Source organism: Pseudophryne corroboree, chromosome 6 (genome assembly GCF_028390025.1).
Source record: "Pseudophryne corroboree isolate aPseCor3 chromosome 6, aPseCor3.hap2, whole genome shotgun sequence".
Classification (NCBI taxonomy): Eukaryota; Metazoa; Chordata; class Amphibia; order Anura; family Myobatrachidae; genus Pseudophryne; species Pseudophryne corroboree.
The window spans coordinates 177,896,261-177,968,349 of NC_086449.1; positions in this window are offsets into that span (position 1 = coordinate 177,896,261).

Genomic DNA, 72,089 nt, shown 5'->3' on the forward strand with positions numbered 1-72,089 from the left:
AAGTCCCAGCCACCAGCCACTCAGCTTTGAGAACCTAATCAATAAAGTATGTCAGAAATTGATTAGGTGTGGAGGGATGGAAGAACAAGTAGACTTGGGCATTCAACATTCTGCTAGAAGACCCATATTTATATATGGTCTAATTCTGAGTAGGATGCATTTTTGTGTGCAAGCTTGCCTATTACCTTATACTAGTGCGAGAATCTACCCATCTATGAAAATATCTGCCCACCTTCATGCGGAATGCCAGGCTACCCACTGTTTTTCTGTCCACAGAAGCAGCAGTCATCATTAGAATTGGGTCTTAATAACAATCCTATGCTGGGTGCAAAACATCCATCTGAAACAGGCATCCTAGCTGAGTCTGTATGCCACAACCAGGCACTGAAGTCATGTCCACAACACACCGGTAACACTATGATGAGATGGAGCAGTTACGTGTGATAGCTTGGTTGCCACCCAGTACTCCTATTTCACAGAAACAGTGATCCGTCAATGGGCGAATTAATCTATTTGCACTCTGTGGGGGATATTCAATTCTTTGAAAAGTCGGTTGGGTGACTGTTTTTCCCTGTCTATTAGATAGGAAAAAATAGACACCCAACTGACTTTTCAAACAATTGAATACCGCCTTGTGTCTGCCCATGTGCGTGTACATGGTAGTGAAAATGTGCTGTCTGCGATTGATTTGTATAGTGCATACACAGTTTGCATATATCCTTGGGAGATGTCTGCATTTGGACTTCTGACTCAGAGATAGGTCCATGGTGTCTTATTAATCCACTACAAGTACTTATTGAGCTAGGTCCAAGTAAATTTCCCCTTTGATTATCTATGGTCTAACTGAGTCTGTGAGGCTCCTCCATCAATATTCTTTATTTCTCTAGTAAAAACCACAAGTGATGTCTAACAATTCCACAGGTGATCCTTATCATAAACAGAAATAAATATATATATATATATATATATATTATGTCAGAAGCTTAATAGATGGGTTTCTATAATGAAAGAACAAATTGGCTTTGTAATAGTTGACTTTACTTATGCGTTTTCTGTGTAAAGGGAAAAAAGAGCAATGAAGAATATGGAGGATATGGAACGGCAATCCGATGGTTTAGATAGATGTCAGGTGTTCAATATGTAGGTGTTATGAATGATATTTGCTGAACGCTGTACCTTGATTCCCTAGCCATAATCTTTTTTGCAAGCACAGGTCTTGACAGGCAAAGGAGAGACAAGAAACAACGAAAAAACAATCTCCTTTGGCAATAGCCTAAGATAAACAATGTATCACATACAAAATAATGTAACCAGCATGAGTAATTGAATTAGATTCATTCTCCACTGTTTCATATAACCACAGAATGTCCCCAAACATTTTTCAATTGCACCATAAGCACCAAGCGTCATTTCTTATAAATAAGTAATATATGTATTTATTAGGACAAGGATAGGTTTACACCAAGGACGTACATTAGCAATTTCTACCTTGACTTTGTTTACAGTTAGATCATTGATCACTATAGACACCAGTGCAATGAACAGGAACATTTTTAGAGTTGATTTACGAACAAGAGAGTAGAACATGTCTGACTTTCCCCCATCCCTACAATCAGTGAGATAATGTGATGTTCAAACTCTCCTATTAATAATGAATGGGCTAATAGTATAATTAATTTATTCCCAGTTAAGACACTGCACTAATGGATGCGTTAAAGTGGTTTTATACCTTCAAATGGGTTGTTCATTGTTTTTTACATGTACAGTACACTAATTATACATCAGTTACTATATAAATTATCTTTGTACCATAGATCATCTGTCAACCAAATCCTTATTTCTAAACTGTATTGTTGAGCTGTTGTTATTATTATTATTATTATTAGTAGTAGTAGTAGTAGTAGTAGTAGTAGTAGCAGTAGTATCTCAGCATGTTATAACATTATTAACATTCTGAAGAGTGTAGATCAGTGAACAGAGTGTGATTACTGTAACAACATGTTTTGGGGCTGTGGAGGGAAGTGGGGCAGTCCAGAGAAGGCCCATATGAATATGTGATGAACCGTCATAAACTTTACACACATTTCCTCTCATGTTTTCTCTTTCTTCACTTTCCCATCCTCCTGACCCCAGGGCAACATCACTGTATGACCATATCATACAGCCCACCAAGAACCTTTGCAATCTGGTGAACAATTATACAATAAATACTGTAGCACCTATCCCTATCCCTCTGTATCAATGCCTATTTCCCTATAGATTGTATGCTTTCGAGCAGGGCCTTCCTACCTCTATGACTGTCTGTTATATTCCAGTTTTGTTTTATCAGTGTGGTTTCCCTTTTTTTATTTTTTATTTTATCAATGTTGTTACCGATTGTAAAGCGCAACAGAATTTGCTGTGCTATATTAGAAACTGTCATAATAAAATAATTAAAATGTAAACTACATAAACCATCTGCTGTTGGAAATAAACTTTAGACTTTAAGGTATCAATACATACTACTGTGCCACCATGCTATGCCGCATGAAGTGATTAACCTCAATTAACAAGTGATTATAGAAATGACAATGCTTACGACTATATTTAATGGATGCATATCAGTTTGCAATCATAATATATTATCTGATTAATTACAGAGGTAACATCCATATTGAAAAAGATCAGACTATCTGCATACAAGCACCGACACTGAGTTCCATGTGGATGTAATGCAAAGCCTCTCTGAACTGGGAGAACCAACATGCAAGATACATATCCTTACAGTTATTGTTATTCCACTCCATCCCTTATAGTTCCATTGTCTGCAATCTCAAATTGGCTGTATCATCTATCAAACATATGCTTCCTACGCTCCCTGTATGTGTGTGAGCAGCAGAGCATAGAGGATCACTGGCTCTGCATTGCTGGTGGTATACAGCCTGGATATTGCCCTTGTCCATATCCAGATGACCATCTGTGCACTGATCTACTTTTTGCTACACAGGATGTTTTCCGAAATATAATGAGACCCCCAAGGTCTAAAGGTGAAACAGATTGCAAAGTAGCATGAGGGTAGTGGTACAGGAGACAAATCTGCTGCATCAGAAGAACTGCTATCATCTGTTCCAGTTAGGGAATTTGCAGCACTAGGTTATTACCATAGCCCACAGTACATGATTTGGAAAACATGAAATAATTCATTAATGCCCTGTTACTTTGAAGCTGATGGAATAGTCTACATGAAAAACTACTGTAAGTTATCTAGAAATTTCCAAACCTGTCTAAATTGTTGCATTATGTTGCATTTGAGAAAAAATAAAGTTTGTATATTTTTCTGTATAAGGGGTATATTTATTTACTAAAGGGGTGTAGTATGAGTTGCCGGCGGCCGGGCCACACTGCGGGCACAGTGGCGCGCTACCTATTCTCCCTCCAGGGGGGTCGTGGACCCCCAAGAGGGAGAAAAGGTGTTGGTATGCCGGTTGTCGGGATTCCGGCGCTGGTATACTGTGCACCGGGATCCCAACAACCAGTATACTGAATACCACCCTACTAAAGTGAGGGTTTTTTGAAGTGGAGATATTGCCCATAGCAACCAATCAGATTATAGCTATTATCTTCTAGAAGGTGCTAGATAAATGAAAAGTAGAATCTAATTGGTTGCTATGGGCAACATCATCACTTCTAAAAGCCTGTGCATTAGTAAATATAGCCCTAAGTGTATCCAGTTCTATCCCAACTACACAGCAGAATTAAATGACTGCTGGCACCTTATGCCTATTAAATGAACAATACATAAATGTGCACCGCTATAAACTGTAGAGTTGTGGGTGACCTGTGCTGTCCCAGGGCCATCTTAACAGCAGTATAGGCCCCTGAGCAAAGCAATGCACTGGGCCCTTACCCATCCTCCAGTGGTAGGGCAGGGGGCACTGTCAGCTCCAGCTTTGATGTCCTACGGGCAGTAGGGGGTGTTCTATCTTTCGCTCAGCATGTAGGACCTGGAGACATCATTTCTGCTAATTACTCCTTTACTGCACAGTTGGTTGGAGATGGAGCGGGAGGGAGAACAATAAACTGTAGAAGAGGGCATTGGGCTGAATGAAAGGGCCCCAGTACATGACATCCATGGTGGTAGGGGGTGTTTATTATACGCAGGGGAGGGGCGGACAGTGGAGTGGGCTTAATATTCATCATTTTCCGGTAGGAGGGTAGCTTGCTTACTGGGGTACTGGGGACTTGCGGATTAGAGTTCAGGAGCCAAAGCAATCCACCAATGAAAATATAAAACTGTATACCAGGTGTGTAGAGCTGGAGCAGTGACCAGCTGCTGGAAGGCTGATACAGTATCTCTGGTTCTGGGCATACTTGAGACAAGCTGCCAATGTCCATTGAATGGGGAGAGTCCCAGCTTTTGGAGTGTACCCTCAGAAAATCTTTAAGTCAGACAGAACCCAAGATATCTGGCTGGGAAGAGAAATTAACAGACTCAGATGGGGACCACTGCTTTGAAGTTGGATATCTCCGTTTCCCCAGGGCCGCTTTTCAAAAATCGGATACCTCTGGAAAAAGGAGACCCTTAGCTATCAGCCTGGGGCCCTTTGAGCCTATACAAAAAGATGGCCCTGGCTGTCACAAGGCTAAAGTAAGCTACTAGTATCAAGAAGATAGAAAAAAAAACCACGGGTAGGTAGTATATAATTATGGATGGACGAGCGACTGCCGACACAGAGGTAGCTACAGCCGTGGACTACCGTACTGTGTCTGCTGCTAATATAGACTGGATGATAATGAGATAAAAATAAAAAATATATATATATCACACTAGTACTGCAGCCGGACAGGTATATATTATGTAATGACGGACCTGCTGGACACTGTCTGTCAGCACTGCAGACTCCTAAAGTAAGCTACTAGTATCAAGAAGATAGAAAAAAAAACCACGGGTAGGTGGTATACAATTATGGATGGACGAGCGACTGTCGACACAGAGGTAGCTACAGCCGTGGACTACCGTACTGTGTCTGCTGCTAATATAGACTGGATGATAATGAGATAAAATTAAAATATATATATATATATCACACTAGTACTGCAGCCGGACAGGTATATATTATGTAATGACGGACCTGCTGGACAGTGGACACTGTCTGCAGAATGCGTTTATAAAAACACCACACGACGAGTGTTTAACTTTTTCAGGCAGACAATCACAATATACTGGTGGTCAGCAGACAATCACAATATACTGGTGGTCAGTGGTCACTGGTCAGTCACACTGGCAGTGGCACTCTGGCAGCAAAAGTGTGCACTGTACTTAAAATATGTACTCCTGCTATAACTGCTCCCCAGTCTCCCCCACAATTAAGCTGTGTGAGCAGTGAGCACTCAGCACAGTCAGATAATGATATACAGTATTACATATGATGCAGCACACTGGGCTGAGCACAGATATGGTATGTGACTGTGTCACACTGTGTATCGTTTTTTTTTCAGGCAGAGAACGGATTAATTAAACTGGTGGTGGTCACTGGTCACTGGTCACACTATCAGCAAGTAGTACTCCGTCCTAAGCAGACAATCACAATATACTGGTGGTCAGTGTGGTCACTGGTCAGTCACACTGGCAGTGTGGCACTCTGGCAGCAAAAGTGTGCACTGTACTTAAAATATATTATTTATGTACTCCTGCTCTAACTGCTCCCCTGTCTCCCCCACAATTAAGCTGTGTGAGCAGTGAGCACTCAGCACAGTCAGATATACAGTATTACATATGATGATGCAGCACACTGAGGCTGAGCACAGATATGGTATGTGACTGTGTCACACTGTGTATCGTTTTTTTTCAGGCAGAGAACGGATTAATTAAACTGGTGGTCAATGGTCACACTATCAGCAAGTAGTAGTACTCCAGTCCTAATATGCTCCCCAAAATTAGTAAATACTAAATAGTGTCTCTAACTCTCTACTCTCTTCTCTATAAACGGAGAGGACGCCAGCCACGTCCTCTCCCTATCAATCTCAATGCACGTGTGAAAATGGCGGCGACGCGCGGCTCCTTATATAGAATCCAAGTCTCGCGATAGAATTCGAGCCTCGCGAGAATCCGACAGCGGGATGATGACGTTCGGGCGCGCTCGGGTTAGCCGAGCAAGGCGGGAAGGTTCGAACCAGTCTCGGACCCGTGTAAAAAGGCTGAAGTTCGGGGGGGTTCGGATTCCGAGGAACCGAACCCGCTCATCACTAATTATAATGCACCTGCTGGAGTAATGGTTTAGTACCAATTGACAGCTATGACTCTTACCACTACCATATAATTTAATGTCAATATGTTAAATGCTATAGCCCTGGATACATTTTCCAATTAGAAATTTGTCCAATCCATTTTTAAATGCATTTACAGAGTCTGCCATTATTGCCTTCTCCGGCAAGGAGTTCCAAATCTTAATTGCCCTTACCGTGAAGAACCCTTTCCTACGATGTGTACGGAATTTTCTCTCCTCTAGCCTCATTGAGTGCCCACGCGTCCTATACCGAGTTCTTTTAATAAACAAATCAGCTGCTAGCTCCTTGTAATGACCCTTTACATATTTGAAGATATTAATAATGTCACCTCTTAGTCGCCTTTTTTCTAGTGTATACATATATAACCTAGTAAGCCTTTCCTCGTACTCCAGTGTTTCTAACCCTTTAATCAATTTAGTAGCTCTTCTTTTAACTTTTTCTAGTTCCCCGATATCTTTTTTATAATACGGTGCCCAGAACTGAACACAATATTCCAGGTGCGGACATACCAATGATTTGTACAGTGGCAGGATTACATCTATGTCCTTGTCTCAATGCCCTGTTATTAAGCCTATTATCTATGAGCACCCCCAAATCTTTTTCCACCATAGTTACCCCTATATTTTCCCCATCTAGAGTGTAGGATGCAAGTGTGTTTTTTGTCCCAAAATGCATAACTTTGCATTTTTCTATATTGAACCTCATTCTCCATTTAGACGCGCAGGTTTGAAGTTCAAATAAGTTATTCTGTAGAGACTCCACATCGCCTTCTGAATTAATTACCTTACACAGTTTAGTATCATCTGCAAAGATTGACACTGTGCTTTCCAGGCATATTCCTAGATTCATTGATAAATATAGTGAACAGCAGTGGGCCAAGAATGGACCTTGTGGTATTCCGCTGACTACTTATGCCCAGCTGGAGAGCATCCCATTGACAACTACTTGTTGTACTCTGTTATCCAGCCAATTACTTATCCATCTACAAATAGTATATCCTAGGCCAAGATTCCTTAATTTGTTGATCAGTCTCCTATGAGCCTTCGAGCTTTTGCAAAATCTAAATACACCACGTCCACTGCTATTCCCTGATCTAGATTCTCGCTCACTTTCTCGTAGAATAAGTGCAAGGTGATAACACACCAGCCAATCAGCTCAAAACTGCCAATTTACATGGGATCCAGTCTCTAGGTCGACAGTAACTAGGTCAACACTCTCTAAGTCGGCCACTATTGGTCGACAGTAACTAGGTCGACAGGGTTTCTAGGTCGACAGGGTCTCTAGGTCGACATGTTCTAGATTGACAGGTCAAAAGGTCTACATGAGTTTTTCACAATTTTTTTCTTTTTTTGAAATTTTTCATACTTAACGATCCACGTGGACTACGATTGGAATGGTAATCTGCATGGCAAGCGAAGCTAGCCATGCAAGGTGACACGGTGCACTAATTGGGGTTCCCGGACACTCTATGAAGAAAACGACACCAAAAAAACATTTAAAACTCATGTCGACCTAAAGACCCTGTCGACCTAGAGACCCTGTCGACCTAGTTACTGTCGGCCAATAGTGGTCGACCTAGACACTGTCAACCTAGTTACTATCTACCTTCCATACCACACCCAATTTACATATTGGAGTTGATTGGCTGGTGCGTTATCACCTTTAACTTATCACTGCTTTATCACTTCTCCAGGCTTAATACATCTGCCCCTGGGAATGGTAAAACAAAAGTGTAGATTAGTATTGCTGAAAATTCTCCCCTCTGCAAAACAGTGTTTCACCTCAACATTTAATTTCACTTACATTTAGACCTGCACTTTGTATGCAAAATATGTCATACGCAATTGTGTCTTCCTGTTTCAAAATCTTTCTCTTCATTTAGAAAACCCACAAATGAAACACTGTTTTTCTATGGAGCTAAGTACAATGACCCTAACATGCTGCATGTATTCAGCAGCTCAAACTTTCCCTAGGAAAACTCCTCTTTGTATAGAAAATCAGGATATCCAGTGATAGATCATTGTGGTAGAAAACTTAAAAATGATCTGTTTAATTAGGTGGTGTTACTCTTAAAATATCAATGAACAGGGAGTGAGCGGCACATATTTATTTCTGTTTTGTAAGAATTGTTACAGTATGTCTTAATAATTGTATCTACTATAAATGCTCTACTATAAATGCTCTATTGTGCTACAATTATACTTTCCAGTTTCTACTTTTCAAATCTGCTTGACAGGTCAGATTGTACAGTATATAGGTTAAGCGGCTCATGCAGTGATGAAAACAATTCATGCCAAATACTGTACATGCATAGACTGCATTTATAAAAAACACAATTTGCATAATTTGCAGAGCAGCAGGTATCTTAAGAAGCCTGGAACTCTAAATATTATGAAAAACGCATATTTTTCTAATTGACACTAATATAGACAACATCTACATGGATTTTAATTATTACTTTTATTTCTAAAAGTTATGCGTTATGTGCAGGGCAGGAAATTGTATCACTGCTCTCCACTTGTTATGCAGGAAGTGCCTCTGCAGCCATTACTCCCCATGATGCAGTGTCAGTTAGTAAAGGAAACAGCTCTGCAACTGTCCAGAGATCTGTGTTGATTTGCACATAGACCATTTTCCATTTCTCATAATCAGATTTATAGCTAGGGATGGCCATCAGTTGGTTATCCATTGATGGTCACCATTGATGGTACCATTGATGGATAACCTTGATGGTGTAAAACCATTGTAAGGGAACCATTGATGGTTTTACCCACCGATGGTCACCCCTCCATTACTGTTAATAGAACTGAGGACCAATCAAAGCCCATGTCCTGACACTTGGAGAAAGAAAAAAAATCATTAGCTCTGTAACATCGATAGCTGGCAATTTTCAATTTGGGACAAGCTCAGAGCACTCGCTCATCAGTGGCGGCCCATCCTAATAGGAGTATTTTAAATATATATACAGTATATTGCCCCAGTCCATCTCCTACTCACTCTCTTTCAAAAGTTTTAGTAAACCACATTTTCCTATTTTTTTTAAATTTAGGCAACTTAAGTCCAGTGAATAAGCTGAAATGGTACAAAGGTAAGCAGTAAACAAAAAGTTTGGGTTAGTAAAAATAATGGAAAATAATGTAGCTTCAGTTATAAAAAAAGGCCTCTTCAGATGAACTAGTAATGGGTTCTTCCCAGTGTGCTTAAGCCCAAAATGTAAAAGGAAAATGCTTCTACTAGCAATACACCCCATGTTTTGCAATTAAAAGCACTGCAGTTTTAAATTACTGTATGGGCTTAAATATGTAGGAAAGTGTCAGCTTTTACAAGTTGCAGCTTCAGTAATAAACCATAAAACCCTTATATATTCTTAGATCCCTCCTCATGTGCCTTATACTGTATTCCATTAGACCCCTCCATGTGTGTCTTATATGCCATCGGGCCCCCTCCACATGTCCATAACATGTCAACAGACCCTTCATATGCCCCGTTTATGTCATTAGACTCCTCTTCATACATTATTTATGCCACCAGACCTCTCCACATGCCTCTTTTATGCAATCAAACTCCTCCACATGCCCCTTAAATGCCATCAGACCCCTCCACATGTCCCGTATTTGCCATCAGACTCCCCAGATACCCTTCAATGTGCCACCAGATCCCTAGTATATGCTTTCAGACACCTTCGTATGCCTCTTACTATATATGCCATCAGATTCCTCCACATGCCTCTGAAATGCCATAAAACTCCTCTATATGGGCCTGATTCATGTTTGCAAGTAAAGCAAAAAAAAGAAAGCACTTGGTCATAACCATGTTGCATTGCAGGTGGGTAAGATGTATAATGTGCAGGGAGACTTACTGTAGATTTGGATGGGCTATATTTTGTCTGTGCAGTGTAAATATTCTCTGCTTTTGCATGTAGCCCACACATACTGTCCAGCTTTATTTTACACTGTAATTTAGATTTCAGTTTGAACACATCCCACCCAAATCTGAACCTCTCTACACATGTTGCATCTGCCCTACCTGCAGTCCAACATGGTTTTGCCCAGTTGCTTGCTTTTTTGCTTTACTTGCAAACATGAATCAGGCCCTATGGCCCTTTTATGCCTTCAGAACCATCCACATGTCCCTTATCTGCCATCAGACCCCACTATGTGTTCCTCATATGCCACCAGACCCTCAAAATGTCCATTATATGTCATCAGAACCCACCACATGTCACTTAACTGCAATGAAACCCCCCAAACAACCCTTATAGGTCATAAGACCCCTTGATATTCTCCATATATGCCTCCAGATTTCTCCACATGTCCCTTATTTGCCATCAAATCCTCCAAACGCCTGCCATGCTCTTCCACATATCCCTAATATGCCATCAGATCCATGAGTTAGTACATAAGGTAGTCCATCCAAATAGGAACTTAATGACGTCCTCTTATTTTTACATAAAAAATATATATGACTAAACATACAGTTTAACAAATGTGTCCTTTTTAAAAGGAATAAAATAAAGTATGTCCCTCGTGACAGTCCAGCTTCCAATGTGCCCCAGTCTATCAAAAATGAACTTGTATCCTATAATTGTTAGTTCTGGAGGACAAGATCTTAATGTGAACTTGCACTGTAGAAAACAGGGAAACAAGAAAACCTGTGGTGGAAGAGATGAAAATCAATATGTTTTTATTCAATAGTACTGTATGGTTGCGTTTAAAAAGATTATAACAATACAGCTGTGAAAAGTAAATAACCAGATTCTGCATAATCATTTTGCAGTCTGGTGAGATAAAGGCAACTTTGTAGACCTCCCAACCCATACATCATCACATTCCATCACATGATGTAATCTACAGAAATTGACAATATGAACATCAACTGTAGAGGGCTCTATTTATGAAAAGATCTATTTTCTGAAAAATAAGTTCTTCACTGCTTCTTGCCATTTATCAAAGGGTTTATGTTAGATAAATGAGGGATTTCTCTGGCCTTAACCTTTTTTTCCTGCATCTACCACCATCGTCATAGACCTCTGTGGGAATGGTGGAATCAGGCAATTTATAAAGCATTGATAAGTCTATCTTTGCAGAGCTAGGAAATCAGTTGCATGTAGTTAGGGCAGGTGAGGCAGAGCCTTTCCTATCAAACTAACGTATGCACCAGAGTTTTGACTATATTAAGTATATGAAAAATACAAAGAATATATTAGAAATATCTTTGTATAATTCTAATCATTTTTATAGTCAAAACACTGAAGTAAAAATCTATAGCAGGTGAAGAAGTGCCTTTTCCACAGATCAAAATTCAACTCAGTATATACTGCTGCACCTATTTATAATACCCTAAAGGACCCCTTGGCTCATATATTGTGTTTAAATCAGGCTCTGGTACGAGCCAGTGCCTCCTGAGCAATTTACCTCACCGCACATCCCTGTAGGAAATGTTAGCTTGTGGTGTGGTTAGCTACAGTACACCTCACAACTGGAACCAGAAAAGCCAAAGAGGCTTTGCTGCATCCCAATAGGGTTAAACAACTTGGCGGGGGAAACAGCCAATGATCCCCAAGAAGTTACGTATTGATGAATAATGACTGTATCCATATCTGCATCACTGCATTGAGCTTGAAGATACCACAAGATTCATATGATTTTGATAAATTAACTGTCAGATTTTAACCATGCTACAATTACTGTACAAGGATTTCAGCTCTGGATAGATCTATTAATTTTTACTTTAGTGCCACTATTTTAGATTTATTCCCGTCTATGATATTTATCATGGGAAGCTACATTGCATTGCAAAGAGATGCTAATTGCACAGTTACCCACTGTAAACAACAAACCTTCTCTTTGTATACATTGGCCCTCATTCCGAGTTGTTCGCTCGTTCTTTTTCATCGCATCGCAGCGATTTTCCGCAAACTGCGCATGCGCAATGTTCGCACTGAGGCTGTGGCAAGTAAATTTGCTAAGAAGTTTGGTATTTTACTCACGGCATTACGAGGTTTTTTCTTCGTTCTGGTGATCGTTGTGTGATTGACAGGAAGTGGGTGTTTCTGGGCGGAAACTGGCCGTTTTATGGGAGTGTGTGAAAAAACGCTGCCGTTTCTGGGGAAAACGCGGGAGTGGCTGGAGAAACGGGGGAGTGTCTGGGCGAACGCTGGGTGTGTTTGTGACGTCAAACCAGGAACGAAACTGACTGAACTGATCGCAGTGGCAGAATAAGTGTCGAGCTACTCAGAAACTGCTTAGAAATTTCTATTCGCAATTTTGAGAATCTTTTGTTCGCAATTTTGCTAAGCTAAGATTCACTCCCAGTAGGCGGCGGCTAAGCATGTGCAATGCTGCTAAAAGCAGCTTGCGAGCGAACAACTCGGAATGAGGGCCATATTTCACTATTTCACAGAATTCCATTACAGTGGCACTCTCCTTACATTGTCAGTTACAAAGTCATCACCCATACAGTGGCCCTCATTCCGAGTTGTTCGCTCGGTATTTTTCATCGCATCGCAGTGAAAATCCGCTTAGTACGCATGCGCAATGTTCGCACTGCGACTGCGCCAAGTAACTTTACTATGATGAAAGTATTTTTACTCACGGCTTTTTCTTCGCTCCGGCGATCGTAATGTGATTGACAGGAAATGGGTGTTACTGGGTGGAAACACGGCGTTTCAGGGGCGTGTGGCTGAAAACGCTACCGTTTCCGGAAAAAACGCAGGAGTGGCCGGGGAAACGGTGGGAGTGCCTGGGCGAACGCTGGGTGTGTTTGTGACGTCAACCAGGAACGACAAGCACTGAAATGATCGCACAGGCAGAGTAAGTCTGGAGCTACTCTGAAACTGCTAAGTAGTTAGTAATCGCAATATTGCGAATACATCGGTCGCAATTTTAAGAAGCTAAGATTCACTCCCAGTAGGCGGCGGCTTAGCGTGTGTAACTCTGCTAAAATCGCCTTGCGACCGATCAACTCGGAATGAGGGCCAGAGTGAATTAGAGTCATCTATCTGCATAGCACAGAGACTGAAACACATCACTTATTGCACAGATAGACAACCTACCTACTGCTGAGAGATCCAATCACCACAAACTGCTTAGATGCACCTCCTCCATCAGTGAGAACCTTGAACTTATTCACCAAATGACAAACTTTGAACAGTTTTTATCTAATTATTTTTAAAAGCTGTTATTGAAATACTGTTTACAAATATAAATTACCGATATATATTTAAAACATATAAATAAAATATATTACATTTTTACTGTGAATGATGACTGTTAAAGCTGACTATGGAAAGTCAATAGTGCATATTTCTATTGATGAATACAATGCCAATATCCTTAATAACAGGTAAGCGGAAGGGGCCACAGACCAAGCCCCAGGTTCTCTGCAGCTGATACTGAGACCACAGATGTTACCTCACTGGACAAATAGCTTCAATATATGGGGCTGTTTCAGGAAATGCAGTACCCCTGATACAAGTTGAAGAAGCTCATCAATACTTAAAAACAGAGTGCACCAACCTCCAAGAGTCCTTCTTTCCTTGGCAATAGCCAGACACTTCTGTCTTAGGGGTGCCACATGTAACTTTTGGAAAAAGCCCAACTTTTCAAAAGATCTCTGTGACAAATGATCATGCTAGTAATACATAAGAAAATAAAAATACACGAGTGCTAACAGTATTCCAATCTAGTCCAACTTGGATGAAAATTAGACTACTTTAAATGTGTGTATAATGTTTACAAGTCAAGATGTTCCCATTGCACCTTCATCATTGATGACCTCAAATTTGTACAAAAAAAGAGAACATACTATAGTAATGCTGTAAGAGGTAATGAGCAATACATTCTATCCTGTATTGCCTCGTGAATGAATGATGTTAATAGAGCTTCACCCCAAATCCCGGAGATATGGGGTTAAGGGTTTATCTCGTTAGCTGCCATCATAGGAAATGTATTACATCTCCAACTGTTATCAGACAACCAAGAAGATGAGAATTGTTTGGTGTCTGATAATAACCTGTTGTACAATTATGTGCAATGCACCTTTTCATGTTTCTCTGTTCAAGAATATTTCACTTACACATGGTGAATACAGATTTAATTTCTGTTGTATAACTCAGAACAGAGGTTTTACCTTCCTTAGCAAAGAAAGGTACTGCAACATTGTGCTTCAGGCTACGAGCATGGGTCCTTTGATATACTTAATGTTTTCATCCCACTCAAAGAATACCTGTCTCTTTAAGAGCTGCGGAATGATTATTTCATGATTTCACACAGGGGCTGTTCATCTACCCTATATTCCCAGGTAGCCACAGGGGTCAGACTACTCACTTCTCAGCACAGTGTACTGCGTGTAAATATTGTTTTTTAAAGCATCTTAGTGTGTAGGACTGAACAATCATTGCTATCCTGAGTTTTTCTAAACCTGCAATGGAAAAATAACTTGTTTTCTGATGTGATAGAACAGTGCAGATTCCCAAAAGGTATCATTTGTTTAGAAAATACATGAGCAGATAGTGATGTAAAGACTTTCTGTTTTTCTATTGGCTATTTACAACACATTAAGGCGAGGTTTAGATGTCATTTTTATTAGAGATGAGCGGGTTCGGTTTCTCTGAATCCGAACCCGCCAGAACTTCATGTTTTTTTTCACGGGTCCGAGCGACTCGGATCTTCCCGCCTTGCTCGGTTAACCCGAGCGCGCCCGAACGTCATCATGACGCTGTCGGATTCTCGCGAGGCTCGGATTCTATCGCGAGACTCGGATTCTATATAAGGAGCCGCGCGTCGCCGCCATTTTCACACGTGCATTGAGATTGATAGGGAGAGGACGTGGCTGGCGTCCTCTCCGTTTAGAATAGATTAGAGAGACACTTGATTTACTAATTTTGGGGAGCATTAGGAGTACTCAGTACAGTGCAGAGTTTTGCTGATAGTGACCACCAGTTTTATTTATAATCCGTTCTCTGCCTGAAAAAAGCGATACACAGCACACAGTGACTCAGTCACATACCATATCTGTGTGCACTGCTCAGGCTCAGGCCAGTGTGCTGCATCATCTATTATCTATATATAATATTATATATATCTGTCTGACTGCTCAGCTCACACAGCTTATAATTGTGGGGGAGACTGGGGAGCACTACTGCAGTGCCAGTTATAGGTTATAGCAGGAGCCAGGAGTACATAATATATTATATAGTGAGTGACCACCAGACACACAGTGCAGTTTATTTAATATATCCGTTCTCTGCCTGAAAAAAGCGATACACACAGTGACTCAGTCAGTCACATACCATATCTGTGTGCACTGCTCAGGCTCAGGCCAGTGTGCTGCATCATCTATATATATTATATATCTGTCTGACTGCTCAGCTCACACAGCTTATAATTGTGGGGGAGACTGGGGAGCACTACTGCAGAGCCAGTTATAGGTTATAGCAGGAGCCAGGAGTACATAATATTATATTAAAATTAAACAGTGCACACTTTTGCTGCAGGAGTGCCACTGCCAGTGTGACTAGTGACCAGTGACCTGACCACCAGTATATATAATATTAGTAGTATACTATCTCTTTATCAACCAGTCTATATTAGCAGCAGACACAGTACAGTGCGGTAGTTCACGGCTGTGGCTACCTCTGTGTCGGCACTCGGCAGCCCGTCCATAATTGTATATACCACCTAACCGTGGTTTTTTTTTCTTTCTTTATACATACATACTAGTTACGAGTATACTATCTCTTTATCAACCAGTCTATATATTAGCAGCAGACACAGTACAGTGCGGTAGTTCACGGCTGTGGCTACCTCTGTGTCGGCACTCGGCAGCCCGTCCATAATTGTATATACCACCTAACCGTGGTTTTTTTTTCTTTCTTTATACATACATACTAGTTACGAGTATACTATCTCTTTATCAACCAGTCTATATATTAGCAGCAGACACAGTACAGTGCGGTAGTTCACGGCTGTGGCTACCTCTGTGTCGGCACTCGGCAGCCCGTCCATAATTGTATATACCACCTAACCGTGGTTTTTTTTTCTTTCTTTATACATACTGTCGAATACTGTGACTGAGACAACCTGCTGAAGGCCTAACAGTTATGTGTGTGCACTACGGGATAGTACGTATATTATGTATACATCCAATAAGCAAAGGGTTCTCATATTCACTAGTATAATATGAAAGCATAACAGAATCCATTTTGATTCTAGCTAGATGATATAGCAAATTCATATTGAACTTTATACACACCCTGAGAGAAAAACAACTTTGTTGGCTGAGTATTAATTCCACATACGCACTTTCTAAAAGCTCAGAGTCCAGATGTAATTCCTAATATGGACACAGTTCAATATCACGAGTATCATTTTAGTATTCTTGATAATTGTCCCAATATTGCATAACTATATTGCCTAACATTGTATTCCAGAAGAATGAAATCATATGGGAGGGATATACAAAATGGGCGTTACTTTGTATTATATAAAACTCATTGTTGATATGTGTAGGTGGTTGTTAAATGATTTGACACAGGACGAGAGGATGTCCCTCTTCCCTGTATACGGGCGTGGCCCGTTGAATAAATAATAATTGATTTTTATAAATCCATTTTCAATTCATTAATTTTACCTAACAACCCAAACAGCAACAAGATGGTTAATTTAGTTAACCAAGAGAATTCAACAAGATGGGGGCTATGTCCTTGGAACTATAGATCTCGATCTCTTCATCAAATTCTCAAAGGGGTGTGCCAGCCAGCCAGCAGTTGATGATGGAAGGAACATACCAAGTCACTACAGCACTGGTAAGTATAGAATACCATGGTATGTGCTATATTCCAGTACATGCTGTTTCTATACCTGCCAGCTGTCTGTGTGATTGTATTTTTTATAATATGAGAATTATAAGTGGAGAGATTGACAAACTAGTACAATAACTCAGGGACCTGTTTGTTGTTGTTGTTTGTTTGTAAAATTAATACCAAAATTATGTCCAAATCGGTTGAAGGACCAAGTAACTCGGAAATGATGATTGACAGATGCTGTTGCATGTAAATAAGAATACCAAAATGAATTCAAAGATTTGAGCAAAGAAACAGTGACCTGTGTTTTTCACTCTATGAATGATTGCGTGAATAAGTGCTTTGGACCAAGAGCCAAATAAAATAAAGTAAAAAGCACATAGATCACCTCCCCTTGTTAGTCAGCTATACATGTATAAGAAGAGTACATTAGAAAAAAATAGAGTGAACAACCCGAGGTTATAGGGATTATATGTAATTGAGTGTAATAATATATTGCAATACTGAGCTGCTAAGAGCTGCTGGTTGTTTTAAGCATAACCTAAGCATGTTGCTTTGTGATAGTAGTTGTGATAAGAGGATCTACTGCGGCTTCCCAGTTGACAGACGTGTCGCGTGTGTGAAAAATTGCAGGGATTGCGAATTTTTCCAGCGTATGGGAAGGGCAGGGAGGATTAACCCTAAGTGTGCATATCATATATGGAAGAAATATTCCATAGAAGCACAAATTTTGTATAGTACTGTGACAAAGGGTACAGTATATGTTTTGCATTTCAATCATGCTGTATAATATTGGCCTGATCAACCAATACTAAGCGTATTTTGAAATTGGCAAAACTGTTGAAATCTGCAAGAAATTGAAGTTTGCAAACTATTTAAATTTTTTGTGTTATGGTTTTTTTTTTGTGGGTGGAACATAATGTTCAGTTAAGTATATTCTCAGATCTGTGTCTAATAGAAACCTTCTGTCTGTGATTGGCATGGTTACAAGTTTTGAAATAATAAAGTTTATATATATATATATATATATATATTTGTGAACGGAGGAAACAAAAGTTGATGTCCGTGTTCAAATGGCTTTTGGCAGATCTGTAGTTAAAAATATGTGTTTATCTAATGTTACTATCTAACTATGAAGTGAAGTTTCCATATGGTATTGGTTAATACGCAAATATTTTTTAATGCAATATATTGTGAGAAGGTCTGCCAGAAAAAAAAAAAAGAAAAAAACCCCTTCAGTTTCCAATGCTGTGTGAAGCACAGAGAGCTAGGGGGCTGTAACAGCGCAGAATCGTGCCCCCTCCTTTCCAGCAGCAGTGTAAGCCATGACGCAGTAAAGAAAAAAAAAAAAAGTGTTCAGTGAGCTTTAATTTTTTCATCTAACAAGATGGATCATAATAAGCATAAGTCAGTGGTTCCCAAATTTTTTTTTAATCATGTAGCCCTAGAATATCAGAATTTTTTTCACAACACCCCTAGGAAGAAATGTAAAAAAAAGGAGTAGATGGCGTTTATATGCCATCCTTAGAGTCAGTTGTGTGGTGAGGGATATTTGCTTCTGTTTGGCCACATATTTTATGACTGGCAGCCACCAGCACTGAATAATTTGAATTGGTACTAGACCATCAACCCAGGGCACCCCTACAAGTGTCCTAGGCACCCCAGGTAGCTACGGCACACAGTTTGGGAACCTCTGCATATGTTATACAAACTATCTACTCTAGTTTTAATATAAAAAACTAATATCTTTACCAGATAACCTGTAGAAAATGCTGCCAATTTCTTTCTACAGCATAACTGTAATCAGAAAATATAAGAACAAAAAAATCCCAGCAACAGATATGGGCTAGAGATGTCAGCGCTAACAGCGTTATCGCTGACAGATCTGCATCTGGCAGACAGTCAAGAAGACAACGCCCTAACTCTGGTGAGCTAAAGTTTTCAAAGCAGCAGCTAAAATCATAGGGAAAGATAAAGGAATATGCATTCTTTAATGTATATGCTGTAAATCAAACATTGCGACAAGCAATTAATCACTACGATTCCTGTATTAAAATACTTTTAGACAATTCTTCAAAGTTATTTGGAAGAATCCTAATGTAAAAGTTACCCTGGGTATTTCTAAAGATTCCAGGAAGAATAAAGTAGGAACAGATTAAGTTGGATGCATAGCATATCTATATATCACTTACCCTGGGTTCGTGAGGTAAAAAAATATGCTTGCTAAAATCCATCTCATTGTATAGGCATCGATATAATACATTGCAAAAGTTCTTAGTGGACTGCACAATATGCGGTGATGAACCAGGTTCCGTAGCCAGGAAGTGTGGGGATATGATTGTATAGAATAGTTATACAGATAGAAATGTGAGCAGGAGCGTTGTTCAGTTTTGTAAGTGATTTTTCAGTGAATATGTATATGTGCCAAAACATCCATGGGATGGACACAGTCCAAGAAAAGTTTGCTTAGAAGCACAGGAAGGGATGGGTGTGCATGAGAAACGTACAGTTTGTGTGGACTGGCCAGTCTGAATGATATGATGAGAAATGTAACCAGTATGTGGATGATATACCTTTGTGTTACAAATTATTTGAAGTATTGGTGTCAGGTACTAAACAGTTGTGTTTTTTTACAGAAAAGACCACAAGGTGGCGCAAGACAAAAGTCAACGGTGTGCTGACATAGTTAACTACCTAGATCATTGTTTGGCACTAGGCCAAAGATAGTTAAAACCCTTAGAGGGTGGAGCCTTGGTATACATTTATGGATAGATAGATATGTATGACCAGATGATAAATCTCTAGATACAGTAATTTTTTTTTTTGAAATGCTATATGCATACATTTAAGTTCATAACCAAAGAAATTATAGAAGGTAATACAATATTACACTTTATCATGAATAAAACATTATGGATACTGTTGATTTATGGAATCTTATATAACATATATTTATTATATCATATATTGATATAATGGTTTATGTATTTTATATCTGCAAATATATTATAATAGGCTTACAAATAGGTGGGCTCATAACAAAAGGGGTGATGTTTAGTACTGGTCCAATCACACAATATGTAATGCGTGGACGTTCCTATTTTCATACCTGTGATTGGCTCAGATTAAAGGAGCTATATCTCTACTGTCCAGGAAATATTTCCAGGCAAAGCCTAAATATACTTTACAGAGATATATAATCCTGGCTCATTGAACATATAAGTACTATACTTTGACTACAAGTCAATTGTCCCAACTTGCAGAGCCTTATATAATATATGCAGATTTCATGTATAACTTTAGTGATTCCGAAAATGAGTTCAAGACTTGGAATACCAGCTCTATTTTGTCTAGTACATTTATTATAGGTGATACAAATTACAAGATAAGATAACACAATGATAATAAATCTTATAATTTATCTGTACTTCCTTAACCATGGTACATACATAAAACACAAACAGTTATACAAACTTAAACAATTAATACACATACTATACACTTGCAAGAATATGTGAGGGCATAATTCATAGCTACCGTCTTAGGATCCTGACTCCCTCTGGACTTTGTTCCTTCCTCCTCTCCTTCTAACTCTCTATCTATCAGACTGCCCCTTATATCCTATATTCTACCAATTCAAAACTAGTATATGCCCACAGTTTCCAATGGAGTACATAATTATAGGTTTTGACAGATTCCAAAGTGTAATAAAACGTTCTCTGCTAACTCCGTCCCACGGTGGTGAGCATGTAGAGAATTTTGGGATCATAAAGTTTGGTATTCCTTTATCCATCAGAGATCTACCTTTGTATGGATGTGTAAACGATCTATTTCGCCTAGGCCCTAGGGTGTTAGCATAAATGATTGTGACCTGTTTATAGTGCGTTTGATCCTATATTATCATTGCCTCTGGCCAGCAGTATAACTGGACAATAGGCCAGCTGGTTGATGTACTCTCTAAAGGTATGAAGATCTTTGATTGTGAATTCCAATGTACCCTGTTCATACCAGTAACTGTTTGCATATTATGAGACCTGAGCTAGGTGACCTATTGACTTTATCCACCAAGTTATGATTATTTATTTGCTGTGTGTGAATCAAGTATACAGTATACATATATCTACATATCATGTAAACTTTGATTTAATTGTACTTGGTATAGGGCAGATCAGACGTTAATCCTTTGATTAATACAGATATGAATAATGGCATGGAAGGGATGAATTTGTGTAATGCTCAATGTATTGTGTATTCTGGCTATATGGCTTACACAGAGAAAACCTGTCTCTTACATAATGACCCATAATCTTGCAGTAAAACACACAGAAATACATGCTACTAAATTCTCAAAACATAAGACTAATACATTCAAACCTATTTAAGTTATACCTTACAATAATATATATATACACACACTCTTAACTGGTTAAAATCACATTGGGTAATAAATCATATTATTTAATTTACATAATTTGTTCTAACTTTGGTACCTACTAAATTATATTGTTATGTAATGGTCTATATGGCAACAGTCGCCCCCTTGTGGCCGTGAGAATTGATGATGATGGCCACACATACATTAACATAATAATTGCTTATATCTTGCATCTACCAGTTTTTCTAGCTTACTGCGTTCCTGCCTTATAAGGCGCTTAAGCCACAATATCAGTGAAATTAAAATGATTAGCAAGATTGTTTGACCGATCAGCAAGCCCTTTAAACCAATCTCCAGCCAGGTGTTTGTCATGGTTATTTCAAAATCTCCATCATGCAGTAATTTATTTAGTGTGGCATCTGCCTTCTCAACCATGTTATTAATTTGAACTATGTGTGTGTCTTTCCTATCCAGGAGTTTCTGTAAATCTAAGGTTAAACTATCTATGTGTATGTTGAACACAGGTATATATTCTCCAAGGTTTGAGATTTCTGGTTCACTATCTATATTTATGTCCTCTTCATAAACGGGGATTGGGGTGATAACCGTCTGACCAATGGTGGTATACTCATGTGGGCTAAAGCAGAAATTTGGGTTTGGCACTGGACATGACTTTTCCCCATACAAGAACTCTCCGTGATTTGTGACTATGCAGTACTGTCCATTCATGTTGTATGTAACCTTCACCGCTGGAGTTCTCCATTTTGTTAGCTGCACTGGACAAGCAATGTCTCTGGCTGTATAGCTGGTTGATGTATTTGGCTTTGCACTGTGTTCAGGTCCTCCCATATCCATATCTTTGCTGGGAATGGTGGCAAGTTCATTTATATCTGTGATTAGGGTACTTGGTTTACTTGATTCTAGGCCGCAGATTGGCGTCTCAATTTCGAAAACATTGCAGCGACACAAGTATTGGTTTCCCTTGACTGCACAGCAAGCAGTATGTGGAACTTTCCAGATGTCGTCGACTCGGACCAGTAGTTCTGGTAGGTCCAGCCGCTCTTTGTAAATGTCCTTTTCCAAATATCCAATGGAGTGAACTGTAGACAGTTTGTCAAATAAAGACTTGCTTGGGTCGAACACAGGTAGAGAAATGGTAAAGGAGACATATAGGATATCGCTGACTGCACAAGGTTGCTGCTTGTTGTAACAACGGGGTGAACCTCTATTTGGGTGGGGGGTCACAGTGCCTAAATTCCTAATTGTGGAGATGGGCAGAGGTCTGCAACCATCTCTTGGGGTATTTTCCCCATGCCCAATGTCAGATTGCGAGCAATACCAATTGGTCAGGTCATTATCTCTTAAAATGTCAGGTATTCTACCAGATTGTAGGTCTCTAATTACATGTGTGATTGCGTTGAGGACATAATTACCATATGCAGTGCATATTATTTCTTTCCCCACCTGATTTTGTCTGGCTTCTCTATTGTTCAGTTCAATGATTTCGTTTATCTTGGCTTGGGTCTCTGAAAACAATCTTGCTATATCATGCATGTTATAAACAGTAAATTTTTCTTCACTGGCCAGACCCTCAATGCCCTGCAGGACAGGCTTCAAAACATATTGCCCCTCTTTCTGCTCAAAATTGCCTATGTGTCTGCGGATGACTTCCAAATCCGCCCTATTCCAAATTGACATCCCGGAACCAAACAGTCCAGGGATGGATCCAATGATCCCATCTAAGCTTTGTAATTTCCTGGATCTAAAAATACCTTTTTGGTTAGGGGTTGCCTGTCCTGTGTATGGGTCTTGAGTTCTGCTCTGGTGAGAAGCAACAATATCTACTAGTAATGAAGCATAGAATAAAGAAACATTACTATTTACACAATAACCAAATTCTGCCATATTCCATTTTGATAGATTTAGGACTACTGGTACATGTATATATTGTACATTGTTTATCAAGGAACCAGGAATGGAGGTGGCAGTAAGGCCACTTGTGGGTCCTTCACTTGTTGGTGGGCACTCAGCTGTTTTAGTAGATGGCAGTGATTTAGCCTTTGTTGTGGTACTTGGGGGAGTAGGGTCTCTTTTCTGGGACACATTCAGTGTGATGCTCCCAGGAACATAAGTCCTCTTTACTGTGGGTGGATTCCCATACATGGGAATGGGGATGATAAAACCATATATCCAGGTTCCTGTGTCTGTAGGGTTTGCATGGCTAAGCAATAGTGATCCATTTGGAAAAACATGTATTCTACCCATGTAATGTGGTGAGTTTCCTGCGTTTCCATTATCCCAGGCTTTAATTTCTTTGTCTGCTGGGCCCCACCAGGATACCTGTTTCCCTGTTGTGCCTTGTACTGACACTGGAAGGAGGATGGATTCTCCCTCTTTACAGTGAATCGGATTGGCTTCCACTCTAATTGAAATGTTGACCTCACTGGTACACTGGATCTGGAGGCTCACCACGAAGGACAGGACCAAAGTCGGGATTCTCATTTTTCTGTAAAACCAAAACAAAACAAAATAAAATTATAAGAAAGAAAGAGATGCGCTACTCAGTTGACCCTTCTCCTTTGTACAGTTTCATCTGATTGGCATGTACCCATTTGTCCTGCACTTTCTTTGCATCGTTGATTCTTAATTTGTATACTGAGGGACTCAGTCTGTCCACTATTGAAAATGGTCCTCTCCATTTCTTGCCCAGACCATGGTCTGTGGGTCGGAGTTCTAGAAACATGACCCTTTCTCCAACTTCCCAACAATTTTCTCTTACACCTTTGTCAAAATAAGCCTTTGCTTTTCTCTGTGCTTTCCCTAACTGCTGTGCTGCAAACAGATGAACCTCTGTGAGTGCTTTTTGCAGTTTTGTAAGGTACTGATCCATTGATAGTCTATCAATAGTAGGGGTGTGTAGATCTATCCAAAGGTGCTCTGGCAATCTCATTTGCCTGCCTGTCATTAATTCAAAGGGGGTCAATCGGGTCGCTGATGAAGGTGTGGCCCTTATTGCCATTGCCACTAGGGGTAGCAAATTATCCCAGTTCTTACCATTTATGCCAACAAACTTTCTCAACATAGTTTTGATCTGTCTGTTGGCACGTTCCACCTGTCCAGAAGATTCAGGATGAAAAGGGACATGGAAGCTTTGTTTTATTCCCAGCATTTCCAGGCATGTTTGCATCACATTACCTGTGAAATGTGAACCTTGGTCTGATTCAACCGATGTTGGAAGGCCCCACCGTGTGAATATCTGATCAACCAGAATTTTTGCTGTGCTCAGGGCTGTGTTACTTTTAGAGGGAAAAATTTCTACCCATTTTGAAAATAGGTCAGTCACAACCAACACGTATTTGTTATTTTTAGCTGTGGCAGGCAGAGGGCCCATGTAATCAATTTGTAAGGCATTCCAGGGACCTTCCCTTCTCTGGATTCTCAGTGGAGCATTTATCTTTCTAGGTGCTGGGTTAACTTGGGCACATACCACACAGTTGTCACAGTATTGCTGTACATCTTTTACCATATCTGGCCACCAACCTATTGTTTTTAGTCTCTGCTGTGTCTTTTCTACACCCTGGTGTCCACCTGTGGGGAGGTCGTGTACAAGATATATCATTTCATTCCTGTACTCTTTTGGGACTACCCATGTTGTATCTTCCCCATTGTGGATAAGCATTTCCTTGTCCTCTGTTAGTGTTAGATTTGGTGTGTGTTTTGCCAATGTATTTCCCTCTGTTAAGTCCAACTCCTCATTCCTCAACTTTTGTATGATTTCTTTAATTTCAGGGTCCTGCATTTGGATCTCTGAAATGTCTGGTGCATTTATCATCTCTGGCCTTTTTGCCACTGCACATACAAGAGGGCACACTTTTGGCTCTGGGCTTGCTTTCGGTATCTGCCACAGCTCCCCCTCTTGTGCCCCTTGTTTGGCTAAAAGGTCAGACATTTCATTCTGTTCATGGTGTGGTGATGCAGGTGAATGCCCTTTGACTTTACAGACCCAGGGGACATGTGTTAGACTCTGTGCCAGGGAAACTATGTACTGGAGAAGGTCTGCATATTTAAGAGGGCTTCCATCAGATGAGGTATACTGATGAGTTTGCCAAAAGGGCAAAAATTCAGTAAGGGCATTACACACCCATGCTGAGTCCGAGTACAATGCGATTTCATGTTTGTGGTCTTGGAATAATTCAAGGGCATGTGCTACTGCTGCCAGCTCAGCGTACTGTGCAGACTTTACATCACAAGATCGAAAAACAGATTGTGGTGTGGTTTGGGGATGCATTATGTACAGACCAAAACCTGCATGGGGTGACCCATGTACATAAAAACATGAACCATCTGTAAAGATCTGGGTGGTTTGTTCAGGGGCTGTAGCCTCCTGTGGCATTGCTCTAAACAAATGTTTTGAATGGTCAGCTGGGAGTAAGTCACATGTGTGTGTCAGTCCCTGGTATATTAGTCCATATGCACAGGTGGATGGACTGTTAGTTGCCTTCACTGTTATATCTCGATCCTGCAACAAAAGGGCCCAATGTGCTAACCTGGCATTAGAGACATTCCCATCTTTGATTCTGTCTGTGAGGAGGAACCTTGTTGGTGTGTGCGTGGAATGTAAGATGATAGGGTTCAGGCCTATCATGTATGTGAACTGTTTTACTGCCCAAAATGTGGCAAGAAGGTGTTTTTCACACACAGAGTATTTTAATTCCACTGGTGTCAGTAACTTTGATGCATAAGCTATGGGCCTTTGCTGTGCATGTATTTCCTGTGACAGGACTGCAGACATGGCAGTTTCTGTTGCTGCTGTTTCTAAGTGAAAGGGTAACTGTGGGTCTGGATTTGCAAGGGCAGGGGCACTAGCTAGTGCTTCTTTTAATGTTTCTACTGCCTTTGTGTGACTGGGGGTCCATTCCCATTTTATATCCTTTTTGAGGAGAGAATAGAGAGGTGCAGATATTTGTGAAAAATCAGAAATGAAGGACCTAGAGTAATTTACCAACCCCAGGAAGGATCTCAGTGTAGGTATGCTGACAGGAAGGGGTAAACGAAGGATGGTTTTTACCTTATCTGCCGATATTGTTCTCCCATCAGCCGTAACACTGATCCCCAGGAAGGAAACAGATTCCCGTAAAATCTGAGCTTTAGATGGGTTACACTTCAAACCTGCGTCTTTGAGGATGCCAAGGAGTTCTCCCAGTAGCTGAAGATGCTCTTCCTTTGTCTCTGTTGCTAGTAAGAGATCATCTACATACTGCAATAAATTCTTGTGGGAAGAAAAATCAGTTAAAATTTCTCTCATCGTAGTATGGAAAAATGATGGAGAATTATGGAAGCCCTGTGGAAGACATGTAAACGTGTATTGCTTTCCCAGAAATGTGAAGGCAAATTTGTATTGACACTCTTCAGATAGAGGCAGAGACCAAAACCCATTTGAAATATCTAAAACTGTGAACCATTTATGCTCTGGGCTTAACATTTTTAGAATGTCTGGCATTGACGCAACAGTGGGTGCGCAGCTAAGCGTAAGGCCATTAAGTTTGCGGTAGTCAATTGTGAGCCGCCAGGAACCATCCGGTTTCCGTACTGGCCATATTGGCGCATTGTTAGTGGATACACATGGTCTGATTACACGCTGCTCTAACAGAGAGTCAATTGTTTCTTGAATGAAGCTTATGGCCTCCTGTGGGAAATTGTACTGCTTCTGTGGGGGAGGGTCAAGACCACTGACTTCAATCACCTTGTTTACCTTCCCACAGTCATGTTTGTGTTTAGCAAAAGCATCCTGAAACTGTTCAAGTAATGGTAATACCAAATCTTTGTCAGGATGATCAACATTAGCCTTAAGCACATCATATTTCGCATTATTGGGTTTTACAGCAGCAATTACATGGGAATCTGGTATAATTACAACCTCAGGTGTTACATTAGGAGAACTCTGCAGAAGTAAAAGGTTAGTCAGATCCAATATACACCCATTAGGGATCATAAAGTCAGACCCTAATAAATTAGTTTCACTTGGCAGTGAGGCTAATGCAAATGTGTGAATTGCAGATACATCTCCTATTTGTATTTGGAGAGGGTTTGACAGCACTGTATCTACCTTATTCCCTGCAAAGCTTTGGAGATGTATTGTTTTTCCTGCTGACAGAGGAGAGTGATGTGGCTGATCATCATGTAGGATTGATATGGCGGCACCGGTGTCTAGTAACATTGTGTGCTGGTGGCCCCTGACCAGAACCGAGACTTGAGGGCGCCCGCACCTATCTAAAGTGATTGGTGCAACTATCCTTGGGGCCACTGACTGTCAATTTTTCTCCTTTTGTGTGTCAGCTTGCTGCACTTTGTTTGCTTTTTCTAAATTCTCATACTTCTCTTTTATGGCCTGTAGCTGGTGTCTTAGCTCTGTGTAAGTGGGACCCTGGTGTTTAAACTCTGTGTCCTTTCCTCTGTTCCCAAAATGTTGTGAGTAACCCATGTGTCTATTCCAAGCTCCATCATTTGAATGTCCTTGGTATCCTCTACCTCCACCTCTAAAAATGGATCTCTCTTTAAACATTCCCCCTCTCCTTTGTGACCCTGTGTTCCATCGTGGGTTAAATGGTGTGTTTACCTCCCCTGGAATGTGGGGCCCTTCAACCACCATTGGTTTACCTTCTGACTCTAATGCTGCAACCCTCTTTATAACACATTTCTCATTCCTTTCTGCCATCTTACGTTGCTTACTGGCCTGTACTGCTTGAAAGGACCGCTGCATTAATCCCATTATTTTATCATAGCTATGCTTTACGGTATCTATCAAGTGTTCACACTTAGCTTTAATTGTGGGGTGCGAGTTATGCACCAACAAGTTTTTGAAATCTTTGCTGTTTTTCTGACTGTTGTCATTTTTGCTGTTTCCTGCACTATATGCTGCCCACAATCTATTTGCATATATTAATGGGTTCTCCTCACTTTGCTGTTTGATTTCATATGCAACCATTGTGCCTGCTACTGAAGGGTTAATTATCTTTTGTAGCTCCTCTACAGTTTCTTCATATGTACCTTTACCTTCTTTAATCAGATCTGGCAAAGCGCTCCAAGCAGCTAATGGAATTGTTAATTGCAGTACCTTAACCTGATCAGTGAGATTTCTAATTCCTAGAAGTTCACACCTCTGCTGAACATTAGCTGCATGGGAGGTGATGTGTTCTCCTGAACTCATTTTTCCAATCATATCTGCCACTCCCATAAGTGTTTTTATGGGTTGTGGGGGATGATTGGCACTAGGGGCCCTTGAGTGAATGGCCTCTCCTTCACTATTGAATCCCAATAGGGTGTTCCTACTCTCAGTGAGGAATGCTGGCTGTTTATGAGCCCTGTGTGCCTCAATTTCTGTCTGTACTTCTTCATCACTACTATCTGTGCCTATTAATATAGAGCACTCCCTATTCGCTGCTGATTCTGCAAACTCTCCCATTGCTATGGGTACCCTGAGGGTAGATTCAGTAGAATTCCCCTCTCCCCAGCAGTCCTCTCTGTCCTCATGATTTGTGTCCCATTGTTCTCTTTCATATGCATAGATAGGATATGGGGCAGTGGCTGCAGTTCCTATCCTAATGTTTGCAGCAATATGTCCTTTCAGAACAGATATCTCTTGCATAAGCTGCATCTCCCTGTCCACACAAGGGGTATGGTCAATTGCTTTCCCTTTCATACATTCTGTGAGCTGTCCCTGCATAACTTTATATGCACTTATTATCTCATCTCTCTCTGTTGTAACCTCTGTTAGAGCTCTCCTACATTCTGTGGATTCCCTCTGAGCATTTTTATGTTTCTGTAACACTTCATCCTGGGAGATTTTACCCATTTCATTAAGTGTTGTTAAAGTTTTAATTTGGATATTTAGCTGATCTATTTTTTCCTTGCTTTCTGTTTCTTTTAAATTAGATTCTTCTCTACATTTTTGTAGGGTTTTAGCTAAACTGCTTAATTTAGCATCCATAGCCAAACAGGCTGCATACAAGCCTGCAATGGCTATTCCTTTCTGTTTCCTTTTCTTTGATGATTTAATTTCATCATCAAACAAACCCTGGACATAGCTCCATGGGTTTTCTTTTAATTTGGCATCACAAGCAAAGTCTGTACACTTTTGCTTTGTGATGTATTTCACTACAATGCTGTCTATATTTGACATTGTAGCCATTTTACAGATTTATTCCCTTTCGTTATATGTATTCTATCACTGAGAATTACAAACTTTTAGTATTTGGGAACAATATTTCCTATATTTTGCACGTGGTATCCTCCCTTATCTGTTCGCTAGCCTGATAAGTTAAACTCTAACACCCGTGTTTTTTAATTTCTTACTTTAGGCCTTTTTTAGAAAATAAAATTCTCTAGTCATTTGCAACTTATTCCACTGTGATCTTGTATTTTGCCCAGCGGGCTTATAGCCCTTGCGCTGCCCCTAAATATTGTATTTAGTCAAAATTGATACTGAATAATTCCAAGTCCCTTCGTGGTCGCCAATGTTGATTTATGGAATCTTATATAACATATATTTATTATATCATATATTGATATAATGGTTTATGTATTTTATATCTGCAAATATATTATAATAGGCTTACAAATAGGTGGGCTCATAACAAAAGGGGTGATGTTTAGTACTGGTCCAATCACACAATATGTAATGCGTGGACGTTCCTATTTTCATACCTGTGATTGGCTCAGATTAAAGGAGCTATATCTCTACTGTCCAGGAAATATTTCCAGGCAAAGCCTAAATATACTTTACAGAGATATATAATCCTGGCTCATTGAACATATAAGTACTATACTTTGACTACAAGTCAATTGTCCCAACTTGCAGAGCCTTATATAATATATGCAGATTTCATGTATAACTTTAGTGATTCCGAAAATGAGTTCAAGACTTGGAATACCAGCTCTATTTTGTCTAGTACATTTATTATAGGTGATACAAATTACAAGATAAGATAACACAATGATAATAAATCTTATAATTTATCTGTACTTCCTTAACCATGGTACATACATAAAACACAAACAGTTATACAAACTTAAACAATTAATACACATACTATACACTTGCAAGAATATGTGAGGGCATAATTCATAGCTACCGTCTTAGGATCCTGACTCCCTCTGGACTTTGTTCCTTCCTCCTCTCCTTCTAACTCTCTATCTATCAGACTGCCCCTTATATCCTATATTCTACCAATTCAAAACTAGTATATGCCCACAGTTTCCAATGGAGTACATAATTATAGGTTTTGACAGATTCCAAAGTGTAATAAAACGTTCTCTGCTAACTCCGTCCCACGGTGGTGAGCATGTAGAGAATTTTGGGATCATAAAGTTTGGTATTCCTTTATCCATCAGAGATCTACCTTTGTATGGATGTGTAAACGATCTATTTCGCCTAGGCCCTAGGGTGTTAGCATAAATGATTGTGACCTGTTTATAGTGCGTTTGATCCTATATTATCATTGCCTCTGGCCAGCAGTATAACTGGACAATAGGCCAGCTGGTTGATGTACTCTCTAAAGGTATGAAGATCTTTGATTGTGAATTCCAATGTACCCTGTTCATACCAGTAACTGTTTGCATATTATGAGACCTGAGCTAGGTGACCTATTGACTTTATCCACCAAGTTATGATTATTTATTTGCTGTGTGTGAATCAAGTATACAGTATACATATATCTACATATCATGTAAACTTTGATTTAATTGTACTTGGTATAGGGCAGATCAGACGTTAATCCTTTGATTAATACAGATATGAATAATGGCATGGAAGGGATGAATTTGTGTAATGCTCAATGTATTGTGTATTCTGGCTATATGGCTTACACAGAGAAAACCTGTCTCTTACATAATGACCCATAATCTTGCAGTAAAACACACAGAAATACATGCTACTAAATTCTCAAAACATAAGACTAATACATTCAAACCTATTTAAGTTATACCTTACAATAATATATATATACACACACTCTTAACTGGTTAAAATCACATTGGGTAATAAATCATATTATTTAATTTACATAATTTGTTCTAACTTTGGTACCTACTAAATTATATTGTTATGTAATGGTCTATATGGCAACAATACACAGTCAGAGCCAAACCATCCACTTATGCATAAGCAAGAACATATATGTTTAATACTGAGTATATAGGTTTAATACTGAGGTTAAGCAGTAGATTTTATATGATGTGTACATTTTACCTATAACAGTATACAACTCAGATATAATATAGCAATAGTGTAGCTTACGGAGAGATTTCAGATTTAAAGATATATCCCTTCACTCAATAGGGGATATATGAACTAACAGGGAAATTGTAACACATGATTTGTTCCATGAAAAATGTGTTTATTAGGACACATAAACTCACTGACATACTACATACATAAAGTGCATGGGTGAATCTGGACCAGTTAAAGTGACCGTGTGATAGATGTAAATCTCTCAACATATAATGGGATTGCGGTTTGCTAGCTTAAAGAAGCAACATGGGTCCGAGGCTGAAAAGAGCCTAGGCACCACCACAGATGGTTTATTCAGCGTATCAGTCCTTTTACTTGCTTCACTGACCCTCGTCACCCGATTCCCCTGTCCAAGAACCTATCCTGGTAGGGTTTCCTCTGGTGGCACAGTGATGCCCAGCTCAGAGTGTTTCCTGCTAACGATTCACAGGATCCACCACAACTTAGATGCAACTGCATACTTGTCTTCCTCACCCCCAAAAGCGGGGAGTATAAGGAATATAATGTGGATGAGTAAGACAATTATAATGATTACATCGCATTTTACATTGCATTTAAAGGAATTGAAAAAAAAAAGGCATCTCGAGCATCCATAGGGGATAATGGGATGGTGAATTAGTGAATTAGTATTATTAATAATAAAGTGTTGTTGCCAATTTTCATTAAGGGGAAATGTCATGAGTTATGCAAATCCAAGGGAAATGTCATGAAATAGATTCACAAGCTTTCTATAGTGGGATGAAGTTTAATGGAGAAGTGTACATTGTGTTTTGGCATGGGACCAAAATAAAAAATTATGTGATAACAAGAGGGATCGTGATGGTGATAAAGAAAGCTATAGCATGTTTACTGCAGATGATTGGGTTGATTAAAACAACATTGTTTTAATACAACATAGTGTAATGCTAAAAAGGAACTATAGGATGTGTAACAGGTGTTAATGGGTTATTTGAGAAATGAATAATAAGGCCAGAGGTGTGAGCTATTGGTTCAAAAGACAGTAAAGTTTCTTTACTGATAGATAGAGTTTATAGGAGTTTGAAAAAGATTTTGTGTTTAATATGTGTAATGTTGAGAATAAAAAGTCATAATGTGACAAGGAAAGTTTAAAGAATTAAGCATTATTAATCCACAAAAGAGACAGGAAAGGCAGAATTTGAATCATGGCATGGTCCAATCGTTGGTTCAATAGTGGTAGAATTACACCTAAGCCTCTGCTTTGTCTCTCTTCTATATCATTTTTTGTTATTCTTTTTGGAATCCAGCAAAGATATGTTATCCCGCAAAGATATATTATCCAGAGACTGATTCAAAACTACAAAATGATTTGACGATTCAAATGTGTCACACAAATTATTTAAACAGTTACAAGAATATCAAAAGCTGCAAGAACCTTGGAAAGATATTTAACCAACACGAAAACACACAGTCCGGCACAGGACAATCACTAAGAGAGTGAAGACGGTGTTATGGTGAGAAGTTGCTTATGTTTTGGTTCCATTACAGATCGCATAGGATGGTCCTTGGCAAGTACCGCTGACTCTGATACAGCCGTTGCAAAGGCTGCAGAAGAAGGACACCTAGATCCATGAGCTTGCAATGAAATGAAAAGGTCAGAGACCAGAGCTTAAAGGAACCTAACACTAAAAACAATTGTATGGAGATACAATACAGAGACTGTTACTACGGTTACTACCACAGAGTTGTATTTGAATGAACCCTTCAATCAAGATAGAGATGATTATGATCATTGATAATAGACTATGTGCTTATAAGCTAATATCCTACAGAACTTTTAATATTTTTGAAAGTATACGGGAGCGACGTTATTTATAACAGCATTAAGACTTAATTTATTTATTTTTCTCTGAAGAGAGAGCGAGCAAAAGTGTGGTGTAGGTATGAGTACTCATCCATTATTGTGGATGGGAATTATTTCAATAAGACCCTTCCTTCCTCTTTTCTTTTCTAAGCAGGAAATCCAGAGGGATTTATGACCGGTGTAACGAACACACACTTTGAAAAACGTGGTTGTGAGTATTATACTCCATTTGAAGACAGATGTATAGATTAATGCATGGATAAGTTAAATAATTTAGGATATTATTCTGAGGAGTATCCAGTCCAGCAATACCATTAATTGTTGGAAAGATTTTAAGTACTGCAGCTATATAAAGTGTATTGCTAATCATTATTTAAGACTATTATAAGGTATAATGTATAATAGCAGGCCAAAGTTCTCTATGCAAGTTACATTTGATGTGATTACCAAAACTTTATAGAGTCGTGATAATTGTGAAACACGGTACATGTGTATAGATACAACAGTATCTCAAGAAATAACCACTGGTGATAATATTAGCTACACATATCGGGTGTATTTCAGTTAGTGGAAATAAAATAGGTCAATAAAAAAAAAAAAAAAAAAAATTATCTTATGTAGATAGAAAAGGTTGATTTAAGGGAATGTGAAAGGATTGTTACAATACACTAACCTAAGGTTTCTAGATGTGCTAGATATAATGAGTTAGGTATATAAATAGTAATGGTTACATAGGATGTTCATTAAAGTTTATGATTTAATAAATGTATTTTACCAGTAGTAGATTCAAAGGTTAAAAGAAGATATCATACATAACGGGGAATGATAGTTGTCACCATGTCCTTAGGATATGATATATAATTGGTTACCTATTAATTCTAAAAAAATGTTTGTTATTTAAGAAGATTGATTTAGCAATGTTATACAAAAACATATATTAACTTGAGAAAAGTTTTCTTGCAGGATGAACTATTCCTAAGAAAGAGTAATTGACTCAGTAATCAGGAAACATGTTCCTGCCACCAGAGTATCAATAAAACCTCGAAGTGGTAAAGGTGGCTAATAAGTTCTCCTATGGCTAATGAAGTCGTATGATTAATCAACTGGAAGTTGACGTTTTATTTCAATTAAATTATTGATAACATGATTGAACTTTATGATAGGATATTCCAGAACTGTGGACATTTGTGATGATTCCAGGACATTGGACATGAACTATTACGATACCATATTGTTCTACATTTTTTAATACCACAAATTGGAGGATATTGTTGATTTCCGGAAACAGCACTTTGAGCTCACTACTGTGCTTATTTGACCAAAGACATTACGGATCCTGATACGTGTAATGCCAAGTATATAAAGGAGGCCCATGATAAAAAAAAAAGAACTTTAACCAAGGCATTATTATATGGACTGGAAAAGATAAATGTTTAAATCCTAGTATTCAATTTCAGGATTAGGAAAACGTTTTTTAAATATATTGTATGTGATTGTATGTGATGATGTATTCTGTGATGAGGTTTATTCTTTGGCAACCCCGATGTGATTATAGACATTCATTTGATGTTCACCGCATACAGGTGCGGCATATGTTGTAGTTAGAAGGCTACTGTCAAACGCAGAATAGCAATACTACATGAAATGATTATTAGCGAACTATACGTTCCCAGAAATTCTCCTGAGATGACAGGGCACATGGATAATGTCCCTGATCAAAGGGTGGAGCTGTCGAATACTGTGACTGAGACAACCTGCTGAAGGCCTAACAGTTATGTGTGTGCACTACGGGATAGTACGTATATTATGTATACATCCAATAAGCAAAGGGTTCTCATATTCACTAGTATAATATGAAAGCATAACAGAATCCATTTTGATTCTAGCTAGATGATATAGCAAATTCATATTGAACTTTATACACACCCTGAGAGAAAAACAACTTTGTTGGCTGAGTATTAATTCCACATACGCACTTTCTAAAAGCTCAGAGTCCAGATGTAATTCCTAATATGGACACAGTTCAATATCACGAGTATCATTTTAGTATTCTTGATAATTGTCCCAATATTGCATAACTATATTGCCTAACATTGTATTCCAGAAGAATGAAATCATATGGGAGGGATATACAAAATGGGCGTTACTTTGTATTATATAAAACTCATTGTTGATATGTGTAGGTGGTTGTTAAATGATTTGACACAGGACGAGAGGATGTCCCTCTTCCCTGTATACGGGCGTGGCCCGTTGAATAAATAATAATTGATTTTTATAAATCCATTTTCAATTCATTAATTTTACCTAACAACCCAAACAGCAACAAGATGGTTAATTTAGTTAACCAAGAGAATTCAACAATACATACTAGTTACGAGTATACTATCTCTTTATCAACCAGTCTATATATTAGCAGCAGACACAGTACAGTGCGGTAGTTCACGGCTGTGGCTACCTCTGTGTCGGCACTCGGCAGCCCGTCCATAATTGTATATACCACCTAACCGTGGTTTTTTTTTCTTTCTTTATACATACATACTAGTTACGAGTATACTATCTCTTTATCAACCAGTCTATATATTAGCAGCAGACACAGTACAGTGCGGTAGTTCACGGCTGTGGCTACCTCTGAGTCGGCACTCGGCAGCCCGTCCATAATTGTATATACCACCTAACCGTGGTTTTTTTTTCTTTCTTTATACATACATACTAGTTACGAGTATACTATCTCTTTATCAACCAGTCTATATATTAGCAGCAGACACAGTACAGTGCGGTAGTTCACGGCTGTGGCTACCTCTGTGTCGGCACTCGGCAGCCCGTCCATAATTGTATATACCACCTAACCGTGGTTTTTTTTTTCTTTCTTTATACATACATACTAGTTACGACTATACTATCTCTTTATCAACCAGTCTATATATTAGCAGCAGACACAGTACAGTGCGGTAGTTCACGGCTGTGGCTACCTCTGTGTCGGCACTCGGCAGCCCGTCCATAATTGTGTATACCACCTAACCGTGGTTTTTTTTTCTTTCTTTATACATACATACTAGTTACGAGTATACTATCTCTTTATCAACCAGTCTATATATTAGCAGCAGACACAGTACAGTGCGGTAGTTCACGGCTGTGGCTACCTCTGTGTCGGCACTCGGCAGCCCGTCCATAATTGTATACTAGTATCCAATCCATCCATCTCCATTGTTTACCTGAGGTGCCTTTTAGTTGTGCCTATTAAAATATGGAGAACAAAAATGTTGAGGTTCCAAAATTAGGGAAAGATCAAGATCCACTTCCACCTCGTGCTGAAGCTGCTGCCACTAGTCATGGCCGAGACGATGAAATGCCAGCAACGTCGTCTGCCAAGGCCGATGCCCAATGTCATAGTACAGAGCATGTCAAATCCAAAACACCAAATATCAGTAAAAAAAGGACTCCAAAACCTAAAATAAAATTGTCGGAGGAGAAGCGTAAACTTGCCAATATGCCATTTACCACACGGAGTGGCAAGGAACGGCTGAGGCCCTGGCCTATGTTCATGGCTAGTGGTTCAGCTTCACATGAGGATGGAAGCACTCAGCCTCTCGCTAGAAAAATGAAAAGACTCAAGCTGGCAAAAGCAGCACAGCAAAGAACTGTGCATTCTTCGAAATCCCAAATCCACAAGGAGAGTCCAATTGTGTCGGTTGCGATGCCTGACCTTCCCAACACTGGACGTGAAGAGCATGCGCCTTCCACCATTTGCACGCCCCCTGCAAGTGCTGGAAGGAGCACCCGCAGTCCAGTTCCTGATAGTCAGATTGAAGATGTCAGTGTTGAAGTACACCAGGATGAGGAGGATATGGGTGTTGCTGGCGCTGGGGAGGAAATTGACCAGGAGGATTCTGATGGTGAGGTGGTTTGTTTAAGTCAGGCACCCGGGGAGACACCTGTTGTCCGTGGGAGGAATATGGCCGTTGACATGCCAGGTGAAAATACCAAAAAAATCAGCTCTTCGGTGTGGAGGTATTTCACCAGAAATGCGGACAACAGGTGTCAAGCCGTGTGTTCCCTTTGTCAAGCTGTAATAAGTAGGGGTAAGGACGTTAACCACCTCGGAACATCCTCCCTTATACGTCACCTGCAGCGCATTCATAATAAGTCAGTGACAAGTTCAAAAACTTTGGGTGACAGCGGAAGCAGTCCACTGACCAGTAAATCCCTTCCTCTTGTAACCAAGCTCACGCAAACCACCCCACCAACTCCCTCAGTGTCAATTTCCTCCTTCCCCAGGAATGCCAATAGTCCTGCAGGCCATGTCACTGGCAATTCTGACGAGTCCTCTCCTGCCTGGGATTCCTCCGATGCATCCTTGCGTGTAACGCCTACTGCTGCTGGCGCTGCTGTTGTTGCCGCTGGGAGTCGATGGTCATCCCAGAGGGGAAGTCGTAAGCCCACTTGTACTACTTCCAGTAAGCAATTGACTGTTCAACAGTCCTTTGCGAGGAAGATGAAATATCACAGCAGTCATCCTACTGCAAAGCGGATAACTGAGTCCTTGACAACTATGTTGGTGTTAGACGTGCGTCCGGTATCCGCCGTTAGTTCACAGGGAACTAGACAATTTATTGAGGCAGTGTGCCCCCGTTACCAAATACCATCTAGGTTCCACTTCTCTAGGCAGGCGATACCGAGAATGTACACGGACGTCAGAAAAAGACTCACCAGTGTCCTAAAAAATGCAGTTGTACCCAATGTCCACTTAACCACGGACATGTGGACAAGTGGAGCAGGGCAGGGTCAGGACTATATGACTGTGACAGCCCACTGGGTAGATGTATGGACTCCCGCCGCAAGAACAGCAGCGGCGGCACCAGTAGCAGCATCTCGCAAACGCCAACTCTTTCCTAGGCAGGCTACGCTTTGTATCACCGCTTTCCAGAATACGCACACAGCTGAAAACCTCTTACGGCAACTGAGGAAGATCATCGCGGAATGGCTTACCCCAATTGGACTCTCCTGTGGATTTGTGGCATCGGACAACGCCAGCAATATTGTGTGTGCATTAAATATGGGCAAATTCCAGCACGTCCCATGTTTTGCACATACCTTGAATTTGGTGGTGCAGAATTTTTAAAAAAACGACAGGGGCGTGCAAGAGATGCTGTCGGTGGCCAGAAAAATTGCGGGACACTTTCGGCGTACAGGCACCACGTACAGAAGACTGGAGCACCACCAAAAACTACTGAACCTGCCCTGCCATCATCTGAAGCAAGAAGTGGTAACGAGGTGGAATTCAACCCTCTATATGCTTCAGAGGTTGGAGGAGCAGCAAAAGGCCATTCAAGCCTATACAATTGAGCACGATATAGTAGGTGGAATGCACCTGTCTCAAGTGCAGTGGAGAATGATTTCAACGTTGTGCAAGGTTCTGATGCCCTTTGAACTTGCCACACGTGAAGTCAGTTCAGACACTGCCAGCCTGAGTCAGGTCATTCCCCTCATCAGGCTTTTGCAGAAGAAGCTGGAGGCATTGAAGAAGGAGCTAAAAGGGAGCGATTCCGCTAGGCATGTGGGACTTGTGGATGCAGCCCTTAATTCGCTTAACAAGGATTCACGGGTGGTCAATCTGTTGAAATCAGAGCACTACATTTTGGCCACCGTGCTCGATCCTAGATTTAAAGCCTACCTTGGATCTCTCTTTCCGGCAGACACAGGTCTGCTGGGGTTGAAAGACCTGCTGGTAACAAAATTGTCAAGTCAAGCGGAACGCGACCTGTCAACATCTCCTCCTTCACATTCTCCCGCAACTGGGGGTGCGAGGAAAAGGCTCAGAATTCCGAGCCCACCCGCTGGCGGTGATGCAGGGCAGTCTGGAGCGACTGCTGATGCTGACATCTGGTCCGGACTGAAGGACCTGACAACGATTACGGACATGTCGTCTACTGTCACTGCATATGATTCTCTCAACATTGATAGAATGGTGGAGGATTATATGAGTGACCGCATCCAAGTAGGCACGTCACACAGTCCGTACTTATACTGGCAGGAAAAAGAGGCAATTTGGAGGCCCTTGCACAAACTGGCTTTATTCTACCTAAGTTGCCCTCCCACAAGTGTGTACTCCGAAAGAGTGTTTAGTGCCGCCGCTCACCTTGTCAGCAATCGGCGTACGAGGTTACATCCAGAAAATGTGGAGAAGATGATGTTCATTAAAATGAATTATAATCAATTCCTCCGCGGAGACATTGACCAGCAGCAATTGCCTCCACAAAGTACACAGGGAGCTGAGATGGTGGATTCCAGTGGGGACGAATTGATAATCTGTGAGGAGGGGGATGTACACGGTGATATATCGGAGGGTGAAGATGAGGTGGACATCTTGCCTCTGTAGAGCCAGTTTGTGCAAGGAGAGATTAATTGCTTCTTTTTTGGGGGGGGTCCAAACCAACCCGTCATATCAGTCACAGTCGTGTGGCAGACCCTGTCACTGAAATGATGGGTTGGTTAAAGTGTGCATGTCCTGTTTTGTTTATACAACATAAGGGTGGGTGGGAGGGCCCAAGGACAATTCCATCTTGCACCTCTTTTTTCTTTTCTTTTTCTTTGCATCATGTGCTGATTGGGGAGGGTTTTTTGGAAGGGACATCCTGCGTGACACTGCAGTGCCACTCCTAGATGGGCCCGGTGTTTGTGTCGGCCACTAGGGTCGCTAATCTTACTCACACAGCTACCTCATTGCGCCTCTTTTTTTCTTTGCGTCATGTGCTGTTTGGGGAGGGTTTTTTGGAAGGGACATCCTGCGTGACACTGCAGTGCCACTCCTAGATGGGCCCGGTGTTTGTGTCGGGCACTAGGGTCGCTTATCTTACTCACACAGCGACCTCGGTGCAAATTTTAGGACTAAAAATAATATTGTGAGGTGTGAGGTATTCAGAATAGACTGAAAATGAGTGGAAATTATGGTTTTTGAGGTTAATAATACTTTGGGATCAAAATGACCCCCAAATTCTATGATTTAAGCTGTTTTTTAGTGTTTTTTGAAAAAAACACCCGAATCCAAAACACACCCGAATCCGACAAAAAAAATTCGGTGAGGTTTTGCCAAAACGCGTTCGAACCCAAAACACGGCCGCGGAACCGAACCCAAAACCAAAACACAAAACCCGAAAAATTTCAGGCGCTCATCTCTAATTTTTATTTGATATGTGCGTTTGGCATTTTTAAACTTTGTATATTCCTATATATGCACAATTCAGCATAATACAGTCTGCTTTCTTAGTTTAGCTGAAGATTGGAAATTTCCTCTGTGACTACAGAGGAATTAACCTCCAAGAATGTTGTATAAAATACTCTACTGCAGTAGCCTGTCAAAATTGAGTTTATTTATCTTCACCCAAAATGGACAAGTTTTTTCTGATCTATGCACTTTAGGTGGATTTAGGGCCTGGTAAGATATATCTTTACTGTATTTTCACTTGGGAATGTTTGCATGTGTGTGACTAGAGTTACAGTATAACATTAAGGGATAGATAGGCGCACCGGTATCCACTAATGTATAGTGTTGATAAGATGTACCGGTAGGGATGCTTGATTGATAACAATGCATATTAATATGCCTAACATGCAAACAAATACCAAGAAAACAAGCAGGGATGGATTGGGATGGAAAACCAGCCCAGGGAATTGTATGGAAGCAGCCCTAGTAGGGGTGCAGTCTGGTGAGGGGCAGGATCCCTCCTCATGGGGCCTGATTGTATGCAATTGTGGCCTTCCTTGCATCTTTTGCTCCAGTTGTGATTAAGACCAGGGGTGGAATGGGAAATAAAAGTTGCCCTGTAAAATTTTTATATAACCTACCATGTAACCACGGCAGCATCACTGGATGGCAGAGTTGCTGTACTGCAGAGATGAAATAACAGAATTAATGCAGTGTACTGAGTTCGGTGAGCTGTCTGTCATGGAGGATGGGGGGTCGGGCCACATGACAACACACAAAACAGGCCCCACAGACATGTTGGCCTACCAGAAATGTTCCTTGTGAGTCCTATGGCCAATCCACCTCTGAATACAAGTGACCAGTACTGCTCCCAAGAATAGTTAAATAACACTGTATTGGTAATTAAAAAAAACTCTCTTTGTTGGGACTCTTTTAACAATACTTATAATATAACTTTTAATATAAATTAGAGATGAGCGGGTACAGTTCACAGAGAACCAAACCCCCCCAAACATCCTGTTCCAAGCCCGCATCCAAGTCCGGTTCGAGACTTCCCGCCAGACTTGGAAAACAGAATGAGGCAAATCGTCATCATCCCGTTGTCGCATTTTCACTCCAGACTTGGAGAGTCAGGGAGACAGACATCTGTCTCTCTGTGAGTGGTGGCATCGAGTGGGGTTAGTGTGTGCTCTGTAGGGGTGTTGCAGCAGTCACTGTGGCATTCCTGTGCTGTGTTAGGGGTGCTGTCCTGGCTGTCACTGGTGTTTCATGTGCTGTTTCATGGGTGCTGCAGCTGTACATGGGTGTTGCTGTCCTCCTCTATGACATAAAATATAGGGATGCTGCTGTTCAGGGGTGCAGTTGTTAAAAATTAAAAGCACACTGATCCTGTATGCTGTAAAATATAGGGGTGCTGCTGTTAAAATAACATTACACTGGCCCTGTATGCTGTAAAAATTCAAGGGTGCAGTTGTTAAAAATTAAAAGCACACTACTCCTGTATGCTGTCAAAATATAGGGGTGCTGCTGTCAAAATAACAATATACTGGCCCTGTATGCTGGAAAAATTAAGGGGTGCAGTTGTTAAAAATTAAAAGCACACTGCTCCTGTATGCTGTAAAATATAGGGGTGCTGCTGTTAAAATAGCATTACACTGGCCCTGTATGCTGTAAAAATTCAAGGGTGCAGTTGTTAAAAATGAAAAGCACACTGGTCCTGTATGCTGTAAATATATAGGAGTGCTGCTATTAAAATAACATTACACTGGCCCTGTATGCTGTAAAAATTCAGGGGTGCAGTTGTTAAAAATTAAAAGCACACTGCTCCTGTATGCTGTAAAATATAGTGGTGCTGCTGTTAAAATAACATTACACTGGCACTGTGTGCTGTAAAAATGCAGGGTGCAGTAAAATCAATGTACACTGGCCCTGTCTTGTATGCTGTAAAAACTCTGGGGTGCAGTGAAAATAAATGTACACTGGCCCTGTATGCTGTAAACATTCAGGGGTGCAGTGAAAATTAATATACACTAGCCCTGTCTTGTATGCTGTGATAATTCTAGGTTGCAGTGAAAATCAATGTACACTGGCCCTGTCTTGTATGCTGTAAAAATTCAGGGGTGCAGTGAAAATAAATGTACACTGGCCCTGTATGCAGTAAAAGTTCAGGGGTGCTGTTGTTAAAATAAAAGTATACTAGTCCTTCAGGGGTGCTGTTGTTAAAATAAAAGTACACTAGTCCTGTATGCTGTAAAAATACAGGGGTGCAGTGAAAATCAATGTACACTGGCCTTGTCTTGTATGCTGTAAATTTACAGTGGTGTTTTGAAAATACAGATGTGCTGGCACTGTCTGTTGTTGCAATGTCTAATACTGAACTTCACAACACTTTATGGGAAGAGGAGGCTCCTACCACCATTTGCACATCCCCTGAAAGTGCTGGGAGAAGCACCACCAGTCCAGTTGCTGATATTGAGATGAAAAAGCCCATTGTCATGCCTGGGCAAAATACCAAAAAAGCCACTTCTTCGGTGTGGATTTTTTCTCCACAAATCCGGACAATAAGTGTCAAGCCATTGCCTTTGTCAATCCGTAAGTAGGGGTAAGAACGTTACCCACCTAGGAACATCCTCCCTTATAAGTCACCTGCAGCGCATTCATCATAAGCTATTGCAAGCTCCGAAACTTTGGGTAATAGCATAAGCAGTCCACTGAAACGTAAATTATGTGGTTTGTTTGAATATTATTTCTCTGTGAGGATGAGGATGTAAACACTGAAGGGGGGAGCTCTGAGGATGAGGACATCTTGCCACTGTAGAGACAGTTTGTGCAACGAGAGTTTAATTGCTTCTTTTTTGGTGGGGGCCCAAATAAAGCAGTCATTTCAGTCACAGTCATGTGGCAGATCCTGTTGCTGAAATGTTTGGTTTATTAAAGTGTGCATGTCCTGTTTATACAACATAATGTTGGGTGGGAGGGCCCAAGGACAATTCCATCTTGCATGTCTTTTCTGTGCCACATCTTTCCAGGGGTGCTGCCCTATAGGGGATGCTGCCCCTCTGCCCTATAAGTCCAGGGGTGCTGCCCAATTGCTGTTTAAGTCCAGGGGTGCTACTGCCTGCCTGCTGCACTGTGTAATTCTCCAGGGGTGCTGCCTATGCTGTTTAAGTTCAGGGGTGCTGCCGTATAATTCCATGGGTGCTGCTGCACTTGATCCTAGGTTTAAGTGAAAGCCTAGAGCAGATATGAAACAAGCTTCAACATCACAAACAGATTTGTGAAAACTAGCCGCAAAGGTGGAAATGAAAATTGCTGAAGTGTTTTTTTTTAAATGGGGAGAGACCACATTTGTGGCCAAAGTCAATGGGACTCAGAAGAGACTGAACCATAATCCAGCACAACTGCCAGAGAGGTAAAAGTTATGTTTTCTTCCGGAACATTAGAGAGAGGTTCTTCCCAATTATTTCATGTTAGGGACTCACTCAAATGAAAGGCTCCATTTGCACATTTGCATAGGGTTATCGCAAGACCTTGCGGTGTTAGAAGAACAGAGTTTCGGTGATATTACATTCTATCAGCTTTCCAATGCACTGCAGCACTATATAGGCCAGGAGCTCCTGTGAGGCACAGTTACTGAATAAGGCCCAGTATGGAGTCTAGTGGTGGCTTGCAGCCAGGAAGATGTCTGGCTTGCCAGGCTGAGGCATGCTGTGGGCACAGAGGTTAGCATTGCTTCCTCCCACAGTCCTACTTATAGCATTAAATGAGTTTGGACTGTAGAGTGGTAAGATCCACTACGGCAGGGGCTCAATAACAAAAAATTTACTGCACAGTCGTGCTTAGTACTTTACCGAACCCACCCGGAGGGGCTGCTAAAACATCTAAGGGGCTGCTTTATTTAAAAATAAAATATGACTAAAATAAACAAGACACACAGGTATGCTCACATGCATGTAACTGGGACACACAGTTATGCTCACATGCGTGTAACTGGGAGCTGTGAAAAACAAAAATAAGGCATCTGTCACAAAATATGTAAATAAAAATGCAATAGAAAAAAAAAAGAAGGGGGTACAATTTTGGAGGCTTTGGCCCCTAGTTTTTCAGTTTGTCCAGTAATGTGGTAATTAATAATTATATATTTGCTTGGTTGAAGTCCTTTCTGTTCCACACCAATATAGGAGTAGAGGTGAAAGCCTGTGTGTTGTTCCTGATTGCATGTGCCTCTCTAATTTTCAATCACCTTCTTGACACTGTCCTCTTCTTCTCGCCTCTCCTCATAATGTGAAAAGTCATCAAATATGGAGGTGGTATGTTTTTAGCTAGCTATGATTCAAAGAACTTGGAAAGCTTTTTCCAGGGGTACCACCTGTCGCTGAAATGATGGGTTTATTAAACTGTGCATGTCCTGTTTAAATAACATAAGGGTGGGTTGTAGGGCCCAAGACAATTCCATCTTGCACCTCTTTTTTTTTTTCTTTGCATTATGTGCTCTTTGGGGCCTATTTTTTAAATCTGCCATCCTGTCTGACACTGCAGTGCCACTCCTAGATGGGACAGGCGTTTGTGCCGCCCACTTGTGTCGCTTAGCAAAGTCTTCCAGCTACCTCAGTCCAATCCTTTGGCCTAAAAATAATATTGTGAGGTGTGAGGTGTTCAGAATTGATTGGAAATTAGTGGAAATGAATGTTATTGAGTTTAACAATACCGTAGGATCAAAATTACCCCCAAATTCTCTGATTTTAGCTGTTTTTGTTTTTTTTTTCAAAAATCATCCAGATCCAAAACCAAAACCCAAAAGGGTGGTTTTGGCAAAACCAATCCAGATCCAAAACATGAGCGTGGATCCCTAACTAAGTTGATACTGTTAGTTGCAGCCCCTATGAGAAGTATCATAGAAAATTATTCAATCAATCTTAGCATCATGGAACTGGTATTTATTAATAGACAGTTAACTGTCTATAATAAGGTAACCAGTATTTCAAATCAGGTTAAATCCTAGTAATATTTTATATCTCATATTATATTCCATCCTGATAGTGGATACGAATCATTTGTATACGTGACATACGACATGATTTTATATGTTAATAGATCATTTAAGAACTGATTATTCATATATCAATTGTTACGGTTCCTACAGTACCACAATCATAAGACAGTATAGTATAAATTAGGAAGCATTACATTTGCTTTGTATCAGACTTCTACTGTTGACTGTTTGTCATAGACATTGGACAATTACAGAGAGCACCTGTGCAATACAAAAGGATATGTACAGTAGAGATGAGCGGGTTCGGTTCCTCGGAATCCGAACCCGCCCGAACTTCAGCTTTTTTTACACGGATCCGAGCGACTCGGATCTTCCCGCCTTGCTCGGTTAACCCGAGCGCGCCCGAACGTCATCATGACGCTGTCGGATTCTCGCGAGGCTCGGATTCTATCGCGAGACTCGGATTCTATATAAGGAGCCGCGCGTCGCCGCCATTTTCACACGTGCATTGAGATTGATAGGGAGAGGACGTGGCTGGCGTCCTCTCCATTTAGATTATAAGAGAGAGAGATTTACTGGAGCTTAGGACTAGGAGGAGTACTGTAGAAGTGTAGAGAGTGCAGAGAGTTTACTAGTGAGTGACCACCAGACAGTGCAGTTTATTTAATATATCCGTTCTCTGCCTGAAAAAAGCGATACACACAGTGACTCAGTCACATACCATATCTGTGTGCACTGCTCAGGCTCAGCCCAGTGTGCTGCATCATCTATATATATTATATATCTGTCTGACTGCTCAGCTCACACAGCTTATAATTGTGGGGGAGACTGGGGAGCACTGCAGTGCCAGTTATAGGTTATAGCAGGAGCCAGGAGTACATAATATTATATAGTGAGTGACCACCAGACAGTGCAGTTTATTTAATATATCCGTTCTCTGCCTGAAAAAAGCGATACACACAGTGACTCAGTCACATACCATATCTGTGTGCACTGCTCAGGCTCAGCCCAGTGTGCTGCATCATCTATATATATTATATATCTGTCTGACTGCTCAGCTCACACAGCTTATAATTGTGGGGGAGACTGGGGAGCACTGCAGTGCCAGTTATAGGTTATAGCAGGAGCCAGGAGTACATAATATTATATAGTGAGTGACCACCAGACAGTGCAGTTTATTTAATATATCCGTTCTCTGCCTGAAAAAAGCGATACACACAGTGACTCAGTCACATACCATATCTGTGTGCACTGCTCAGGCTCAGCCCAGTGTGCTGCATCATCTATATATATTATATATCTGTCTGACTGCTCAGCTCACACAGCTTATAATTGTGGGGGAGACTGGGGAGCACTGCAGTGCCAGTTATAGGTTATAGCAGGAGCCAGGAGTACATAATATTATATAGTGAGTGACCACCAGACAGTGCAGTTTATTTAATATATCCGTTCTCTGCCTGAAAAAAGCGATACACACAGTGACTCAGTCACATACCATATCTGTGTGCACTGCTCAGGCTCAGCCCAGTGTGCTGCATCATCTATATATATTATATATCTGTCTGACTGCTCAGCTCACACAGCTTATAATTGTGGGGGAGACTGGGGAGCACTGCAGTGCCAGTTATAGGTTATAGCAGGAGCCAGGAGTACATAATATTATATAGTGAGTGACCACCAGACAGTGCAGTTTATTTAATATATCCGTTCTCTGCCTGAAAAAAGCGATACACACAGTGACTCAGTCACATACCATATCTGTGTGCACTGCTCAGGCTCAGCCCAGTGTGCTGCATCATCTATATATATTATATATCTGTCTGACTGCTCAGCTCACACAGCTTATAATTGTGGGGGAGACTGGGGAGCACTGCAGTGCCAGTTATAGGTTATAGCAGGAGCCAGGAGTACATAATATTATATTAAAATTAAACAGTGCACACTTTTGCTGCAGGAGTGCCACTGCCAGTGTGACTGACCAGTGACCTGACCACACTGACCACCAGTATAGTTAGTAGTATACTTATATTGTGATTGCCTGAAAAAGTTAAACACTCGTCGTGTGACTTCACTTGTGTGTTGTTTTTTTTTTATTCTATAAAAATAAAACTCATTCTGCTGACAGACAGTGTCCAGCAGGTCCGTCATTATATAATATATAATATATACCTGTCCGGCTGCAGTAGTGATATATATATATTTTTTATATCATTTATCATCCAGTCGCAGCAGACACAGTACGGTAGTTCACGGCTGTGGCTACCTCTGTGTCTGCACTCGGCAGGCAGTCCGTCCATAATTGTATACCACCTAACCGTGGTTTTTTTTTCTTTCTTCTTTATACATACATAGTTACATAGACATCTCTTTATCAACCAGTCTATATTAGCAGCAGACACAGTACAGTACGGTAGTTCACGGCTGTGGCTACCTCTGTGTCTGCACTCGGCAGGCAGTCCATAATTGTATACTAGTATCCATCTCCATTGTTTACCTGAGGTGCCTTTTAGTTGTGCCTATTAAAATATGGAGAACAAAAATGTTGAGGTTCCAAAATTAGGGAAAGATCAAGATCCACTTCCACCTCGTGCTGAAGCTGCTGCCACTAGTCATGGCCGAGACGATGAAATGCCAGCAACGTCGTCTGCCAAGGCCGATGCCCAATGTCATAGTACAGAGCATGTCAAATCCAAAACACCAAATATCAGAAAAAAAAGGACTCCAAAACCTAAAATAAAATTGTCGGAGGAGAAGCGTAAACTTGCCAATATGCCATTTACGACACGGAGTGGCAAGGAACGGCTGAGGCCCTGGCCTATGTTCATGACTAGTGGTTCAGCTTCACATGAGGATGGAAGCACTCAGCCTCTCGCTAGAAAAATGAAAAGACTCAAGCTGGCAAAAGCAGCACAGCAAAGAACTGTGCATTCTTCGAAATCCCAAATCCACAAGGAGAGTCCAATTGTGTCGGTTGCGATGCCTGACCTTCCCAACACTGGACGTGAAGAGCATGCGCCTTCCACCATTTGCACGCCCCCTGCAAGTGCTGGAAGGAGCACCCGCAGTCCAGTTCCTGATAGTCAGATTGAAGATGTCAGTGTTGAAGTACACCAGGATGAGGAGGATATGGGTGTTGCTGGCGCTGGGGAGGAAATTGACCAGGAGGATTCTGATGGTGAGGTGGTTTGTTTAAGTCAGGCACCCGGGGAGACACCTGTTGTCCGTGGGAGGAATATGGCCGTTGACATGCCAGGTGAAAATACCAAAAAAATCAGCTCTTCGGTGTGGAGGTATTTCACCAGAAATGCGGACAACAGGTGTCAAGCCGTGTGTTCCCTTTGTCAAGCTGTAATAAGTAGGGGTAAGGACGTTAACCACCTCGGAACATCCTCCCTTATACGTCACCTGCAGCGCATTCATAATAAGTCAGTGACAAGTTCAAAAACTTTGGGTGACAGCGGAAGCAGTCCACTGTCCAGTAAATCCCTTCCTCTTGTAACCAAGCTCACGCAAACCACCCCACCAACTCCCTCAGTGTCAATTTCCTCCTTCCCCAGGAATGCCAATAGTCCTGCAGGCCATGTCACTGGCAATTCTGACGATTCCTCTCCTGCCTGGGATTCCTCCGATGCATCCTTGCGTGTAACGCCTACTGCTGCTGGCGCTGCTGTTGTTGCTGCTGGGAGTCGATGGTCATCCCAGAGGGGAAGTCGTAAGCCCACTTGTACTACTTCCAGTAAGCAATTGACTGTTCAACAGTCCTTTGCGAGGAAGATGAAATATCACAGCAGTCATCCTGCTGCAAAGCGGATAACTGAGGCCTTGACAACTATGTTGGTGTTAGACGTGCGTCCGGTATCCGCCGTTAGTTCACAGGGAACTAGACAATTTATTGAGGAAGTGTGCCCCCGTTACCAAATACCATCTAGGTTCCACTTCTCTAGGCAGGCGATACCGAAAATGTACACGGACCTCAGAAAAAGACTCACCAGTGTCCTAAAAAATGCAGCTGTACCCAATGTCCACTTAACCACGGACATGTGGACAAGTGGAGCAGGGCAGGGTCAGGACTATATGACTGTGACAGCCCACTGGGTAGATGTATGGACTCCCGCCGCAAGAACAGCAGCGGCGGCACCAGTAGCAGCATCTCGCAAACGCCAACTCTTTCCTAGGCAGGCTACGCTTTGTATCACCGCTTTCCAGAATACGCACACAGCTGAAAACCTCTTACGGCAACTGAGGAAGATCATCGCGGAATGGCTTACCCCAATTGGACTCTCCTGTGGATTTGTGGCATCGGACAACGCCAGCAATATTGTGTGTGCATTAAATATGGGCAAATTCCAGCACGTCCCATGTTTTGCACATACCTTGAATTTGGTGGTGCAGAATTTTTTAAAAAACGACAGGGGCGTGCAAGAGATGCTGTCGGTGGCCAGAAGAATTGCGGGACACTTTCGGCGTACAGGCACCACGTACAGAAGACTGGAGCACCACCAAAAACTACTGAACCTGCCCTGCCATCATCTGAAGCAAGAAGTGGTAACGAGGTGGAATTCAACCCTCTATATGCTTCAGAGGTTGGAGGAGCAGCAAAAGGCCATTCAAGCCTATACAATTGAGCACGATATAGTAGGTGGAATGCACCTGTCTCAAGCGCAGTGGAGAATGATTTCAACGTTGTGCAAGGTTCTGATGCCCTTTGAACTTGCCACACGTGAAGTCAGTTCAGACACTGCCAGCCTGAGTCAGGTCATTCCCCTCATCAGGCTTTTGCAGAAGAAGCTGGAGACATTGAAGGAGGAGCTAACACGGAGCGATTCCGCTAGGCATGTGGGACTTGTGGATGGAGCCCTTAATTCGCTTAACAAGGATTCACGGGTGGTCAATCTGTTGAAATCAGAGCACTACATTTTGGCCACCGTGCTCGATCCTAGATTTAAAGCCTACCTTGGATCTCTCTTTCCGGCAGACACAAGTCTGCTGGGGTTGAAAGACCTGCTGGTGACAAAATTGTCAAGTCAAGCGGAACGCGACCTGTCAACATCTCCTCCTTCACATTCTCCCGCAACTGGGGGTGCGAGGAAAAGGCTCAGAATTCCGAGCCCACCCGCTGGCGGTGATGCAGGGCAGTCTGGAGCGACTGCTGATGCTGACATCTGGTCCGGACTGAAGGACCTGACAACGATTACGGACATGTCGTCTACTGTCGCTGCATATGATTCTCTCAACATTGATAGAATGGTGGAGGATTATATGAGTGATCGCATCCAAGTAGGCACGTCACACAGTCCGTACTTATACTGGCAGGAAAAAGAGGCAATTTGGAGGCCCTTGCACAAACTGGCTTTATTCTACCTAAGTTGCCCTCCCACAAGTGTGTACTCCGAAAGAGTGTTTAGTGCCGCCGCTCACCTTGTCAGCAATCGGCGTACGAGGTTACATCCAGAAAATGTGGAGAAGATGATGTTCATTAAAATGAATTATAATCAATTCCTCCGCGGAGACATTGACCAGCAGCAATTGCCTCCACAAAGTACACAGGGAGCTGAGATGGTGGATTCCAGTGGGGACGAATTGATAATCTGTGAGGAGGGGGATGTACACGGTGATATATCGGAGGGTGATGATGAGGTGGACATCTTGCCTCTGTAGAGCCAGTTTGTGCAAGGAGAGATTAATTGCTTCTTTTTTGGGGGGGGTCCAAACCAACCCGTCATATCAGTCACAGTCGTGTGGCAGACCCTGTCACTGAAATGATGGGTTGGTTAAAGTGTGCATGTCCTGTTTTGTTTATACAACATAAGGGTGGGTGGGAGGGCCCAAGGACAATTCCATCTTGCACCTCTTTTTTCTTTTCTTTTTCTTTGCATCATGTGCTGATTGGGGAGGGTTTTTTGGAAGGGACATCCTGCGTGACACTGCAGTGCCACTCCTAAATGGGCCCGGTGTTTGTGTCGGCCACTAGGGTCGCTAATCTTACTCACACAGTCAGCTACCTCATTGCGCCTCTTTTTTTCTTTGCGTCATGTGCTGTTTGGGGAGGGTTTTTTGGAAGGGACATCCTGCGTGACACTGCAGTGCCACTCCTAGATGGGCCCGGTGTTTGTGTCGGCCACTAGGGTCGCTAATCTTACTCACACAGCTACCTCATTGCGCCTCTTTTTTTCTTTGCGTCATGTGCTGTTTGGGGAGGGTTTTTTGGAAGGGCCATCCTGCGTGACACTGCAGTGCCACTCCTAGATGGGCCCGGTGTTTGTGTCGGCCACTAGGGTCGCTAATCTTACTCACACAGCTACCTCATTGCGCCTCTTTTTTTCTTTGCGTCATGTGCTGTTTGGGGAGGGTTTTTTGGAAGGGACATCCTGCGTGACACTGCAGTGCCACTCCTAGATGGGCCCGGTGTTTGTGTCGGCCACTAGGGTCGCTTATCTTACTCACACAGCGACCTCGGTGCAAATTTTAGGACTAAAAATAATATTGTGAGGTGTGAGGTATTCAGAATAGACTGAAAATGAGTGTAAATTATGGTTTTTGAGGTTAATAATACTTTGGGATCAAAATGACCCCCAAATTCTATGATTTAAGCTGTTTTTTAGTGTTTTTTGAAAAAAACACCCGAATCCAAAACACACCCGAATCCGACAAAAAAAATTCGGTGAGGTTTTGCCAAAACGCGTTCGAACCCAAAACACGGCCGCGGAACCGAACCCAAAACCAAAACACAAAACCCGAAAAATTTCAGGCGCTCATCTCTAATGTACAGTACAAGGTAAATCTGCATCTGCTTTTAACTCCAGTGTTTCTTCAGAGATGAGAGACCAGTGTCAATGAGAGTACAAAAGAAAACCCTTTCTCGGGTAAAATAGGTCTGCAGTATCATTACCATGCAGTATTAATTACATTTAAATGACTCTGTGAAATTTTCAAATTTGTATCACATTTTTATTATTAATATAGTGTGTTTTTAAGAGTGTGCACATATCAATACTCTTGTAGTAGACATATTATTTGACTTCTTTGCTTCATGGACTTAGGTCCTAATTCAAGGTTGATTGCAAAAGCAAAATCTTCCTGTAATGGGCAAAACTATGTGCACTGCAGGTGGAGCAGATATAACATGTGCAGCAAGAGCATGGATATTATATTTATATTTCAACATTATTATAATGTTGATATTGCCAGAATTTCTACATTGTGAATGTTGACAGCATGTCAACATAGCATTTTCAGTTGATTGTACTCTACTCTAATCCTACCTGAAACCACAACCTAATCCTAAAACTGACCCTGACCCTAATTGCAGCCTAACCCTGACCCTAGCCGCAGCCTAAACATAACACTATACCTTGCCACAAAAAAAATATTTTCAACATTCTGCCTGTCAACATTTACAATGGAGTACAGTAGGTTCAGAGGAGAGGGGAGTACAGAGTTATTCAGGATGCAAAGGACAATGCAATAAATACATTCAGCCATGCAGTAATGTGTAGCAAGAATGGAGCCATGATTGGGGAAAGAGGAATGACTGCAGAGGTTTGCTTGGAACCACAAGGGACTGTGCTGGACTGTGGTTCAGTCTAACACATTGAATGGTGGGAGTTGAGAAGTAGAGGAAACAGGACAGAAGTCTGTGTCCTGTGACCGGCCAGCAGTTGGCCAGCAGTTGTTGTGACAAGGACATCGAAGTACAGTATGGATGTCACGATCCGGGTATCTGGACGCCATTTCTTACCCATCAGATGCCTCCTAAGGCTGGCTCAGCGCTCCAGGACCGGATCCCATCTGTTATCCTAATGTTCACATTCCTGCATCCTCTCCTGTCTCTCTGAGACGCTGTCACAGTAACGCCTTATTACATCTGGCATGGCGTCTCCCGCGGCCTCCGCCGCCGTCCCTGAGCTTCTGCATGCAGAGTGTCAGAGTGGCGATTACGTCAGCCGCGGCCTCCGCTGTGTCCGCGTGGTTGGATGTGCACTTGTCAGCCTGGCGTCTCCTGTCTCCAGTGGCCGGCGCCGCCATTACTGTTTTCATTACCACATGGATTACAAACCAAACTTCCCTCCAAGTGTCTGCATGGGCGCAGCCATCTTGGATTCTGTCAGCTGATCATTTCCTCCAATCTGTTGTCAGTATTGTTAATCTGCATAATTGCCTAGCCAATCCCTTCCTTGCTGCAGGTATAAATACACTGTGCCTGAGCAAGGAAGGCGTCAGTGCTTTGGTTGTCAAACCTAGTTCCTGTTTGTCTCTCTCCTGTGATTGTCTTCCAGGTTCCAGCTCCTGTCTCAAGACTTCCACCATAGAGACCCGCACCAGCATTCCACCTGCGGTGTAGCCTGACTCTCCAATCCATTGTGGATTCATCTGTTTCCAGCTACAACATTACCTGCTTCCAGCTCAGCTTCCAGCAGAGTACAGCTTCCCTTAAAGGGCCGGTGTCCTTTCTACACTTTACCACTCTCCACCGGTATTATTATTTCTCCGCTCTCAAGTTCTACATTTCAGTTCATATTTCATCGCTCCCAAGTTCATTTATTATTTAACTGGTTCCAGCCAGTATCCACTCCGTGCTAACAACAGTCTGGTTCCAGCCAGTATCCACAGCAGCTGTTTTATCTTCAGCAACCCAGCTTTTCCTGGAACACCAGCTGGCACAATCCTGGGTTATCTCCATTGCTACAGTCGGGCCTGGTAAGGACTTTCCATCTAGAAGATCATAAGAACTATCTCACACTACCAGTGCCCTGTGGCTCCTGCCATCCTGTAGTACCCAGGAACTGTATTTATTCTTTGCTGACTTTTACGTTTTCTTTTACTGCTGCTGTGTTGCGGAGTTGTCATAATAAACATCATTGACTTTTATCCAAGTTGTCGTGGTCACGCCTTCGGGCAGTTATTATTCATGTTACTTACATGTCCAGGGGTCTGATACAACCTCCCAGGTTCCGGTACATCTCAGCCCCTACAACTGAGGCTGCCTCTCGTCAGCTCAGGCCCTCAGTTGTGACAGTAAGCACGGACCTAATGAATCCAGCCGGAGACCAGGATCAAGCGGCCAGGCCGATGCAAGAACTGGCAGCCCGACTAGAACATCAGGAGGCTGCACAGGGCCACATCATCCGCTGTCTCCAGGATCTCTCTACTCGGCTGGATGGGATTCAGACAACTCTCCGTGGATCAGGCGCGTCTGGTGCGTCAACCACAGTGACTCCAGCTATAACCCCACCCACCTTACCCATTTCTGCTCCACATCTTCCAACGCCAGCAAAATTTGACGGATCTCCAAGATTCTGCAGGGGATTTCTCAACCAGTGTGAGATTCAGTTTGAGCTACAACCTGGCAATTTTCCCAGTGACCGTACAAAAATTGCCTACATTATTTCTCTTCTCAGTGGCTCAGCCCTTGATTGGGCATCACCGTTATGGGAGAGGTCCGACACCCTGCTATCTTCCTACACTGCCTTCGTGTCAACATTCAGGCGCATCTTCGACGAGCCAGGCCGGGTAACCTCAGCTTCATCCGAGATTCTCCGTTTACGCCAGGGGTCACGTACTGTAGGACAATATCTGATACAGTTCCAGATCCTGGCATCCGAACTAGCATGGAACGACGAGGCCCTGTATGCTGCATTCTGGCATGGCTTATCTGAGCGTATTAAAGATGAGTTAGCTACCAGAGACTTACCTTCTAAGTTAGATGAGCTAATCTCACTCTGCACGAAAGTTGATTTACGTTTCAGAGAGAGAGCAACTGAGCGTGGAAGATCATCTGCTCCAAAATCTTCTGCTCCTCCTCCTCGTCAACTGTCACCATCTAAAGATGAGCCCATGCAACTTGGCCGTTCCCGTTTAACTCCTGCTGAGCGCCGAAGACGTCTCTCCGAGTCTCTCTGTCTCTATTGTGCAGCTCCGTCTCACACCATTAATGCCTGTCCCAAACGTCCGGGACTCCAGACCCTAGCTCGCCAAGGAGAGGGCCGGCTAGGAGTAATGATCTCCTCTCCATCTCCTCAAGATTGTAATCTCCCAGTCTCGCTTCAAGTTGCTCAACGTTATCGGAACGTCATTTCCCTCCTTGATTCCGGAGCAGCTGGGAACTTTATTACCGAAGCCTATGTTAAACGGTGGTCCCTACCCACCGAGAGACTTCCTTCGTCCATTTCTTTAACTGCCGTGGATGGCAGCAAAATTTTTGATGCAGTTATTTCTTTAAGGACTCTACCAGTTCGTCTGAGAGTGGGAGTTCTTCATTCCGAACTTATTTCTTTTTTAGTGATTCCAAGAGCCACACATCCTGTGGTCCTGGGCCTTCCATGGCTCCGTCTTCACAATCCTACAATTGATTGGACGACTACGCAAATCCTGGCATGGGGTTCCTCCTGTGCTGAGACATGTTTGTTTAAAGTATTGCCTGTCTGTTCTTCCTCCCCCAGGTCGTCTGATGTTCCACCTCCTCCATATCAAGATTTCACGGATGTGTTCAGTAAAGCTTCTGCTGATATCCTTCCTCCTCATAGAGAATGGGACTGTCCGATTGATCTCGTTCCAGGGAAGGTTCCACCTCGAGGCCGAACTTATCCGTTGTCTCTGCCTGAGACGCATTCTATGGAGGAATATATTAAAGAGAACCTAGCAAAGGGGTTCATTCGACCTTCTTCTTCTCCAGCCGGCGCAGGCTTCTTTTTTGTAAAAAAGAAAGATGGTGGTCTGCGGCCGTGCATCGACTACAGAGGTTTGAACGACATTACCATCAAGAACCGTTATCCTTTACCCCTGATTACTGAGCTCTTTGACAGAGTTAGCGGAGCTACCATCTTTACAAAGCTGGACTTGCGAGGTGCATACAATCTCATCCGGATCCGTGAGGGTGACGAGTGGAAGACCGCCTTTAACACCCGTGATGGACATTATGAGTACCTCGTCATGCCCTTCGGATTGAGCAATGCTCCAGCTGTCTTCCAGCATTTTGTCAATGAGATCTTCAGAGACATTCTATACCGTCATGTCGTGGTCTATCTAGACGATATCCTCATTTTTGCCAACGATTTAGAGGAACATCGTTTTTGGGTTAAAGAGGTTCTGTCCCGTCTCCGTGTCAATCATCTCTATTGCAAATTAGAAAAATGCGTCTTTGAAGTCAAGTCCATTCCGTTTCTAGGGTACATTGTGTCCGGTTCCGGACTAGAGATGGATCCTGAGAAACTACAAGCAATCCAAAATTGGCCGGTACCCTTAACCCTCAAAGGGGTCCAGAGGTTCTTAGGGTTTGCCAACTATTACCGAAAGTTTATACGAGACTTTTCCACCATTGTGGCGCCTATTACTGCTTTCACTAAGAAGGGTGCTAACCCGTCCAAGTGGTCTGAAGAAGCCATGCCAGCATTTCATCTTTTAAAACAAAGGTTCATCTCTGCGCCTGTTCTGAAACAGCCTGACATCGACTCTCCTTTCATCTTAGAGGTGGATGCCTCCTCCGTTGGAGTAGGAGCGGTGTTATCTCAGAGGGCTAAAGATGGCCATTTACACCCTTGCAGTTTCTTCTCCCGGAAGTTCTCCCCAGCTGAGCGCAACTATGCCATTGGCGACCAGGAGTTGCTAGCCATCAAGCTCGCTCTAGAAGAGTGGAGGTATCTGTTGGAGGGAGCTTCTCATTCAATCACCATACTTACAGACCACAAGAACCTTTTATACCTGAATGGCGCACAATGTCTCAACCCTCGTCAGGCCAGATGGGCACTTTTCTTTTCCAGGTTCGACTTTAAACTCCAGTTCTGTCCGGGCTCTCAGAATCGCAAGGCCGATGCCCTTTCCCGCTCATGGGAGCAAGAAAATGAGTCAGAGTCTTCAGACAAGCATCCTATTATAAATCCGTTGGCATTCTCCACGGTAGGGATGGACTCTACGCCCCCATCAGGGAAAAGTTTTGTGAAGCCGATGCTAAGGAAGAAGCTCATGCATTGGGCCCATGCTTCCCGTTTTGCCGGACATACAGGTATCCAAAAAACCCTGGAGTTTATCTCTAGGTCCTATTGGTGGCCAACTCTGAAAAAGGACGTCTTGGAGTTTATTGCATCTTGCCCAAAGTGTGCCCAACATAAAGTATCCCGCCAGTCGCCTGCGGGGCAACTGGTTCCACTATCCGTTCCCCGTCGACCATGGACCCACTTGTCGATGGATTTCATTACAGACTTACCCATGTGCAACAAGTTCAATACCATCTGGGTGGTAGTTGACCGGTTCACCAAGATGGCACACTTCATTCCTCTCACCGGTCTTCCGTCAGCTTCCAAGTTGGCTCAAGTATTCATACAAGAGATCTTCCGACTCCACGGTCTTCCTGAAGAAATTATCTCAGATCGAGGAGTTCAATTCACAGCCAAATTCTGGCGAAGTTTATGTCAAGTCCTCCAAGTCAAGCTAAAGTTTTCCACGGCTTACCATCCTCAGACCAATGGTCAAACCGAGAGGGTGAATCAGGACTTGGAGGCCTTCCTCCGCATCTATGTGTCCTCCTCTCAAGATGACTGGGTTCAATTACTTCCCTGGGCCGAGTTCTGTCATAACAACCAGTATCATTCTTCATCTGCTTCAACACCATTCTTCACTAACTTTGGATTCCACCCTAAAGTCCCTGAGTTCCAACCGCTTCCAGCAACTTCTGTTCCCGCAGTGGATATCACCTTGCATCAGTTTGCCAATATCTGGAAGAGCGTACGATCAGCTCTGCTCAAGGCATCGTTCAGGTACAAGAAGTTTGCGGATAAGAAGCGTCGAGCAGTTCCTGCTCTCAAGGTGGGTGATCGGGTATGGTTATCCACGAAGAATTTGAGGTTAAGAGTTCCCAGTATGAAGTTTGCACCTCGCTATATCGGTCCTTTCAAGATTGAACAAGTCATCAATCCTGTTGCTTACAGACTCCAGTTGCCTCCCTTCTTAAAAATACCCAGGACATTCCATGTTTCCCTGTTGAAACCGCTGATCTTGAATCGGTTTCATTCCTCACTTCCTCCAACTCCGAAAGTCCAAACTCAACGAGGCGTTGAGTATGAAGTGGCCAAGATCCTGGACTCACGTCACCGTTACGGTCAACTACAATATCTTATTGACTGGAAGGGTTATGGTCCTGAGGAACGTTCATGGACCAATGCTTCTGATGTCCATGCTCCTGCCTTGGTCCGGAGATTCCATTCAAAGTTTCCTCAAAAGCCAAAGAAGTGTCCTGGGGCCACTCCTAAAGGGGGGGGTGCTGTCACGATCCGGGTATCTGGACGCCATTTCTTACCCATCAGATGCCTCCTAAGGCTGGCTCAGCGCTCCAGGACCGGATCCCATCTGTTATCCTAATGTTCACATTCCTGCATCCTCTCCTGTCTCTCTGAGACGCTGTCACAGTAACGCCTTATTACATCTGGCATGGCGTCTCCCGCGGCCTCCGCCGCCGTCCCTGAGCTTCTGCATGCAGAGTGTCAGAGTGGCGATTACGTCAGCCGCGGCCTCCGCTGTGTCCGCGTGGTTGGATGTGCACTTGTCAGCCTGGCGTCTCCTGTCTCCAGTGGCCGGCGCCGCCATTACTGTTTTCATTACCACATGGATTACAAACCAAACTTCCCTCCAAGTGTCTGCATGGGCGCAGCCATCTTGGATTCTGCCAGCTGATCATTTCCTCCAATCTGTTGTCAGTATTGTTAATCTGCATAATTGCCTAGCCAATCCCTTCCTTGCTGCAGGTATAAATACACTGTGCCTGAGCAAGGAAGGCGTCAGTGCTTTGGTTGTCAAACCTAGTTCCTGTTTGTCTCTCTCCTGTGATTGTCTTCCAGGTTCCAGCTCCTGTCTCAAGACTTCCACCATAGAGACCCGCACCAGCATTCCACCTGCGGTGTAGCCTGACTCTCCAATCCATTGTGGATTCATCTGTTTCCAGCTACAACATTACCTGCTTCCAGCTCAGCTTCCAGCAGAGTACAGCTTCCCTTAAAGGGCCGGTGTCCTTTCTACACTTTACCACTCTCCACCGGTATTATTATTTCTCCGCTCTCAAGTTCTACATTTCAGTTCATATTTCATCGCTCCCAAGTTCATTTATTATTTAACTGGTTCCAGCCAGTATCCACTCCGTGCTAACAACAGTCTGGTTCCAGCCAGTATCCACAGCAGCTGTTTTATCTTCAGCAACCCAGCTTTTCCTGGAACACCAGCTGGCACAATCCTGGGTTATCTCCATTGCTACAGTCGGGCCTGGTAAGGACTTTCCATCTAGAAGATCATAAGAACTATCTCACACTACCAGTGCCCTGTGGCTCCTGCCATCCTGTAGTACCCAGGAACTGTATTTATTCTTTGCTGACTTTTACGTTTTCTTTTACTGCTGCTGTGTTGCGGAGTTGTCATAATAAACATCATTGACTTTTATCCAAGTTGTCGTGGTCACGCCTTCGGGCAGTTATTATTCATGTTACTTACATGTCCAGGGGTCTGATACAACCTCCCAGGTTCCGGTACATCTCAGCCCCTACAACTGAGGCTGCCTCCCGTCAGCTCAGGCCCTCAGTTGTGACAATGGATTAGGCAAGCCACTGCTGCAAGGACGGTGTACCTCACAGAACATGAAAAAAAGGAATGACACTGACGAGAATGGACAAAATACCACTTGGCTATATAAATATACAGACAGGGTGGAAGAATTATCGTTTTAAAAGGGGGTTTTGCATCCCTTTAAGGGAGCCCATTGAGAAAAATGGGCATGAGAACTTGAAGTCAACTGCGGATTGCACAGTGTTGGTCAAAGCCAAATTAATGAAGGAGATGGGCTTACTGCAGTGGGCCCTTTGACCTGTCATTATTAGGAGTGATATGTACAATATCTCCTCACTTTGCATGATCCCTAGTAAAGAGAACAAGGAAATCCATCATCAATAATTTCCAAAGGCCAACTAAGTGCATAGTGAGGACATATATTCAATGTCATATTCTTTCTTAGGTTTAACCATTCGGTGGCAATACTGTAGGTGTTTGGAGCAGAGTGTAGTACTAGAAAAATGGATTTAGAGACTACATTTTGTTTGCTGCCAGTAAATCCATATCTTCACTTATTAGGATATGTGTAGAAGGAAACAATTTATATGGACCAAACTTTGCACATGGAATGTTCAAAATTGTGTGTCTTTTTTAATCTTTCAGCTCATTTTTAGAGGATGGTTCTAAGGGAGGAATAAAGCTTCATGTAAATTTTACAATATTTGTATGACTACCTTTATATTGGCTCAAGAGAGATTTTGGTATGTGCAATATTGCTGAGTTCAACTGAGGAACTTGCAGGTTGTTTAAATTTTCCAATAGCAAAGGATAAGGCAGTACACCCAAGTTGGTCCATGAAGTTCTTTGGTACAGAAATTGCTTCCATCTTGATAGAATGAAGAGCATTGGATCTAAGGGTGCCAGATCACTGTGTGTGTACAATGGCCCTCATTCTGAGTTGATCGCTCGCTTGCTGCTTTTAGCAGCATTGCAAACGCTAGGCCGCAGGCCTCTGGTAGTGTATCTTAGCTTAGCAGAATTGCTAACGAAAGGTTAGCAGTTCTGCTATTAAATATTTCCCTGCAGTTTCTGAGTAGCTCCAGACATACTCTTAGATTGCGATCACTGCAGACTGTTTGGTTCCTGGTTTGACGTCACAAACACGCCATGCGTTCAACCAGCCACTCCTGCGTTTTCAACTGACACGCCTGCGTTTTTTAGCACACTCCCTGAAAACGCTCACTTACCACCCAGAAACACCCACTTCCTGTCAATCACTCACCGATCAGTAGAGCGACTGAAAAGCGTTGCACAGCCCTGTGTAAAATTGCATCGTTTTGTGTGAAAGTACTTTGCGCGTGCGCCCTGCGGCCCATACGCATGCGCAGAATTGCCGGTTTTTAGCCTGATCGCAATTCTGCTAAAAAAGGCAGCGAGCGAACAACTCAGAATGACCACCAATGTGTGAGGTTACTTTGCTTCAGCTGTAGGAACTGGCTGGAATTGCTACACTTTGCAATAAAGGTAATCCCTATAGTACAGGTCATTAGTTGTAGGACAGGAAATAGGACAGTAGGTGTACAGATCCCATATTACAATATCAGGGTAACTAATGAGATGAGGGAGGATTTAAAGTTTTGGAATAATGTATTCTGTATTTTTAATGGTCTGTAGGTGGTATATCATGGTGAATTATAGATTTTATGGACACAGCAAGAGTTATTATGTTAAATAGTATAATGGAAATGGCCAGTTTGATGGATTAAGGTAGAGTGGATACTGGACAGACAATATGATATGGTTCCCAATAGTATTGGTGGTGAGACATGGGGTGAGGATTTTCAGGATACATTGTTCTTGTGATAACATGAGGGCGCTATAGCCAGTAACAACCTTTTACTTTGTTTATTGTAATTAACCTGTCTGTCATCTGGTCATACTGTGTAAAGAAATTGAGTAGCTGTTCATTTCAGATGGATAACTTCCATTTACTGGTATCAGATTAGGACATACTGGGCAGTATTCATTTCTTTTAACCCCCTTCCACACCCGTTCAGTTTCTGCTGACGGCATGGTATAATCATTGCAGCAGGCTAACCCTGGGGTAGCAAGGGCACCCAACCCTTTATGTAGCTAAACCTGATTACTATGGGTGCAATATGCACAAAAACGGGGATCACTTTAAAAAGGAGATTGGGCGTGATATATCATTTGAATACCGCCCACTGTAAATGGCTGGTTTCTGTAGCATATGGCTTAATAGTGTTCTCAGTGGAATGGTCATTAGTGAGCAGCACATTGGTCATATTTCTTTTGGATTGCGTCAACAGCTGAGACTGCCAGGAGGGTTCCAGTGATGAGATGACTAGGCGTATTGCATTATGGGAATCAAGTCACTTTAAATCCTATGTTGGTATTTTCTAACCTCGTTCCTCAAGGCAAACTAACAATTCAGATTTTATGGATATCTATGTACTATGTAAGGCCCCAAGTGTTATTACAAACAAACAAAAAAGAATGAAGTGACAGAGGAGAGGAATTTGGAACTGCACTTTTTACATTTCATAAACGAGCCATTGTTCTTCTGTTACACATTTTTGCATATTGTTAACTTATATCTCCTAAAGCATGGAAAGGCAGTATAAGATGAAAACGCGTAAGACAAATACAATAATGCTGTGTTCACATAATTTTGGCACAGTGTAGGAACATCTGCAAATATATCTTTTAAGAGGCGTGTTGCTTGTGGTCGCAGGAGGGCAGGTACAACAATACTCAGTGACGATGATAACATTCAGCCACTAGCTACTTCTGATTGGGTAATTGTTCATTGACCCCTGCAGCTGATTGCATATTGATACCTTCAGCTGTACTCAACTCATTAGCATCGCAGCTACAGTACATCATATGATAAGCCCATTTACTTGCATTATTAGTTAATATTTCCATTTGTATTGCTGCAGGAAAGATTTCCACTTGATCATTAAAGGAGAAAACAACAGATGGTTGCATTTAACTCAATGTTGTACTTGTACAAATATTTCTGTTTTTGAGCTAATTGCTCCTTGAAATGTGTTTAACTGAACATATACATGTAAATACCATGTTTCTATTGTGGATCTTTTCCTACTTATGTTCAGCATACACATTATTACAACCCTAGATGTCTCCAATGGTGTTAATGGATCCAGGATGGAGTAGATAAAGCCATTGGTGCATGGGGGATCGTACAGGACAGACAAGTCAAAATAGTTTGCTGTGCAGGTCGTGGGGTGTTTGGGTTTTGTTATCTACAATGTTGCTGTTAAGAAAGACCAGTAGAATGGAAAAGTACTTTCAAGTGCAAGGTCTTGAGGGGATGATGGCTGAGGAGGAGGTCCTGATGGGATGCTAGTGTTGGTGTATCTTATCTCTTGAGCAGACATATAGCAGCTAGGGGCAGTTTATGGAGGCCAACGAGTGATCTCCACAAAAAAGGTTTCTGGGCAAGAGTTTGTTTGATACAGTATGTAAGTTATAAAGGGTTGATGTAAGTTAGCGATAAGTCTATTTATATAAAGAGCTACTGTACTGTATATATTATTGGTTATGGACATGGTCATATTAGTTGCTTTCTGCATTTATATAATCAATAAATGTTGTGGCTAATTTACAGCCACACAAGTGTTTGTTCCAGTTCTTAATTAATTAAAGTCATTTATTTATTTATTGGCCCTCATTCCGAGTTGTTCGCTTGCTAGCCGCTTTTCGCAGCAGTGCACACGCTAAGCCGCCGCCCTCTGGGAGAGACTCTTAGCTTAGCAGAATTGCGAACGAAAGATTTGCAAAATTGCGAATAGAAATTTCTTAGCAGTTTCTGAGTAGCTCGACACTTACTCTGCCACTGCGATCAGTTCAGTCAGTTTCGTTCCTGGTTTGACGTCACAAACACACCCAGCGTTTGCCCAGGCACTCCCCCGTTTCTCCAGCCACTCCTGCGTTTTTCCCAGAAACGGCAGCGTTTTTTCACACACTCCCATAAAACGGCCAGTTTCCGCCCAGAAACACCCACTTCCTGTCAATCACACTACGATCACCAGAACGAAGAAAAAACCTCGTAATGTCGTGAGTAAAATACTAAACTTCTTAGCAAATTTACTTGGCGCAGCCGCAGTGCGAACATTGCGCATGCGCAGTTAGTGGAAAATCGCACCGATGCGAAGGAAAATAACGAGCGAACAACTCGGAATGAGGGCCATTATTATTTATTACCAGTTATTTATATCGCACACACATATTACGCAGCGCTTTACAGAGAATATTCGGCCTTTCACATCAGTCCCTGCCCCAGTGGAGCTTACAGTCTATATTCCCTATCACATGTACACACAGAAACATTCACGCTAGGGTTAATATTTTGTTGGGAGCCAATTAACCTACCAGTATATTTTTGGATTGTGGGTGGAAACCAGAGTACCTGGAGAAAGCCCTCGCAAGCATGGGGAGAATATACAAACTCCACACAGTTAGGGCCATGGTGGGAATCGAACCCATGACCTCAGTGCTGTGAGGCAGTACCATCCGTACTCCACTCTTCCCAATCATGTCATTGTGTGAATGGGGAGAGCGGAGTTGATGCTGCGCAGTCCTTACAAACTGTCAAAGCTCTTGATTAAATGTTGTGTAAATATACCTTTGTAGTTGTACATTATATCAACATAAAACATTGGCGGGGTCTACCACTTTCACCTTGGCACTTTTCCCCATGCTACATTGAAGTCTATTTAAATTCCTTTTGCATTTTGGGATGAAATATTCTGCAAACTGCTAACTTTTATAATAAGAATAAATCATTTACAGCCTCCGTAGCTGGCGGTGAAGCTTTTACTACGTCGCTTAACAGTTTTGTGTAAATAAATTTAATAGGCTTGTGATACCATAGAGTGCACAGTGCAGGGAGACATCATAAATACAAGATGGGTTATGATAGAAACAGGCGTTTCCCTCCCCTACTAGTCCCCTGTACAGAAATAATGATGTTATGCACAGCACTTCGCACTTAACCCCATCTGCACACCAAAGCCATCTACCATTTATCCTTCAAGACAGTGCTGGCAAATTACACTACAACATGTTCTTACAACAGTATACTAGAAAAAGAGGTGTGTGTGTGTGTGTGTGTGTGTGTGTGTGTGTGTGTATATATATATATATATATATATATATATATATAATGACTCTAGAATGTATAAAGTGTTCAATCGTAAATTTTAAGACAGGTGCAAAGTTTTCATTTTATAGGCATTCTGCCTGTTTTTACACAGTGAGGCCCTATTTTCATTCTGCAATAACCTTTATATTGTGAGTGTGTTTAACACCTACACTTAGGGGTCATTCCGAGTTGATCGTAGCTGTGCTAAATTTAGCACAGCTACGATCATTCACACTGACATGCGGGGGGACGCCCAGCACAGGACTAGTCCGCCCTGCATGTCAGTGCCTCCCCCCCTCCCCCCGCAAAAGTGCAAAGGCATCGCACAGCAGCAATGCCTTTGCACTTCAAGAGTAGCTCCCGACCAGCGCAGCTTTAGCGTGCTGACCGGGAGCTACTCATCGACCCCTGGCCCGCAGCGGACTGCAGACCGCCCCTCCAATGGTCCGGCCACGCCTGCGTTGGCCGGGTCGCGCCCCCTAAATGGCGGCTTAATGCCGCCATCCAGCCCCCTCCCGCCCAGCGACCGCCTCTGTCTCAGAGACGATCGCTAGGCAATGATGGCTGCCATGCGCTGGCGCACTGAGGTGCTGGCGCATGCGCAGTTCCGATCCAGTCGCTGCGCTACGAGAAACTGCAGCGAGCAATTGGGTCGGAATGACCTCCTTAATCCTAAAAAGGAACAAAGTAGAATGGGATATACAGATTTTCCCAATATCCAACATCCAGATTATATGTCCATTGCCATTAATATGACCTTCAAAGGAAAGGCTTTCCAAACACCACATATTGTGATATGGATGATTAAGATTTGGGAGCAAAACGAAAAAAGCAAGTACATTTCTATATGGAATAAACCATGTTGCAATGCAAGGAGTTCCACTGGTGTATGTATAATGGGTGCAAGGTGTGCGGTGCACATGGGCCCCTGGGTCTGGGGGCCCAACTATGAACCCATATAATTATACTCACCGCTCCATAGGACTGCTGGCTGTAGAAATCACCAAGAAAATGGCCGGCATATTAGAGATATACATGGGTGAAGGGTGCAGGTACCATTTTCACAGAGACCTGTCCAATCACAGTAGACCCTGGCACAATACCAGCATCTACTGCACTGTCGGAGAGAAGAAAGCCTGATTGGATCCTGTACATGTGCCCTCTCCTCTCTTAAACCGCCTCTGAGGAGTGCAAATACATTGTTTTTGCATATAGTCTAAATTCTGGCTGCTTTTGCATGTAGCCCACAAATACTGGGCAGCTGTATTATTACACTGCAATTTAGGTTTAAGGGGGACATTTACTAAGCAGTGATAAGAGCGGAGAAGTGAGCCAGGGGAGAAATTGCCCCATCAACCAATCAGCAGCTCTGTATCATTTTATAGTATGCAAATTATAGCTGTTACTTCAGTGCTGATTGGTTGCCATGGTCAACTTCTTCACTGGCTCACTTCTCCGCTCTTATCACTGCTTAGTAAATGTCCCCCTTAGCTTGGATTTAGAATTTGGACTTAGAATGGGATGTAGTTATGTGACCAGAAGTCAGGAGACCAACAGTCAGTTAGGCTTGGGACTTCTCACCTTACTCAGATCCCAAATTGAGGCTGAATGTCCTCATCCCGCTGTCGAATTCTTGCTGGTATTGAATTCTATAAAGGTCCCCGGTGATTGGCGCCATCTTCACTCTGGCTGTGGAGAGTGTACTGGACGGACGTGTCTATCTCAGTACTGTGTTGTCTGGCATGGGGCAGATGCTTTGTCTGCTGTATCAGTCCAGGGGTGCCCTGTCTACTGTATCAGTCCAGGGGTGTTCTGTCTGCTGTGTCAGTTCTGGGGTGCTCTCTACTGTATCTGAAAAGGGGTGATCTGTCCATCCATCCAGGGGTTCTGCCCTAGTATAAAATTAAAATAATAAGAGTATAAAAATATAATTCAAATATATATATATATATATATATATATATATTTTGTTTGTGCTGTACCCCAGTGCACTATACAATTTTTATTTTATTCTCATAAGTACTGTGACACTGCCGGTCAGACAGCATTATTTTGTACTCACTCACGTACTGTGCAACACTGTTGGTGAAGGTCAACAACAGTGTTCGATTACTATTTCTGACTCCTACACGTATTGTGTGACACTGTGGGTGAAGGTGGTACCACAGTAATATATTTTATTTCCTACTCATACACGTATTGTGTGACGCTGTGGGTGAAGGTGGTACCACAGTAATACATTTTATTTTCTACTCATACACGTGTAGTGCGATACTGTTGGTGAAGGTAAACTGCAGTGTTCGATTACTATTTCTGACTCCTACACGTATTGTGTGATGCTGTTGGTGAAGGTGGTACCACAGTAATATATTTTATTTCCTACTCATAGTCTCATACACGTATTGTGTGACGCTGTGGGTGAAGGTGGTACCCAGTAATATATTTTATTTTCTACTCATACACGTGTAGTGCGATACTGTTGGTGAAGGTAAACTGCAGTGTTCGATTACTATTTCTGACTCCTACACGTATTGTGTGATGCTGTTGGTGAAGGTGGTATCACAGAAATATATTTTATTTCCTACTCATACACGTATTGTGTGACACTGTTGGTGAATTTAAACTGCAGTTTTCAATCACTATCTCTGACTCATACACGTTATTTGTCACACTGTTGGTGATATTGAACCACAGTGTTTGATCACTATTTCTGACTCATACACGTATTGTACCACACTGAAGGTATTACATTTTTTTGTACAAATTGTGCTGCTGTACTCCACTACATTCATGTTTGTGGATAGATATGGAAGAGGAACTTGTAAGCTAGCGAGCAGGGCCTTCCTACCTCTATGATGTTTGTCATTACCCACTTTTGTTATATCATTGTTATTTCCAATTGTAAATCACTATGGAATTTGCTGCGCTATATAAGAAACTGTTCATAAATAAATGAACAATGGAGAGGAGAGCAGGAAGCACATACTAGTGATGCAGGTGCTGCCACCAGTTATGAAGATACAAGTCCGTCAACGTCATCTACTAAGGACGATGCCCAGGGGCATAGAAGGCTTAAGTCAGTGCATGTAAAATCATTTAATTTTAGAGTGGTAAAGAAAAAAAAATCAAAAGGAAATTTAGCTGCAGAGGCAGTAAGACAAACTGAGCATTCATAATCAGAACACCCAGACATTCTTCAGGAACGTTTAGGGGTGTCCACATCAGCTATGTGTGAGCCTGACATTTCTCACACTGTGCTCATAGAGAAGACTCTTTCACCTACTTCCACCATTTCTGCACCATCTGTACCTGTGGGGAGCAGTACAAGTAAAGCTAGTGATGATGAGGAGGACATAATAGAAACTGAGGATTTGTTTGTGGAAGTGTATCAGGATGAGGGGGATATGTGTGTACTACTACTGACACTGAGGATGTTGATGATGTTGTTTGTGTAAGGCAGCCACCAGTGGCTGCAGTTGTTGACCATCAAGGGGCAGACTAGATGGGCCAAGTGGTTCTAATCTGCCGTCAAATTCTATGTCAAATTCTATGATAAAAAGAAAGCCATTGTTATGCCTGTGCAGAAGACCAAAAAATCCACCTCCTGGGTGTGGCATTATTTTTACCCCAATCATGACAATGTTTGTGAAAGCATATGCTCCATTTGTGAGGCCAAAGTTAGTAGAGGTAGGGACATTAGCCATCTAGGCACCTCCTCCATGTTACGTCATTTGTGGATAAGACATGAAATGTATTTTACAAGATTATAATGTAATTAACACCCTCCTCATCAACATCCTCATTACTGATCGGAGGTAGTCTTTCTAAAAAATTGTTTAGTGGGGGCCCAAACAAACCAATAATTCCAGCCACAAGTGACAGTCCCTATTGCTGAAATGATTGGATTGTTAAACTGTGCATGTCCTGTTTAATATATACAACATAAGGGAGGGTGGGAGGGCCCAAGGACAATTCCATCTTGCACCTCTTTTCTTTGCATTTTGTGCTGTTTGGAGCATTGCTGAATGTGACAACAAACATTGGTATAGTTTATAATCTGCCACACTGCCTGCCACTGCAGTGCCATTCTGCTTTCTAGATGTGCCATGTTTGAAATTTAATGGCGCATGTTTGTGTCGCCCACTTCTGTCACTTAGCTTAGTCATCCAGCTACCTCGGTGCAACCTTTTTGCTGAAACCGGATGAAAACAATATTGTCAGCTGTGAGATGGTCAAAATTGACTGGAAATGAGTGGAAATGAATGTTATTGAGGTTAATAATACTGTAGGAACAGAAACAGGCCCAAATTCTGTGATTTTAGCTGTTTTTATGATTTTTTTTTAAAACAAATACAGATCCAAAAGCAATACGGATCCCAAACCTGAGATTTTGGCAGACGCACATCTCTAATAATAGAAGAGTCCCCTAGCAAACTATTCCTTCATTCCTCTGATCCCCCCCGCTGCACTTCATATGATCTAATTTTTCAGTCTTTCTAACATCTTTTATCTTTATCCCATACAGTATGTGTATGTATATATATATATATATATATATATATATATACTGTATATATATATATATATATATATATATATACTGTATATATATATATATATATACATATATATATATATATATATACTGTATATATATATATATACATATATATATATATATATATATATATATAAATAAAGGGAAAAAAGGAAAAAAGAGCGGCACTCAGCATCTTAAACAGCTACGAAAAAGTGTATTTACAACACCAATTGTAATGTAGCCTGTGGAGCTGGTGAGAGACGGTCACAACCTGATCCCAGTCCCGGTGAGAAAAATCAACTGCTGGCGTTTCTCGGATAAGAGACGGAAGACCGGCTGTGTGAGAGAGCGGATCCGTGGCTTGACTGCTATGTGAAGGACGGAACGCAACATTTTAAGCTGAGATGTATGTGAGCATTTGTTTCTAAATAAATGAAATTGTGAATCTTTTACTCATACCTGCGCCCTCCACTTCTCTTTCGTTACATGTGTATTGGAATTGGTGGTTACAATTCCTAAACGGAGGAAGCGGCAGCATACATCATTAAGAAAACGGGACATGGGACTTTTCAAATCTTTTATTGGATATGAGAAAAAGGAAAGTGTATCTACTGCGCAGCTCTTTTATTGAAATGCATATATATATATATATAAATAAAGGGAAAAAAGGAAAAAAGAGCGGCACTCAGCATCTTAAACAGCTACGAAAAAGTGTATTTACAACACCAATTGTAATTGGTGTTGTAAATACACTTTTTCGTAGCTGTTTAAGACGCTGAGTGCCGCTCTTTTTTCCTTTATTTGTTTATCTACTGCAGCTGAGAGGGCACCTGCGCATTTCTAAACATTGAATATGGAGTGGCGATCCATGTCTGCTCCCTGTATATATATATATATATATATATATATAGAGAGAGAGAGAGATATACTGTGTATATATATATCGATAAGAGCCCATCCTGGCAAAGAGCTGAAAGCACTGTGTCAGCGTAACTCTATTACACATCTTCTGGGTTCAGGTCCCCATCAGCGAATGCACATGTGTCAATGGGAACCAACGGACAGGGGGACACCTCCGCAAAAAATATTGTGAATCAGTAGCCCTTAGGCTACCATAGGGTAACACCATCTGGAGATGACTTTATCCTATCAAGGCCAATCTCTGGAAGGTAAATCCAGCAGCTTTGCAGAAACCTATGGAGGATGTGGATGCTGTAAGAAATGGAGAGACTGCAGTACATAGTACATCTGGGGCTTTACTAAATATTTGCCGTATTCCCCAAAATGCCTGTTTTCCGGGAACATCCTGCATAAATGTAAATGATAACTAGGCCCTTCAGAATCTTGCAGTAATTTCTGTAGCTTGGCCTGTGAGATTAATATTTTTATAAACAGGGTTTAAATAGATTTAACAGTAGGAATGTATAAAACAAGTGTTATAAACCTGACCTACTATTTAGCCCTTAATGCAGTTAATTTATAACCAGTTATATTCTCTCTCTCAGGGAACAAAGGCTTTATGATTAACAATAATCCTTTTATGAGTGAAAGGAAAAAACTGTAATGTTGTAGACAGAAAACACATGAAATGATACCGTAAAAAGCCCAAATTACTTTCATTTTATTGTGTTAACCTTTTAGTCATCACATGTGCCTAACGCCAGCTGAGTCCCTTTTTTGTATAGCATACTGGACCAATGGTGTCAGGCACAGATCTGGATTCTAAACGGGGCAACCAGGAATATATGGAAATGAGCTATTTGGAGTGCTGTGCCTGCTCATTGACTTGTGCACTGGCACAGGCGACAACATAGACTGCAGAGGAGTGCTTGCCCAATGGGGCATATAAGGGCTGGGTGGGGGCACATACACTACACACGGGCCTTTCAAAACTTATTCTGCTTAATGAGAATTCTTTTATTTACATTTAATTATTTAATGACTCATTTTTTTATTGTTTTTTAGAAAGCAGATACTTTCCAGGAATTGGGAAACCATGCACAATGCAGATGACACATTATATAGTAGAACCAATATTTCATTTTCACAAAGCAGTTTCCATGACAGGGGTCTGCATAGGTTACT